The sequence below is a fragment of the Xyrauchen texanus genome, chromosome 11 (assembly GCF_025860055.1).
Source record: "Xyrauchen texanus isolate HMW12.3.18 chromosome 11, RBS_HiC_50CHRs, whole genome shotgun sequence".
NCBI classification, from domain to species: domain Eukaryota; kingdom Metazoa; phylum Chordata; class Actinopteri; order Cypriniformes; family Catostomidae; genus Xyrauchen; species Xyrauchen texanus.
The window spans coordinates 31,428,784-31,485,696 of record NC_068286.1 but is presented as its reverse complement, the minus strand read 5'-3'; the positions used below and the strand labels follow the sequence as shown (position 1 = coordinate 31,485,696).

The window sequence follows — 56,913 nt, the reverse complement described above, 5'->3', positions numbered from 1 at the left end:
CGGATATACCCCAACCAGAAACCATGGGTTACTGGCGATGTTAGCGCGGCACTCACTGTGCGGACCTCCGCTTTAATTCTCCTAACACGGAGGGCGTAAACAAGCCAGTTATGCCCTCCGTAACACTATCAGTGCAGCTAAGCGCCAGTACAGGCACAAGCTTGAAGGCCAGTTCAACACCACTGACTCTAGAAGTATGTGGCAGGAATTAACACAATCACGGACTACAAGCGGAATAAAGTCTCCGCCATGAACACCGCTGCATCTCTCCGGACGAACTTAATACATTTTATGCTCGTTTTGAGGACAGTAACACCGCCCTCGCGGAGAGAGCACTTCGCTGCTGGCGCTACAGAGGTTGATTCACTCTCCGTCTCTGTTGTGGATGTAACCCGATCATTCCGGCGGGTGAACATCCGTAAAGCCGCGGGTCCAGGCGGCATTCGGGCAGCGTCATCAGAGCGTCGTGCGAATCAACTGGCTGGTGTTTTTACGGACATTTTCAATCTGTCCCTCTCCCTGTCTGTAGTCCCCACATGCTTCAAAACATCAACCATTGTGCCTGTACCGAAGCAAGCTATAATCACATGCTTAAATGACTGGCGTCCTGTTGCTCTGACCCCCATCATCAGCAAATGCTTCGAGAGGTTAATCAGAGATCACATCTGCTCTGTTCTGCCCCCTCTTTGGACCCATTGCAGTTTGCCTACCGCAACAACAGCTCCACTGATGATGCCATTGCATCTACAATACACACTGCTCTCTCCCACCTGGAAAAAGGAACACATATGTGAGAATGCTGTTTGTAGACTACAGCTCAGCATTCAACACCATAGTGCCCTCCAAGCTTGATGAGAAACTCCGGGCTCTGGGCTTAAACAGCTCGCTGTGCAGCTGGATCCTGGATTTCCTGTCAGGCAGACGTCAGGTGGTTAGAATGGGCAGCAACACCTCCTCATCACTGACCCTCAACACTGGAGCCCGCAGAGCTGTGTTCTCAGCCCACTCCTGTATTCCCTGTACACACATGACTGTGTGGCAACACATAGCTCCAATGCCATCATTAAGTTTGCTGGCGATCACGGCGGTGGTAGGTCTGATCACTGACAATGATGAAAGAGCCTACAGAGAGGAGGTGCACACTCTGACACGCTGGTGTCAGGAGCACAACCTCTCCCTCAGCGTCAGTAAAACCAAGGAGCTTGTTGTGGACTTCAGGAAGAAAGGCGGAGAACACAGCCCCATCACCATCAATGGAGCACCGGTGGAGAGAGTCAGCAGCTTCAAGTTCCTCGGTGTCCACATTACTGAGGAACTCACATGGTCCGTCCACACTGAGGCCGTTGTGAAGAAGGCTCACCAGCGCCTCTTCTTCCTGAGGCGGCTGAGGAAGTTTGGAATGAACCACCACATCCTCACACGGTTCTACACCAGCACTGTAGAGAGCATCCTGACTGGCTGCATCACCGCCTGGTGCGGCAATAGCACAGCGTACAACTGCAAAGCCCTGCAAAGGGTGGTGCGAACTGCCAGGAACATCATCGAGGTGAGCTTCCCTCCCTCCAGGACATATACACCAGGCGGTGTGTGAAAAAAGCTCGGAGGATCATCAGAGACTCCAGTCACCCAAGTCATGGGCTGTTCTCACTGCTACCATCAGGCAGGCGGTATCGCAGCATCAGGACCCGCACCAGCCGACTACATGATAGCTTTTTCCCCAAGCAATCAGACTGTTGAACTCTTGATCTATCAGGATCAATAATTAGCACTGCACTTTATTAATCTATAATCTCACACTGGACTGTCAACATATTCTCCTCAATACAACTGCTATATATATATATATACACATATATATTTCATATACTCCCACTTATTGTATTGTATTGTATATTCTGTTCTATATTCTGCATTGTATATAATTATTGTGTTGTGTAAGTATGTGTACATCTGATTTGTAAATTGTTTTGTGTAAGTATGTGTACATTTGATATGTAAATTGTTTTGTGTAAGTATGTTGTTTATTGTAATTGGTATATGTCTCGTCACTGTCATGACTGCTATGTTGCTCGGAACTGCACACAAGAATTTCACCTACTGTTGCACTTGTGTACATGGTAGTGTGACAATAAAGTGATTTGATTTGATTTGATTTGATTGGCCTGGGAGCTGTACTTGTCCAGCAGAGAGGTTTAGGCTCTGAAGAAGTTCTGGCCTTTGCCAGTCGGACTCTAAACAAGGCAGAACGTAATTATTCTACAACAGAACAAGAATGCCTTGCTGTAGTTTGGGCCCTGGAGAAGTGGCGGTACTACCTGGAAGGTCGATATTTCACAGTGGTGACAGACCATGCATCACTAGCGTGGGTATTTAAGACCAACAAACCTAGCACACGACTTATGCGCTGGGCATTACGTTTGCAGGAATTCACATTTGCTGTTGAATACAGAAAAGGAAAATACAATACAGTTCCAGATGCCCTTTCCCGTGCTCCATCAGACCAACCTCTCCTGTCAACCTGTGCCACAGTGTTAAAATCCACCAAAAAGGAGGTGCCTGTCTTTCCTTTTACCGATGATGAGTTATGGAATACCCAACAAGAGGATGCAGAAGTGCAAGCATTGTATCAATCTATTCTTGAAGATGGAAAGAAAAGAGTTAATTCCTCTATTACTCTGACCATTATTGAGGACAAAGTCTATCGTATAGTCAAGCTCCCACACCGTACCACTTACCAGGCGTGGATACCCAGTTCTTTACGTGCCAGACTTTTGAGTTTCTTTCATGATGATCCTCTTTCAGGTAATCTAGGGAGATACAAAACCTATAGGAGATTGCAGTCTATGGTGTACTGGCCAAATATGAGTTTGGATGTCAAGAACTATGTCCAGAATAGTTCAGTTTGTCAGTGCTACAAACCAGAAGCTAAGAAACCAGCAGGCAAGTTACAGCAAACTCTGGTAACAAAATCCTGGGAAATGCTTGGTGTTGATTTAATGGGACCTTTTCCCATAAGTTCCCAGCTAAATTCTTATCTACTGGTCTTTGTTGACTATTACTCCAGATGGGTGGAACTTTTTCCCTTGCGGAAAGCTACAGCTCTGTCTGTCTCACGAATACTGGTCAAAGAAATCATTACTCGTTGGGGAGTCCCAGAGTATATTCTGTCTGACCAAGGACCTCAATTTGTGTCAGAAATCTTTGCAGAGACCTGTAAGGCTTGGAACTTGACCCACAAGTTTGCCACAGCCTACCACCCCCAGACAAACTTCACTGAAAGGATTAATCGGACACTGAAAACTATGATGGCTTCCTATGTAGGAATCCAACACAACCATTGGGACCAGCATCTTCATCAATTCCGTTTTGCTCTTAATTCAGCAGTACAAGAGTCTACTGGTGTCACACCTGCTGAGCTTAATCTCAGTAGACCACTCAGAGGTCCCTTAGACCTTTTGTTACAACCACAAACCGTTCTTCCTGACTCACCAGCATATAGTACCCTTGCTCAGCTCAACGACTTGAAAGAACTTGTCGCATCACTAGTGTATGGTATCTAGTCAAGCTCACAGAATTTGGTTTCATACATTTTTAAATTTATATAGCATTTTCTACAAAACTATTGATTTATTGACTTTAAAAATGTAATGTAGTTTAACCACCAAGTAAAAGTTATTAACATACTTGATCATTCATTTAAAAAAATAAATTCAAACATATTTTTCAAGGTAATTATTTAATTCTTTTTACAATTATCATGAATTCTTGAGTCAAGAATATCAAGAGGTTTTCTTAGGGTTACACAAAATTAGCTTTTTTTGTAGAAATATCTAAATATCTGATATTTTTGTAAAACTTCACACACAGTCATGACTCTAAAGTTTTTTTTTGTTTGTTTTGTATTTTGCTACCTGCACATTGATTTCACCACCTGACTTTGATTTGTTGGACAAAAGTTTTTCAAATATTAATAATATTAAAATATATATATATGTGAATTACATTTTTAATGTTTTGTTTTATAACTTAGTAGATCTGGACAAAAAATGGTCACCTAATTGACCCAGACATTTGAGCCAAAACTTGTGTGGGGGTCCCCTTCAGTATGTTCGTAACACTACTCACAATTTATTTGACAGAATGGGGTGCCCCTGGCACATATGGGGCCCTAAGCAACTTGCTTAGTTTGCCTATAGGGAGGACTCTGTCTGTTGCTAACCCTTTTTTTCACATCAAAATGCCATGTTCACTCAGGACAGGTTTGTAACGTTCCACAAAGCCAGGTCAGCGCTGCCAGACAAAGTTAGAACAATATAGCCATCTAGTGGTTGGATAAACTAGATGTTTTATGTTAGGACTTTAGGAAGTAGGATTCAAATTTTCAGTTTCCCTTACATTATTTTATTATGGTAACTTTAGTATTTTGGAATGAACCATGATTATCATGGTACACCTTTACTGAAATGTATATATTTTATATATATTTGTTATATTTTATCAAGCAAATTATAAGTCATCCTTCCACAAGAAGATCTAGTCCCTGACATGTAAACTGTAAATAACAGTTGTTCTATGGGTGCTGTGCAGTGATATACACAGAAGCTGGTGAACAGCTGTTTTGGGTTGCTACCGTAACCCTGTAAAATTCCTTCACACCCTATCAATAACAAAAAAGGAGCCTTCTGCTGGCCATCGTACAGGCAATAAAACATTTTGATTATTGTTTATTCATTGTTTGATGTGTAAATTACCATAACCAATCATAACTTTCCTTCAAAATAATAATAATAATTGAATTATTGCAAATAAGTGTTACATATTTACTTATTCTGTGCCTAAGCCATTGTGAGTTGAATCTACCTTTTTAAAATAGTTGGCTACACTATAAGCTATAAATAATAGGGCCTAACAACATTAAAGCATTATCTTTTTAAATTATATAACTATCAGCATTAAACAGCATTCGTACAGATACACCACTATGTAAATTAATTAATTGAAAGCATAGCAGTTAACAGCAGCATTTAAATATTTATGCATTCCTTTACACTGTTATGAGATAGTTACATTTGTGTCGATATTGTGTTGTAGTTCATTTTTATAATGTACTTCTATGGTGACTGATATTAAGTGTCACTGCACCTTTAAGGGCGTCGCTCTTCTGTCGCGCTCATTGTGTCCGCTGTACCGGTCCACAGCTGCAGTTGTTGTTTTCCTTCCTTCTCCTTGTTCGGTCATGGCTGCTAATTACGCCGAAGATCCGTTCCCGTTCCACGGGCTGCTTCCCAAGAAAGAGACCGGTGCTGCATCTTTCCTTACCAAGTTCCCAGAGTACGATGGCCGGGGGGTGCTCATCGCGATCCTCGACACCGGGGTGGACCCAGGAGCCCCGGGCATGCAGGTAAATCGAGTCCGCGGCTGTGGCTCAGCTTATAGGCCGTAGTGGGTTTTTACTTCGGTTTCATGGAACAGTCACCGGACGTTGCCGGAACACCGGTGTCATATTTAAACAGTAAAACACGGTCAAGTCTGGAGTTTATGAAGCAGAATAAGGCTGTAAAAATATAAAAAGCATGTTTGAAAGGACAAGCTGTGTCATTCTAATGAATGGAGTTGTTCAAGAAACATGCTAATACCACGTATTTTTTGTAAATAAACGATGGAAATTCCTTGTATTTTAAACCATGTTTATTTGGACATGTACCATGTAAATACAATGTTTTTGGACGTATACCATAGCAAAATAATACAATTATTATAACACTTATAATATAAAGTTATTTTTTCTTTTTTTTACCACGCAGGACATTTAACGTGGTATTACCATGTTGTATTAAACATGTACCATGGCAATACTATTGTATTCTTAAAAGTACCTTAGAACACTATAATGTGGTTATCATTCAGGACTATGGTATTACCATCTGATACCATCAATTTAACATGGCCAAGACATTTGTCAATGGCTTTCAGGGCTCCAGACTTACTATTGAGAGCAGTGGCACCAGCACCTAATTTTGTTGCTCTAGTGAGGGGTGGGGGTCGGGGTCTGCGGCTTAAAAAAAAAAAAATATATATATATATATATATATATATATATATATATATATATATATATATATATATACGGCTGTAAATATAAAATTTCTCTGGTTGATGCGCTTGCTGTTGATACCCCTTTACAGAAAATTGCAGCACCTAAACGGCTAGCGAAAGTGAGAGTTGGTCAACACCGTAGTCACACCAGTGTGACCTATAACAAAACTTAGTCGCTGTCTTGAGACCTGGCTTTGTTTTAAAAACCCAATGAGCTGCCTACTTGGGCAGCATTTTTCCTATGCCAAAGATGCCCAAAATTGCTGTCTAGCTATGCAGTTACTGAGACATAGGCGGTTTGCGCTGTGTCATGGGCTATAATATGTACCACTGTCCACCACAAACAGAACATGATTGAAAATTACCAGCCTGACACTGAATCCCACAGCTGTTTTGAGCCTTCACTCAAATGTCAACAGTTCTTCTGCTAGTTCTACACTACTGAGGTCTGTTTTCATGTAATCTGATATGACTTTTCTGAAGGCAAGCTTGATATTGATGTATCTAATTTTCATATGTTGTTTCTTTTAGATCACAACAGACGGGAATCCTAAGATCGTTGACATCATTGATACTACAGGCAGCGGCGATGTGAACATGTCCACTGTGGTAGAGGTGAAGGACGGGACAGTAATTGGACTGAGCGGACGCACGCTTAAAGTAATGCATCATCTGCACTTTAACACTTCCTCTGTTTTGCCTGTGAAATGTTTCAGAAGCTTATTAAAACCTTTTCTGAATGTCACGAAAGCATGTCTGGGATACATTCAGACTAAAATTAAAAGACATGCAAAATATAATTATAATTTTTTTTTTCAAAGGTAAATTAAGCCTACTTTTTTTAATCCTAAATTCTTATTACTTCAGTGCAACAATAAATATGGTCATTACCGTTATTTGTCTGGAGATTAATTCTTTCTCTTTATTCCAATGGTGATTCTCATTGGATACAAATTACTGTAATTAAGTACTGATAACAATAATTTTTTTTATTTGTATTGTGGTAACAAGAATGACACACCATCATGCCATCCCAGATGTGTATGACTTTCTTCTGCAGAACATGAATGAATATTTTTTGAATATCTCCGCTCTGTAGGTCCATTCAACGAAAGTGAATGGTGGCCAGAACTTCGAAGTTCCATGAGAAAATAAATGTAGCATAAAAGTAATCCTTTTGACTCCAGTGGTTAAATCCATGTTTTCAGATTATTGTAGTGCAACTATTATTACTGTTGTTACCATGATTGGTCTAGAGTTTTCTGTTTTAATTCATTCTCATTATTCTCAGTGGTGATTCTTATTAGATTCTGATTACTGAAATTAATTATTTATTTATTTTTTGCTAAATTGAATGCAGTACAACAAATTGAAATACTTTGCAATTTGAATTATATATAATAAAATGTTTTACTGTAATTAGTGGTCGAACGGTATATCGGTGAGGCAGAAAAATCGGTCGATATTCCGAATTGTTTAATTATCGCATCAGTTGATACATTTTCCCGATTGGTTTCTTAAGACCACGAGGGCACAGATTATTGCCTGCTTGCATGTGAAAGAGTGTCTGAGTCACAAATTACTAGTTTGTAGCCTAGTCTTTCTCACTTTAATGAAAATAGAAAAATGGTCATTTCAGACTTTTACATTTTCAAAAGTTTCTCTCTGGAGACCCCTGAACACCCATACAGTATCATTCCTCAGTCACAAGGGCTTCTATGCACCCATACTTGGATATCTGTATGTAAAGAAATATGAAAATAATTTTAATGTATATATATATATATATATATATATATACACACCTTTTGTTATGATTCAAAATGAACAGATCATCTTATAACTTTCATAACCAACTGCACTCAATTGATAAACTCTATGATAATATTTTCATAGAAGATCCCTCAGACACCACTGTATTGGCTGTGTCTGGGCCCCAAACGCAGTTTGGTAAAGACTATTTAGACTGTTTAGGATTTAGTTTTCTCTTCTTTTTTTGGAAATTCAAAAAAATATGCAAATGTGATTGAATATCGTGATAAATATTTTTTGCAGAGATATATGCAGATATTTCGTTTAAACCGATGTAAATCTCGAACCTCACACTAATATATTAACAAATTCCTCATGCAGAAATAATTAAAAAATGTTTTTATGACTAAACAGAAATAGGGAAAAAATGCTATCTATCATTTAAAATACAATCTTATTTTTAAAGATATTTAAATATAGTTAAAGATGATTAATATAACTTATTAATATAAGTTTATGTGAAATTGAGTAAATAGAATGCTAAATAAGAGTTTATAATTTTTTTTTGCAATTTGTTTAGTTTGTTGTTTACTATATTAAATTTTGATTTCAGCCTTTCGGCCACCCTGTTCTCTGGATATCGGCATCAGCCATTAAAAAAAACCATATCGGTCGACCACTAACTGTAATGAGAATTATAATTTTTTGCATTGTGGTAATGACAATTTGGGGGAGGTGGTGCAATGTGATTTAGTTATTAAATATATTTACTAATTAATATACCACTTATTAAAAATATACATTAATATTATACATATTTTGATATAATTCTTAATATTTTAATGAATATATTTTGCATTATAGTCATAATTACATTTCTTATTGTAATACTTCCCAAAGAAGGAGGACAGGAAACAGGTCTTCACCACAAGGTGAGGTTTTTAATTCCCTTTTGCTTCGTACAACTATCACACATACAATACAATACAATGCCAAACACTGAGTTCGCTTGTCATCTCTCTCCCCTGTGGGGCCCTCTCGCTGCCTTTTTATGCTGCTCTCCTCGTACTCACTGAAATTAGAGACAGGTGTTAGACATAATTTAGCTCAGGTGTAAGCGCTCTTACCGCTTTCTCTCCCGGACGGCGCTTGACCACGCCCGCTGCCACATACCCCCACCGCCCGACTCAGGCCGGGCGTCATCCGCCTGCCTACCACTCCCCATTTCTGGAGAGGAAGTCGGCGACAGCCATCTGCACCCCGGTCTGTGGACCACCTTGAATTTAAAGGGCTGGAGAGCTAGATACCAACGGGTGATCCGGGCGTTAGTATCTTTCATGCGATGGAGCCACTGCAGCGGGCGTGATCCGAGCAGAGGGTGAAGGCCCGCCCCAGCAGGTAGTAACGGAGGGTGAGGACCGCCCACTTGATGGCCAAACACTCCTTCTCCACGGTGCTGTACTTAGTCTCCCTTAAGGAGAGCTTACGGCTAATGTACAGCACCGGGCTCCTCGCCTCCACCACCTGCGAGAGTACGCCCCCAGCCCTCTGTCTGAAGCGTCCGTCTGTAATAAAAAAGGAGAGAGAAGTCAGGTGCATGAAGAAGCGGCCCCCACAAAGTCGCGGCTTTAATCTGCATAAACGCCTGTTGGCACTGCTCCGACCACTGGACCGGATCTGGAGCCCCTTTTTAGTGAGGTCAGTCAGCGGGCTGGTGACGTCCGAATAATTAGGCACAAACCTTCTATAATAGCCAGCCAGCCCCAGGAACTGCCTCACCCCCTTTTTGGTCTTAGGTCTAGGGCAAGTCGCAATCGCCGCGGTCTTATCAATTTGGGGACGCACCTGGCCATGACCCAAGTGGAACCCCAGATACCGTACCTCCACACGCCCAATTGCGCACTTCTTAGGGTTTGCTGTGAGCCCGCCGCCGCAGCGATCTCAGGACGGCCCTCAGATGTTGCATGTGCCGCTGCCAATCATTGCTATAAATGATTATATCATCTAAATAGGCAGCGGCGTACGCGGTGTGTGGTCTGAGGATCCAATCCATGAGGCGCTGAAAGCGTGGCGGAGCCCCAAACAAACCGAAAGGAAGCGTCACAAATTGGTGTAATCCAAACGGCGTAGTGAAGGCTGTTTTCTCCACGGGACATTGGTGTCAAGGGATCTGCCAATAACCCTTTGTTAAATCCAAGGTCGAATAAAATCGAAGCAGTACCTAACCGATCGAGCAGTTCATCAACACGGGGCATTGGGTACGCGTCAAATTTAGACACCGCGTTGACTTTTCTGTAATCCACACAGAATCGAACAGACCCATCACTCTTGGGAACAAGAACAACCGGGCTGGACCAATCACTGTGGGATTCCTCTATTACGCCCATATCAAGCATCGCATCTAATTCCTCCCGTACTGTTTTCTTTTTATGTTCGAGTAAGCGATAGAGCGACAACGCACTACCGCGCCCGGCTCTGTCTCGATGTGGTGCTGTATGATGTCTGTATGGCCCGGTAGAGGGGAGAACACATCCGCAAATTCCTTTTGTAATTCAGAAACCTCTGTGAGTTGACGCGGTGAGAGGTGGTCTCCACAAGTAAGCGGAGTGTTAAGGTTGTAGTTTTTGTTTACCTCCGGTCCGAGCTCCGCTCTCTCCGGAACTACCGTGGCCAACGTCACAGAGGCCGCCTCCTCCCTCCACAATTTCAGGAGGTTGAGGTGATAAATTTGACGTGCGCCCCCTCTATCGGTACGTTTAACTTCATAATCGAGATCCCCTACTTGTTCGCGTGACCTCAAAGGGTCCTTGCCACTCGATGTTGGGAGTAATACGAGTACCTTATCTCCCGGTGTAAATTCCCGTAGCCGAGCACCCCTGTCATACAGCCGCCGTTGGCGTTCTTGAGCTTGGAGCAAATTCTCCTGTGTTAGTCGCCCCAGTGTGTGGAGTTTTGCTCTAAGATCGAGAACGAACTGAATTTCATTTTTGCTATTAGAAGGTCCCTCCTCCCAAGCTTCGCGGATGACGTCAAGGACACCGCGGGGCGTCGCCCGTACAGCAGCTCAAGCGGGAAAACCCTGTGGAGGCTTGTGGGACCTCTCGTACTGCAAACAACAGGGGTCTAGCCACTTATCCCAATTTCTAAGCGTCATCGTGTATGCAATTTACTGAATCATGTTCTTGAGCGTTTTATTAAATTGTTCCACTAGGCCATCCGTCTGCGGATGGTAAACGCTAGTGCTGAATCGATTTAATGCCCAAGAGCTCGTAAAGTTCGCGAAGTGTTCATGACATAAAAGTCGTGCCTTGATCGGTGAGGATTTCTTTCGAATCCTGACCGGAGATTATCTTGAAGAGTGCCCCTGCAACACTACGTGCGGAGATGTTGCTCAGAGGCACTGCTTCCGGATATCGCGTCGCGTAATCCACTAGGACTAACACGAAGCTATGTCCGCGTGCTGACCGTTCTAATGGCCCGACGAGGTCCATCCCAATTCTTTCGAAGGGGACCTCGATTAATGGTAGAGGGCGCAATGGCGCTTTTGGGGTGGCCGGTGGGTTTACCAGCTGACATTCACGCCACGCCGCACACCTCCTGCGGACGTCACCGCCTATGCCCGGCCAATAGAAACGGGCTATTAGACGGAGAACGGTTTTCCGTTCCCCTAGGTGACCGGCCATAGGATTATAGTGAGCCGCCTGGAAAACCATTTCCCGGCGGCTCCGTGGAATCAATAATTGTGTTACTTCCTCCTTTGTTTGAGCGTCCTGAGTCACTCTATATAACCGATCTCTAATCATGGCAAAGTATGGGTATGCAATGGCGATGCCCGGCCGGAGCTGTTGACCATCAAGTACTCTCACTTGGTCAAGAGCATGTTTAAGGGTTTAGATCCCTGACTGCTCTAGAGGAAGTCCCCTCAGGGAATTCCCTGAGAGGAGAGGCGCCACCTTGCCCCTTCCCTCGTCATTCGAGCAGCCGAGGGCGGTCCCGGCTCCGCCTCCCGCCAAAGCATCGCACACCACACACTTCTTTATGCAGGACCCATCCGCACAAATACCCTCCAAAATATCTTTAAAATTCGGCCAATCAGTACCCAAGATTAGCGGATGGGTGAGGCGGAACTAACCGCTGCCTCCACACTATGTTTTTTCCCCTGAATTTAATCGCCAAAGTCACCATGGGATACTTGTGAACATCCCCATGCACACACCTCACCCTCACCAGTTTAGCTAAACCCAAAGCCCGGGTTGAACCAAGCGTTGGTGGATGGTGGTCTGATTGCAGCCGGTATCCAGCAAAGCTTGGTAAATACCCCCTGATCCTTACCGAATCCGGTATGCTCCAGCCCGATAGGGGGCAGCCTGCGGGACATCGGAGACCCGCACCACCGTCCCCACCCTCCATCAGCGGACACTGATCCTGGAAGTGGTCCGGGTCTCCGCACCTCCAACAGGCTGGCCCAGGCGTTGCGGCCGCACTTGTGCTGGCGGGCGCCCCCACCTGAGGAGGAGAGCGGCTGAATGACGGGGAATGGGAGGGTACATTCTCCCAAGGCTGGGAAGCTGGTCTCTGGAACTCTCCACGCCTGTGCGGGGCAGGAACGGGCCCTGGGGAGAGAACAGAAGGAGAGAACATAGGGGAGGGGGCGAGGGCAGGGGCAGACACAAGGGAAGGGGAAAGAGAGAGAGACGAAGAAGAAGATGGCTCGTCCGCCCTCGGGAACGCCACCAAGTGGTCCTCCACCAACCGAACAGCTTCCTCCAGTGACGCCGGGCGATGGCACTGGACCCACCCCGCCATCTTCCAAGGCAGCCGTTGAACGAACTGTTCCAGTACCACCTGGTCGATTACTCCCTCGACGTCGCGGTCCCCCGCGAGCAGCCACCTCCGACAGGCGTCCCGAAGCCGTTGAGCCTAGCAGCGAGCGGGCGTCGGACATTCCTAGTTTCATGCCCGGAAGAGCTGGCGATTCTCTTCCAGGCTCCGACCGACCCGCTGCAGAATAGACCTCTTCAGATCGGTGTAGGCCAGGAGATTAGTCGCCGGCAGCTGCTGTGCCGCAAGTTGAGCTTCCCGGACAGGAGGGAATCAGGCGGGCTGCCCACTGTTCGAGGGCCAGCCCCAGATTTCTGCTGAGCTCAAACAAATCGAGGAAGGCCTCAGGATCATCTGCTGCCCCCATCTTCTGTAGCATGGGGGGCAGCGTAGCGTGGTGTCCGGGGTCGCGGTTGTGGCTGACGCATCCTCCTGGCTGAGGAGGCTCGGATGGCGAGCCGGTCCTCTGCCTGAGCCCGCATGATTTCGAAAAACCGGCGATCTTGGTCTTGCGGAGCTCAAGCAGGGATTGTTGGTGGCCTTGATGCAGCGTCGCGAGGGACTGGAGGACTTCTGCCAGCTGGGATGACTCTATGGGGCGACCACTTTCCATGTTTCCTTTTAAATTCCGGGTTTCGGCACCAGTGTAATACTTCCCAAAGAAGGAGGACAGGAAACAGGTCTTCACCACAAGGTAAGGTTTTTAATTCCCTTTTGCTTAGTACAACTATCACACATACAATACAATACAATGCCAAACACTGAGTTAAACTTGTCATCTCTCTCCCCCCGTGGGGCCCTCTCGCTGCCTTTTTATGCCGCTCTCCTCGTACTCACTGAAATTAGAGACAGGTGTTAGACATAATTTAGCTCAGGTGTAAGCGCCCTTACCGCTTTTCTCTCCCGGACGGGCGCTTGACCACGCCCCCGCTGCCACACTTATTTTACCCAGATATTTTCTTGATAGGTTTCATGGGATTCCTCCATCTAATTCATTTTCAGTTCTTTGAATGTCAGTAACACAAGTTTTGTCTAATGTTTCTCCTCAGATTCCCGCTGCCTGGGTGAATCCATCAGGGAAGTATCACATCGGAATAAAGAACGGTTATGATTTTTTCCCTAAAGCTCTTAAGGAGAGAATACAGGTAACACACGATCCCTTGACTGTGAACAAATACAAGTTTTGATGTGTTTTTGTTCCATACGTGTCTTTATAACTTCTGTAACAGAAAGAACGTAAAGAGAAGCTGTGGGACCCGGCACACAGGGCAGCTCTCGCAGACGCCAGCCGCAGGACAGAAGAGTTTGAGCAGACTCACCCAAACCCATCACAGGTCACTACACACTTTAGTACTAACAAATCAAACAGCTAGGTACAATTGTGTTGTAACTGTAATAACAAATTTTCTCAGTGTAAATTGTAGAACTGAATGTAAAGCATCATGATTCAAAATAGGAACATTATCTGAAATCAGGACATATCGTTTGTTTTGTTTGTTGAATATTTTATTAAATTAACATGCTCATGTGTTTGTGTGTTGTTCAGATGGAGAAGCTGCAGAAGGAGGATTTACAGTGTCACGTCGAGCTGTTAGGATCTCTTGAGAAGAAATACAGTGACCCAGGACCCATTTATGACTGTGTGTCATGGCATGATGGTGTCACATGGAGGTCAAAATCTTCCCCAGCTTAACCACCAGCTTTAAGAATATACTTTATTGGACTCCAAATCCTTTACAGCTGGTTTTGACATCCGTTTGTAAATGTCCTGTCTAGACAGACAGGCATTTGCATACAGGTAAAGGTGTTTGTAAGATGACTGACTGCGTGTGTGTGTGTGACAGGGCTTTGGTGGACACCTCTGAGTCAGGCGACCTGTCGTCCTGCAGCGTTCTCAGCACATACCGAGAGAGACAGGAGTATGCTACACTGGGATACGCTGAGATGCTCAATTACTCCATAAACATCTATGATGAGGGGAACACGCTATGTATTGTCACCAGTGGAGGTGAGACTGATGATAGGCCTTGTTGAATGTCTTAAAATTTGTTTTTCGTGGTAGTAGAATTTGTGCGTTTCTGACAGCATCACACGTTACACAATTTTTGGGAGCAATGTAAATTTGTAATTTACACCAAAATGCAATTTACTTTTTCAAAGAAGTTAGTTATCATAGTTTACTGTCTGAATTTAATGTGATGAATGACTCTAATGAGCAGACGCTTTTTTTTTTTTTGTGAATCAGTATAATCACTCTGCATCAGTCATGGTTTTTGACCCTCACTGAACTGCCAGTCTTTACTTCTTCATCATGTTTAATTACTTATTGTACATATGACAATAGGTTGTTAAAGATGCACAGTCACAACAGATAGAGAGGTACAAATCAGTTCTTATGATACGATCAATCCTTCCGCCGAATTAATCTGATATATATATTTTTGAACGGATTAGCACTTATCTCTGTGTATAGGTGCTCATGGGACTCATGTGGCCAGCATCGCAGCGGGTCACTTCCCCGAAGAACCAGAGAGGAACGGTGTTGCCCCTGGAGCTCAGATCCTTGCTGTGAAGATCGGAGACACCCGCCTGAGCACCATGGAGACGGGCACCGGCCTCATACGAGCCGTAAGAGATACTGTCAATCATTGTGACATCTCTGCATTCAGCATGCTTTGAATTGACATAAAAAACAAATGGAGACATTTCTGAAGCTTACAAACATGATGCAGTAAGATTCCAGCAACTGGCGATTTGTCTGTCCACACAGAAGAAAAGCTAATGTTTAAACTAGTGTTTTAGTGATTTATAAACCAATAGGAAAGTAGTCCAGATCGTATGTGAAAAAATTATGTATGAAATTCTGATATATGTTTTTGCTCTGTACACAACAAGATCTTTTCTGCACTAGATATCCATGAAATCAAAATGGGTTGACTGTAAATGCAGGCTTAGGGGCCGTTCACACTGAACCTGTTTTTTTTATTTGTCGCACATACACGGGCATTGGCAGTGAAATTATTTTCATGCAGGCCAGCTCCTTTAAAGGAATACATAGAAATGTATTAACGTAATATAAACAAGAAGAGAGTAGTTAAGAATAAATAATAAAGGCAAAGAATTAGAAAACTTATAAAAATGAAAAAATAAGAAATAAAGTGGGTACGGAAAGTATTCAGACCCCCTTAAATTTTTCACTCTTGTTATATTGCAGCCATTTGCTAAAATCATTTAAGTTCATTTTTTTCCTCATTATTGTACACACAGCACCCCATATTGACAGAAAAACACAGAATTGTTGACATTTTTGCACATTTATTAAAAAAGAAAAACTGAAATATCACATGGTCCTAAGTATTGAGACCCTTTGTTCAGTATTTAGTAGAAGCACCCTTTTGCTCTAATACAGCCATGAGTCTTTTTGGGAAAGATGCAACAAGTTTTTCACATCTGGATTTGGGTATCCTCTGCCATTCCTCCTTGCAGATCCTCTCCAGTTCTGTCAGGTTGGATGGTAAACGTTGGTGGACAGTTATTTTCAGGTCTCTCCAGAGATGCTCAATTGGGTTTAAGTCAGGGCTCTGGCTGGGCCATTCAAGAACAGTCCTTCGTTATTTTAGCGGTGTGCTTAGGGTCATTGTCTTGTTGGAAGGTGAACCTTCGGCCCAGTCTGAGGTCCAGAGCACTCTGGAGAAGGTTTTCGTCCAGGATATCCCTGTACTTGGCCGCATTCATCTTTCCCTCGATTGCAACCAGTCAGTCCTGTCCCTGCAGCTGAAAAACACCCCCACAGCATGATGCTGCCACCACCATGCTTCACTGTTGAGACTGTATTGGACAGGTGATGAGCAGTGCCTGGTTTTCTCCACACATACCGCTTAGAATTAAGGCCAAAAAGTTCTATCTTGGTCTCATCAGACCAGAGAATCTTATTTATCACCATCTTGGAGTCCTTCAGGTGTTCTTTCATGTGTCTTGCACTGAGAGGCTTCCGTCGGGCCACTCTGCCATAAAGCCCCGACTGGTGGATGGCTGCAGTGATGGTTGACTTACTACAACTTTCTCCCATCTCCCGACTGCATCTCTGGAGCTCAGCCACAGTGATCTTTAGGTTCTTCTTTACCTCTCTCACCAAGGCTCTTCTCCCCCGATAGCTCAGTTTGGCCAGACGGCCAGCTCTAGGAAGGGTTCTGGTCGTCCCAAACGTCTTCCATTTAAGGATTATGGAGGCCACTGTGCTCTTATGAACCTTAAGGGCAGCAGAAATTTTTTTGTAACCTTGGCCAGATCTATGCCTTGCCACAATTCTGTCTCTGAGCTCTTCAGGCAGTTCCTTTGACCTCATGATTCTCATTTGCTCTGACATGCACTGTGAGCTGTAAGGTCTTATATAGACAGGTGTGTGGCTTTCCTAATCAAGTCCAATCAGTATAATCAAACACAGCTGGACTCAATTGAAGGTGTAGAACCATCTCAAGGATGATCAGGAGAAATGGACAGCACCTGAGTTAAATATATGAGTGTCACAGAAAAGGGTCTGAATACTTAGGACCATGTGATATTTCAGTGTTTCTTTTTTAATAAATGTGCAAAAATGTCAACAATTCTGTGTTTTTCTGTCAATATGGGGTGCTGTGTGTACAATAATGAGGAAATAAAATGAACTTAAATGATTTTAGCAAATGGCTGCAATATAACAAAGAGTGAAAAATTTAAGGGGGTCTGAATACTTTCCGTACCCACTGTATGTATGCACATTACTCTATATAAATTAACTATACAATAGATGAACAATGTGCAAATGTTTTGGTGTTACGTACCAAAGTGTCATGAGGTGGTAATGATTAAAAAGAAATGTCCTTAATGTATTAACTACCTGTTTCTGATTTAAAGTAATAAATATGCAGTAGAAGATATGTCATTTGTAATATTGACCTTTTGCATTCATGGTACTAATGTGCTAACGCTATATATGGTCATAATATTTGCTGATTACACTCTGTTATTGCAATTAATGATGACACTGATACAAATGCAAAGATGGGTGTATAAAAAGTGTTAATTGGTAGAATACAGACAAAAAAATGATGGTAGGCATATCTTTCTTTGGGCACAGGAGTGAATGTCTTTCAGCTGTGGATGGCACATGACCATTGTGCTACATTTTACAGTTTTTTTTCATCATCTTGAACAGGAGAGCCATGTTTTTTATATGCTGTGTCAGGGTAAAAAGAATATAAACTTTTAAAAACATCTCAACACCAGCATTCTGTTCTATTCATGGTGTTGTGTTTAGCTATTGTAGCGCAAGAACATGTTTGGTCTGAATAGCCCTTTAGGTGCCGGATATAATTTAATAACTGCTTCATTCTTCATATTTGTTTTATTGTAGATGATTGAAGTGATAAACTACAAGTGTGATTTGGTGAACTACAGTTACGGAGAGGCCACACACTGGCCAAACTCAGGGTGAGTCACTCGAACCCTCAGTTGGTTTTAAGGAGAACCATTCTCTCTGATGTTGACATGAACATGTCAATGTGTCTGTCTGTCTGTTGAACAGGAGAATCTGTGAGGTCATCACTGAAGCTGTACAGAAGTTTAATGTTTTGTTTGTATCAAGTGCTGGCAATAACGGGCCTTGTCTCTCCACTGTGGGCTGTCCTGGAGGAACCACTAGCAGTGTGATTGGTCAGTGACAGCTTTCAGTCAAGTAGTGACCTATAACACACTTTCTCTCATCATTTACTCAAACTCATATCGTTCCACAGCCAGATGACTTTCTTCTGTGAAACACAAAAGGACACTTTAAGCAGAATGTTTAGCAGAATTCTGCTCTTTTCCGTGCAATAAAAGTGAATGGGGAATAAGATTTTCAAGCTCGAAAAAAATAAATAACAAAAAAGCATAATGAAAGTGGTCAATATGAGTCGCGTCACATGACACGCTTGGGAACAGACCCAAAGTAGTTTGCTTTCATTGTAAAGAAAAGAGTTATGTAGGTTTGGAACAACATCAGGGTGCATAAGTGATGATAGTTTTCATTTTGAGTGAACTGATCCTGTTATCAGTCATGACATACACCATTTCCTTGTTTGTATTCAGGTGTGGGTGCTTACGTCACTCCTGACATGATGGTGGCTGAATATTCGCTCCGAGAGAAACTTCCTCCTAATCAGTACACTTGGTCGTCTCGTGGACCCAGTACAGACGGTGCTCTAGGTGTCAGTATCAGCGCTCCCGGAGGAGCCATCGCATCCGTACCCAACTGGACGCTCCGTGGCACGCAGCTGATGAACGGAACATCAATGTCATCACCAAACGCCTGCGGTGGAATCGCTCTCATACTCTCAGGTACAAACGCCACCGCACATGAACCATTGCAGCATGTTTGGAAATATATGTAGGCATCACTCAATCACAACTCAGGAATTTAGTACTTTAAAGGGGTCATGACATGAAGAATTCAATTTTCCTTGATCTTTTGGCATTTAGGATGTCATTGTACTATTAAAAACATTTAAAGTTTCAGAACTCAAAACTTCCTACTCACTGCAAAATTGTGATGTCACACTGTGGAGACATTTGGATCTGACAACATCATATCAAAGCCTACTTTACCTTATCTCCCCTTGGGGACCCTGGTGTAGAATAGATCCCTAACACCCCCTTGCTCATCATAAGAGGCGACAAATGGGGCGACTTCTTTGCCGTAAGTAGCAACCCGTGTCTGGGTAGGATGAGAACCTGGTATTTGAGGAATGTGTATGCTGCGGCTGACTCAGATCCAACACAATACTTTGGCTTTGAATTCACAGACGAGAGGTTGGAAGGACCCGGTCCAATCAATCAGCTAGTCAAGATGTACCTGAAAGGGCTTAGGGTCAATTGAATTTCTTGTTCCTTTTGCTCAATTATATCACCCCTGTATCCTTGGTGCATAACCAGAGGATAACCGTGGCTCTGTGCACCCCACAGGCTCCGAGGTGGGTGGGGAGCAGTAGTGATGAAAATTTAAAAATACAAACATTGCTAACAAAACAAAACCAAAACGACAGATAATAGAACAAATATTGGATGACGAATCAGATAATTGGTGTATTTACTCACAAAAGAGTGAAAATTGGCAGAGATTTATACTGCTAGAATAAAAATAACAGACATGCCAACAGACAATTGTCTCCATTTGCAATTCAGAAAGGCATTTCAGGCATAGCAGGGACAGTTAAAGATGTTAAAAAGCTAAGATCTGGAGAAATCCTAAAAGAATGCTCCAAGAAAAGCCAGGCTGAAAACATCATGCATATGCTGGCAAATTTACCGATAAAGGCATATTATTCACCCATCACTGAACAACAGTAAAGGAGTTATACGCACCAGAGTTACATGATATGGATGAGGATGAAATAGCATCAGTATTAACTCAACAGGGTGTAACGAATGTCAAGAGGATCACAATCAAAAAAGAAGAACAGATAATTAAGACTATATTATTACAGATAATTAAGACTATATTATTACCTTTAATAAATCCCAACCTCCGGAGAGGATCCAAATTGGATTTGTGAGTGTACCGGTCAATATTTTTATTCCAAATCCATTGAGATGCTACAACTGTCAAAAATTTGGCCACGATTCTGCTTTTACACGATTTTCAGCCAATTACCCAGCCTCAACAAAAGAATGTCCGATTTGGATAAAGGAAAAAGAAATTCAGAGAATAAAATGTGTTGAAAGGATCAGCTACGTTGAAGCACGGAAAAAGGTTGAGGAGTCCCCATCCTTTAACCTAAGGAAAACATATGCTTCTGTGGTGAAACCAACCATGAGCACCACTGATTGCCAAACTGATTTGACCTGGATGAAAGGTGAGAAACCACAAAATGTCAGCAACGGAACTTTAAACCCAATCAAAAAGAAGAATCAAGGAACACAAAGTCAAATAACAACAAATCAAACCCAAGCCAAGGAAGACGAAAGTTCATCAAATGAGCTCAACCAGTCCTCGAGAGGGAAAAAGACACAACAAAATATAAAAACTCAGTCAACAAAAGTGAATCAAGAAAGAAAAACACAAAAAACGGAATGTTTCAAGAATAACAATTTTGAAATGTCAGACTACAAATTCTCGAAGTCGAAGTTTGTCTCCCAAATCCCCCTTTCCCTGGAGGAGGGCGTGCTTTAAGCCCTCCGCCCTGCCACAATTAATAAGACATGACATAATCCACAGCCACATACCAGTAAATGCAAACCTGAAACTGGTAGTACATCTAAATCTTCATAAAGCCATAACTATGTGCTCTATTTATATACCCCCTGATGCCTCAGTGACAACACAAGAACTAAAAAAAAATGGTAGAACAGTTACCATCACCATACATATTGATGGGTGACTTTAATAGCCACAGCACATTATGTGGAGGTAAACATACAAATACCAAAGTCAGAAGAATAGAGGAGTTCATATACAATAATGATTTGTGCTTTCTAAATGATGATTCCTCTATTGATTTAACTTTGTGTGAACCTGAAATAATAATTGACTTTCCATGGCAAGTATGGAAGGATCTTTGTGGAAGTGATCATTATCCACTGATTATAACATCTACTGAAGAAGATATACAATAAGACACTTCTAGATGGCAATTGAAAACAGCTAATTGGTATAATTTCCAAAAACTTTGTTATGAGAAGTTCAACACAGACAGGCAAGAAAATCAAGATCCGATAAATAAATTCACCAATATATGGATTGAAATGGCAGAAAAAACTGTGCCAAAACATCAACTAAGTCTTACCGTTAGAGATACCCATGGTTCAATGAAGACTGTAAAAAGGCTATTGCTGATCGGAAGAAGGCAGAAAGAACCTTTAATAAACATCCTACAACAGAAAACCTCATCAGATTGAAAATTATTAATGAAACAAAGAGGCAGAGTTGGAAAAAATACGTATCAATTTTAACGTCACAGACACCAACAGAGAACGTAATGGTATATGATATGAACAGGACAACAAATACAAATAAAAATCAGGATAATTTATTCATATCGAAATAATAAACTGGTAGAGACATTCAAGAGAAATTCATCATTAGAAAACGGCCTTCCCAGGTTTAAGGAAATACAAATAAAACAGGAACAGCAAAAACTTAATTTCTCTTCAGATAACACCGAACTGTATAATCAGCCTTTTACAATGGAAGAACTTCTGAAAGCTATTAAAAACTCCAACAACACTGCAGTTGGAACTTATACAATTCACTATCAGTTCCTGAAACATCTACCCCAAAATATATTATTGATCTTACCGAATGTACTCAATAGCATTTGGAAATCAGGAAAAATACCATAACCAGAAAAATACCTAAACCAGGAAAAGACCATACTGACCCAAACAATTATCACCCAATAGCCTTAACCAGCTGCCTATGCAAAACCATGGAACGAATGATCAATGATCGGCTAGTGTGGATTTTGAAAAAAGACCAAAAGATTAGTAAATATCAATGTGGATTTAGATTAGGGAAAAGTACTCTTTATCACCTTATAAGATTAGAGTCTTTTGTTCGAGATGATTTTTATTAAAAAAGAGCATGTAGGAGCAGTATTTTTTGATTTAGAAAAAGCTTATGATAGTACGTGGAGGTATGGCATTCTAAAAGATTTCTACAATATGGGTTTCAGGGGAGGTCTACCCATTTTTATTTCCAATTTTCGTGTTCGAGTAAGAAACATGCTATCTGAACTGCATGTACCAGAATCAGGAGTGCCCCAAGGAAGTATACTTTCAGTAACTCTATTTAGCATTAAAATTAATGGGATTGTAAGTGTGAAATTGTCCCTTAACAATGCTGTTAAACTAAAAGCTAATGAAAGTAACCCAGCATATCTTTCAAGCTTTCATCCTCAACATTCACATCCTGTATGAAGCCAGAACCAGGTACATCAGTCCTATAGGGATTTGCATAAAACCACACTTGGAGAACATGGACATTAATCTGGATATACTAACATCGACACATCTGTGCCCTATACAACCCTGGAATATTTAACAACCAACTATCATGATGAACCTGGCTCAGTATACTAAAATTAAATCATCCAAACATCTACCAGGAGAAATTCCTGGACATAAGATGTAGCTTACCATCTCCGACGGATCAAAATACAATCATGTATCTGCAGCAGTAGTGATTCACCCAAAATGTTTTGGCAAGTGTATTCCTGGACAAAGTTCAATTTTCACAGCAGAAGCTTGTGCATTATTACTAGCTTTAGAACAAATAGAAAAGGAACAGCAACGTCACTTTCTAATTTGTAGAGATTCTAAATCCTGTCTGCAAGCACTCGAAGCTCTGAAAACAGTTTGCTTGTCAACATTCTGGCAACCCGCATGGGCTTTAAGTCTGGGATGGGGCAGACAGCTCTCCAATATTTTGAATTTGGACTGCAGTACCCTTTTCAAATGTATGTTTGTCAATCTTAAATATTGCACCTTTAAATTCATATATCAAACTCAAACTTTTGTGACTTAAGAGAAAACCATATTTTAAATGAATACACTTAAACTGTGAGTTATGTGAGATGAGTAAGAGGATAACTGCATGTTAGCATTGGGTTCTCCACTTCATTTTGCAAAGGTGTGCTGCCACCTACGTTTCTATACAGTCAAATTTTTCTCTGCATGCCCTCTCCGCAATACTGTAGTGTAGTACTTTTTTACTGTAGAATCCTCCAGCGCCGCCCACAGAGGAACACTGAGAAATAAAATAAAAAATGTGTCGGCTTAGATTTTTGCACTAACCGATAGTTCCAAAAAGCAACTTTCGGCACATTTTAATCAGTAAAACCGATATATTATTGGTCTACATTAATATAATTATTAACTCTGTATGCTTCACAGGTTTGAAGCAGAATCGCATTCGTCCCACAGTCCCAGCAGTGAGGAGAGCTCTAGAGAACACGGCACTGAAAGTAGATGATATAGAAGTGTTTGCACAGGGCCACGGCATCATACAGGTACTGTGTGTGTGTGTGTGAGATTTTTTTTTTCTATCAGGGTTAGGACAAAACTACATGAATTAGGATTCTTAAACTGAAACGTTTGAGTCATACAAGTGTTTTTAGTTGCCAAATTACAGAATCAATGTAGTACTGGATTAATGTTGTCAATGTTAGTCTGCTCATATGTTCCTTCATGTGTGTGTTTATGTGATGGTGCAGGTGGAGCGGGCGTTCAACTACCTCATGCAGCATGCGTCGCTGCCCACCAGTTGCCTCGGCTTCACTGTTACCATAGGAACACGACGTGGCATCTACCTCAGGGACCCGGCTCAAGTCACGGCCCCCTCTGATCACGCAGTCGGCATCGAGCCGGTCTTTCCAGAGAACACAGGTACACTATATAACACTGATGGACGAATTCACTAAACAGGTACGGCACTTTTAGGCGTGGCATATCTGCGCATAAACCTGTGTCTTATTTGCTAATGTATTATAACCGGGCACAATCGGAACTTAAATAGTGCTTTTCATGAGTATTTTAATTAAACCACTGCCATTCCATTCAGTGCAAATACGCCTCCTTTCTATGTAAATTAGGCTCATAATAGATTGTTCATCATTCATAAAATTCTGTGCTATTCACCTGGAGCAGTTAACATTGCGTTCAGGCAGTAAATATTAGATTTTATAAAAAACAGATGCCTGCATATATTTTCAGTGGATCAGGGCAGCAGTAATGTATCGAATTATGGAGATCAAATGATGGTGAAGAGCAATATAACCTGGCATGTATTGCGTGCATATTAAGTTCAGCACAGATTTAGCTGAACTTTGCGCTTGTGTCTGTTAGTAACTTTAATGTTTATGTATGTTTAATGTCTGTTTTGTGACCCAGCTCAACCAGTTCACTGAAAAGAATAATTTCCCATTTTAATTGTTTTCATCACAAATTGGAGGAACGTGTTTTTCTGAAATAAAGTAGAAGTGTCTTTATTCATTCCAACCCTCTACAGACACATTGGAGAAAGAATCGCCATTGGCCAGTAATTATTTTATTTACTTGCTAGACATTTGACAACATGTAAGCTTAATGAAAATGAAAACTGAAAAAGAAATTAAGTAAACCGAGAAGGGGGCATCTTCACATATATGCAGGGGTGGACTGGTAATCTGGCATACGGGCATTTTCTCGGTGGGCCGACACAATTTGGGGCAGATCAGGGCCGGACTGGCATTCGGGAGAACCGAGCGGGCCGGTGGGTCGGCTGCGAAATGCACCGAATGGGCCGCGATAAGCTAAAATGAGCCACCGCGTTATGCAGACCGGACCACAAAATGCCTCTGCGATATGCAGAAAAGGACACTATCGAGTTTTACCACATTTTATCTTCTAACAGACATCCATCAGGTGTGTTACTGGTTTGTAGCCATTCTGAAATGGAGAATGTTGTGAAAACAGGCTGTGGAAAAGTTTAACCAGAATCAGAGTTGACATTGTTAAAAGCAATGTCAATGTTATTATGGCATATCACGGCTCAAATAAAGCACGGTGACGTTGCAATCCACGGCACCTCAGGACACCCTGCAGCCAAATAAGGTACATTTCCTTCAGGGTGCGCACTCACGAGACACAACATGCTGTAAAAAAACGAGACAATCCAGTTCAAAACTCAATCTCTGGCAACTCGTGTAAAATCTGAATATTTACTAGCCAATGGGTAATAACAGACATATTTTAGTTGTAGAGCGAGAAATTTTGTCGCACATGCAATTGATTTATTTGCAATGTAGAGTGCTGCATTCAAAAGTAGATATCTTGCTTTGGAATGTAGTGAAGTACAAGTAAAAGTTTCCCAAAAATGAAAATACTCTGAAAAAGTACAAATACTTATACTAAAGTACAGTAACATTAGGAGGAGGATTATGTACGGGTTTTCCCTCATATGTGAGTGATTGCTGTGGTGTTTCGCCCACAGAGAACTCTGCGCGCATCTCTCTGCAGCTGCACCTGGCTCTCGTCTGCAACGCTTCATGGGTTAACTGCCCCTCACACCTGGAGCTCATGAATCAGTGTCGTCACGTCAACGTGCGCATCGACCCGCAAGGACTTCGAGAAGGACTGCACTACACTGAGGCATGTTATCATGCACCTCGGTTTAAAATTGACAGATGAAACATAGAAATGATTTTCTCTGGGTAAATGACACATGATCATTGTGATTGTGTGTAGTGAATGATGATAAATGTGTTGTTTCTTTTTTGTCTCAGGTGTGTGGTTATGACATGTCCTCTCTCAGCGCTGGTCCTATCTTCAGAGTGCCGATAACGGTTATAATTCCCGCAAAGTACGTTCAACAGCTCTCTACTGTTAGTGTTTCTGTCTGTCTGTGTGTGCGTGCGTGCTTGAGACATATGTTTGTGTGTTACAGAGTCACTGACAGTCGCAGTCAGGAAGTCGTGTTCACAGATGTGCATTTCAGACCGGGACAGATCCGACGCCACTTCATTACCGTCCCTCAGGGAGCTTCATGGGCAGGTAGTGTGTGTGTGTGTGTGTGTGTGTGTGTGTGTGTGTGTGTGTGTGTGTGTGTGTGTGTTCTGATTGGTTGACATTGATGTTAATTAACTGTACAGATATGAAGTACTTCCAGGTTTCTTGATACATTTCAGTTCCATTTCACTTTTCCACATTCTTTCTGAAATGACAATTTTCTTTGAATAATTATAGCTAGTCTGGCAATTCCACAAAATTTATTTCAAACTGTTAATGTGGTTTGGGCTATTTTATTAAAAATAAAGTTTTCAATTGTGTAAAAATTGAATTGGACTAATAACACGAGATGCTGATAAATTAATCGCAATATAATGTATAAAATAATCAGAACAACTCTAATTTTGACTATATATTAAATAGAATAGTAATAATAATATAAATAAATATATAAATGCCACAAAAAATGACAAAAATACCCCCGAAATTTAAATGTGGGGACAAAAAAAGCCCTCGTAATGAATTATTTTGTTTTTTTTAGTAGTAAATTCTGAAATATTTCTTAATATTATTTTGGTCCTAGATATATACTGTATACTATAGCATAAATTTGAGATGTTAATTTAAAAACGGTATGAGGTAATAAATTCTCAATCTTCAGTATTGATTAAATTAATGTTTTTGACATGCCCTCATAAAGGTTAAAATATTCCCCAGAAAATCAAATATTGCCCCTTAATGTAAAACTTTGGTGGTTTTCACACTGGGTATGTTTGTCTGAATCTGAGTGACATTGTTCTCGCCGCCCCCTGCAGCATTGGTCTGGTTTTATGTATGATTCTGTCAAACCCCGGAGCTTTTCCATTATCAACTTGCATCAACACAAACTTACACATGATGGAGAACACAACACAGGTCGCTGTTTTTGTGTTTTTATTCATTTGGTGTCATTATGCACACCAGAGTGAACATAATTTGCGCCTCTGCGTCGTTTGCCATAATTCAACAGTTGTTGGACTACATGTCCAAGAGAAGGCGACAGTATCTGATGCTCACAAACGATGCTGGTTGCACGCTCACTCATGCACAGTGTTGGCCAAGTTACTCTAAAAAAGTAAATAATTACTAACTACTAATTATATCTACAGTGTAATTAGGTTACTGTACTAATTACTCTGTCTGAAAATGTATTGGATTACTAATTACGTTCTAAAACGCTTATCAACCTTGACCAGATGAAAAATACAAGGATAGACATGAAACTGTTCTTTTAAATAAATCATTTAAAATCAAATAAATTATTCATGAACTGGCCAAATACTTTAAGGGGGCAGCATTTAATTAGAAAACAAGTATTTTAACATTATACTTTACATTTCAAATAAAATATTGTTTTATATAGAATTGTTCTATAGTCTATACAGTATTTAACACAATTATATCAGAAGAAACTGTACTTAAATTACTGAATAATTAAAAAAAAAACATTCAATGAAAAAGTAATTTAATTACAGTAATTACTTTGTAATGCATTACACACAACACTGCTCATGCATGTATGTATATGAAAGACACTTCACCACTTCTGTCTCCCACAATGTTCCTCTGGCACTCATGGTGCACGTGTGTGTATGTTTGTGCAATTGATGATGTCATTATGCTTAAATTGGCAAAAATTTAATTATTTTATATTATCACAGTGAAAGTACAGCATCAAAACAAACAGTGGCATAAGAAAGTAGTTAGAACTTAAGTACTACACACAAGACAACCCAAGAAAATTCTTTAAATTAACATGTGCATGTCAAACAACTCTGGATCACTGAATAATTGAAAATGAACGCTTCAAATAGGTTACCACATCTGGGTGTGGATTTGTTTACTTTATACCTGATGATTGTTCTGTACGAGATCTGATTGTTTGAGGTCCTCACTCTTAATTTCTTTCTCTCGTGTATCTATTTCAGAGATCTCATTAACGTCTCACTCTGGAGATGTGTCTTCTAAGTTCGTCCTGCATGCAGTTCATCTGGTGAAGCAGCGAGCATATAGAGCCAATGAATTTTATAAGTTCTCGTCTCTGCTTGAGAAAGGCTCACTCACTGAAGCATTTCCTGTGCTGGTACACGATACACAACAGCTTAACAAACTTGAACATCAGATTGTGGTCTGTATACATATATTGTGCTGTCTGTCAGGTGGCATTTACATCTTTCGCTGTGTGTTTTTCTCAGCCAGGACGGACTGTAGAACTGTGTGTTGCCCGTTGGTGGGCGAGTCTCGGTGATGTCACCATTGACTATGTTATTTCCTTCCGCGGTCTGGTGACATCACCGTCTCCTCTTCATATAGTGAGTAGATCCATTTCCATCTGTGTTGCTTCAGGTTTCAAATGAGTTTATACATCAGTTACATAAAAACATACAAACTCTGTGCATGTGTATCATCTGCAGCACGCGTCTGAAGGGATCTCAAGTTTTGAAGTTTGTTCTCCATTAAAATATGAAGATGTTTCTCCTACCATCACGCTGAAGAACTGGGTTCAGCCTCTCAGGTAACACACACACAAACAACCCTCAGTTTACTGAATATTTTGAAGAAACTGCTCTGTTCGATATTAATCTAAACACTCGACTGAATTGTTTCTCATGATCATACAAATCTTTTGATCTGAATGCGTATGCTTAAATGTTTGAAATTTGTTTTGTAGACAGAAATATAATTGTGCCACCATATTAAGTTTTAGTTTTAATTTTAGTTTTTATAATGAAATAAATTAATATGGTGGCACAATTATATTTGTTCCACCATATTATATATACACACCGATCAGCCACAACATTAAAACCACCTGCCTAATATTGTGTAGGTCGCCCTCGTGCCGTCAAAACAACGCCAACCCGCATCTTTCTTCTCACAACAATTGTACAGAGCGGTTATCTGAGTTACCATAGACTTTGTCACTTCGAACCAGTCTGGTCCTTCTCTGTTGACTTCTCTCATCAACAAGGCACTTCCGTCCACAGAACTGCCACTCACTGAATGTTTTTTGTTTTTTGGCACCATTCAGTTGTGCGTGAAAATCCCAGGAGATCAACAGTTACAGAAATACTCAAACCAATCCGTTTGGCACCAACAATCATCCATGCGATTATCTAATCAGCCAATTGTTTGGCAGCAGTGCAGTGAATAAAATTATGCAGATATGGGTCAGGAGCTTCAGTTAATGTTCTCATCAACCATCAGAATGGGGAAAAAAGTTGATTTCAGGAGCATGGCATAATTGTTGGTGCCAAATGGGCTGGTTTGGGTATTTCTGTAACTGCTGATCTCCTGGGATTTTCAAACACAACCGTCTCTATAATTTACTCCGAATGGTGCCAAAAACAAAAAACATCCAGTGAGTGGCAGTTCTGTGGATGGAATGCCTTGTTGATCAGAGAGGTCAACAGAGAATGGCCAGACTGGTACGACCTAACAAAGTCTACGGTAACTCAGTTAACCCCTCTGTACAATTGTGGTGAGAAGAATAGCATGCTACTCTGAGATGCGGGTTGGCGCTGTTTTGGTGGTACGAGGATGACCTACACAATATTAGGCAGGTGGTTTTTATATTGTGGCTGATTGGTGTGTATATATATATATATATATATATACATTGTGTGTGTGCACTTGTGTGTGTGTGTGTGTGTGATTGATATAACTTGAATCTGTCCTTTTGTTCCTATTATATAAAACAGTCCACTGGCCAGAAAACCAGAAACATTTTCCCAAATTGTATTGTATGTCATATACTTGTATCAAAGTTTAATATCTGTAAACATTTGTTTTATTAACTCTATCTGCAAAAATAAAAATAATGTTTTTACATATACATACATTATTTAAATAATTAAAATAAATGATGACAAACCAATGTCTTGCAAGTTCTTTGAGACAAAGTATAAAGTAAATATATTTATTATGATTTTCTAAATGTTTGTTGTATTGCAACATGTACCTTAATTTAATCGCGATTAATCACAGAAAAATGTTATCAATTCACAGCCCTTGTATGTATGTGTATATATAATTTATTTATGTATTTATTTGTTGGTGTGCTGAATAGTTAGAAATGTAGGCAAAAATGACTATGCTTCCTAATGCATCTTTCTGTCCCAGTGTACATGAGTATATTTAAACAGTCTTTATGACGCTCTCTTGTTATAAATAAGGTCTGAAGAACAGGTTGTAGGATATGAAGTGTTAATGGGTCTTTAATCATAAATGTCTCTGTAAAACATAGCATGAAATGAAATCTGAGCTTTTACTGCTCTTCAAGTGAAATTTTTTTATTAGTGGTGCTTGCAAAGCATCATTTTTATTTTTATATCTCTTAACAAAACTTCGGCACCTAACTCGTCCCCAGACCGCTTGCGTGAGACCCACTAATGAGGTGTCAAATCGAACGGCCTATTGAGGACACGTGTGCTATGACTTTTATAGTTTATCGGGTACGGTATTTGCCCCAGGGGCAAAAAAGCGCCTAAAAATCCCATAGACTTAACATTGAGACAAACTTTGACGGCCACAGCTCCAAGCTTAGGATTTCGTGAGAAACGCAGTGATTTGCCACATTTGAAGAGGCTGGCAGGCTCTGTAAAAGCATACCTCAATATGGGGTAAAAGTTGCACCCTGGGGGCAGGAGCTGCCCAAAAATGCCCCAATTGACTTATAATGGTGTAGGACGCCCATGAAATGAAAAGGCATAGGGATTTGTATTGAACATAGCTCTGGATCACAGTGTCATAGAGACGAGGGGTGGGCTCATTTTACTCAGACGACCAATCGGTCTCTCAGGATCATTGTGAGGCTATCAAGCCACGCTCTAGCAACCATTAAGAGCACCTTAGCAACAAGTCCCATAGACTTCTATTGAAACAGATCAAAGGGATATCTCCGGATAGAAGTGTCATAGAAACACAAGGGTGGTCTCGCTTGACTCGGACAGCAAACAGCCAATCATGCATCACCTCAACACTTCCTAGCCCCTCCCTAGCAACCATTGTTGAGAACCTTAACAACAAAAATCCATAGAGGGATATCTTCTATTCTGAATGTCACAGAGGCATGGGAGTTGGTTTCTATCATTCATACTGACAAGCAGCCTTTGGAGATTCATGATTGGCAGCTGCCAAGCCACTCCCTAGCAACTAAACAGAGTACCCTAGCAACCGCTTAGCAGTAACTATATCTCTGCACCAGAAAATCAGAAAGACTTCTGGGTTGATTTATTTCAATCAGGATGGCAAGGAGACTTGATAAGTATCACTATTTTAACTGCCTAGCAACCAGATGGGGTTACCCTAGCAACCGAAGTAACAAATCACATATCTCTGCATCAGAAAAACGTAGAGACTTCCGGGTTGACTTATTTCAATCAGGATGGCAAGGACACTTGATTAGTATCACTATGGTATCTGCCTAGCAACCAGATGGGCTTACCCTAGCAACCGAAAGTAACAAATCACATATCTCTGCATCACAAAAACATAGAGACTTCCGGTTGACTTATTTCAATCAGGATGGCAAGGAGACTTGATAAGTATCACTATGTTAACTGCCTAGCAACCAGATGGGGTTACCCTAGCAACCGAAGTAACAAATCACATATCTCTGCATCAGAAAACGTAGAGACTTCCGGGTTGACTTATTTCAATCAGGATGGCAAGGACACTTCATTAGTATCACTATGATTACTGCCTAGCAACCAGATGGGGTTACCCTAGCAACCGAGTAACAAATCACATATCTCTGCACCAGAAAATAGTACTGACTTCCGGGTTGATTTATTTCACTCAGGATGGCAAGGACACTTCATTACTATCACTATGGTAACTGCCTAGCAACCAGATGGGGTTACCCTAGCAACCGAGAAACAAAACACATATCTCGGCACCAGAAAAGAGTACAGACTTCCAGGTTGATTTATTTCAACCAGGATGGCAAGGACACTTCATTAGTATCAATATGGTAACTGCCTAGCAACCACATGGGGTTACCCTAGCAACCGAAGTAACAAATCACATATCTCTGCATCAGAAAAACGTAGATACTTCTGGGTTGACTTATTTCAATCAGGATGGCAAGGACACTTGATTACTATCACTATGGTAACTGCCTAGCAACCAGATGGGGTTACCCTAGCAACCGAGTAACAAATCACATATCTCTGCACCAGAAAATAGTACTGACTTCGGGTTGATTTATTTCACTCAGGATCGCAAGGACACTTGATTACTATCACTATGGTAACTGCCTAGCAACCAGATGGGGTTACCCTAGCAACCGAGAAACAAATCACATATCTCGGCACCAGAAAAGAGTACAGACTTCCGGGTTGATTTATTTCACTCAGGATCGCAAGGACACTTGATTACTATCACTATGGTAACTGCCTAGCAACCAGATGGGGTTACCCTAGCAACCGAGAAACAAATCACATATCTCGGCACCAGAAAAGAGTACAGACTTCCGGGTTGATTTATTTCAACCAGGATGGCAAGGACACTTCATTAGTATCAATATGGTAACTGCCTAGCAACCAGATGGGGTTACCCTAGCAACCGAGTAACAAATCACATATCTCTGCACCAGAAAACACTACAGACTTCCGGGTTGACTTATTTCACTCAGGATGGAAAGGAGCCATGTATTGTATTACCTTGGTAACTGCATAGCAACCACATGGGCTTACCCTAGCAACCGAGTAAAAAAATCACATATTTCTGCACCAGAAAATCGTACAGACTTCTGGGCTGATTTATTTATGACCATAATTTTTTTCCTTTACAAGTTACAACATGCTGTTTGACGAGTTTTGCCACGGCAAGCACCACTCACATTTTCTTCAGGAAATGTACCTATCTAGTTTTTAAATGCTTTCTTCACCTCCATAAATTATGCACAATTAACGTCTCCGCTGTGTGTTTGTTTTTTTCAGGCCTGTGAGTTCTAAAATCAAACCTCTCAGTGTCAGAGACATGTTGCCCAACAACAGACAGCTGTATGAGATAGTGCTCACATATAATTTCCATCAGGTCAGTTTGAACACACTTGCTCGCACATGTTTACTGGAGGTGTATGATATACCTCTGTGTTCAAATGTATTTATATCTTTAAGTGTATCTGTCTGTACACCATACATGTGGATTCATTGATTCTATTTGAATTATTGATTGATATTTTTCAGCCTAAGATTGGAGAGGTGACACCGAGCTGTCCTCTGCTGTGTGAGTTATTATATGAATCTGAGTTTGACAGCCAACTTTGGCTCCTGTTTGATCAGAACAAGAGACTCATGGGATCTGGAGATGCCTATCCACACCAGGTAACCACAACACAACACACTTACTGTGTCATGGAAAACCCGGAAATTTCAGGGAATTTTAAAAAGGCATTGAAATTTCTATGGTGAATAAAATGTTTTCAGGTAATGCTGAAAACATTGGAATGGTTCCTATCTGTATGTGCATTATCAGTAAAATTATTTTGATGGTAATCCAAACTACTGTTAAAGTCATGGAAAAGCATTGGTTAAAAGGTGTGGGAACCCTGTAACATAAATATTATGTTATTATATTCATGCTGCTTGGTGGCTCAAATAACTACATACTTCAGCTTTAAAGGGATAGTTCAACCAAAAATTTAAATTCTCATGCCTTCCCAAATGTGTGTGACTTTCTTTCTTCTGCTGAACACAAAGATTTTTAGAAGAATATTTCAGCTCTGTAGATCCATACATTGCAAGTTAACAGGGTCCAAATCTTTGAAGCTCATAAAGCACATAAAGGCAGCAAATATAATGTAATCTATATGACTCCAGTGGTTAAACCCATGTCTTCAGAAGCAGTCTAAATGTGTGTGAGAAATGGATTCATATTTAAGTACTTTTTTTTACTATAAATCTCCACTTTCACATTCTTCTTGTGCTTTGGAGATTCACGTTTTTCGTGCATGTCACAACCTACTGGGCTGGGAGGAGAATTTATAGTAAAAAAGGACTTAAATATTGACCTGTTTCTCACCCACACATCAAACCACTTCAGAAGACATGGATTAAACAATAGGAGTCGTATGGATTACTTTTATGATGCCTTTCTGTGCTTTTTGGAGCTTTAAAGTTCTGGCCACCATTCACTTGCATTGTATGGACCTACAGAGCTGAGATATTCTTCTATACATCTTCCTTTGTGATCAGCGGAAGAAAGTCATACACATCTGGGATGGCATGAGGGTGAGTAAACAATGAGAGAATTTGTATTTTTGGGTGAATTATTCCTTTAAATAATGTAAACTCCATATGTATTTGCTCATGATGTTTGATGTTATTTGTGTACCGCAGTACTCTCTGAAGCTGGAGAAGGGTGATTACACGCTGCGTCTGCAGGTGCGTCATGACCAACAGGGCGAGCTGGAGCGTTTGAAGGATCTGCCATTTGTCATATCACATCGTCTCTCAAATACACTCTCACTGGACATCTACGAGTCACACCGTGCTGCCATGCTGGCGAAGAAGAAAGCAAACTCCATTACTCTGAGTCCTGGAGGATCACAGCCATTCTACATCACTGCTCTGCCCGATGACAAGTGAGTACCCAGACTGAGATTAAGATCAAAATAGCAATAACAAATTAAATTATAAATTAATAATTTTAATTGAAAACTCATTGTGCTAGACAGGATCATTCTCATTATTATATTGCAGGATAATGTAAACATTTGAATTAATTATAGAAATTAGAATTTTGTTGGAATTTAATTTTATTTTTTTGGGGTAAATATGACCTGGATGTGTTTTTGTGAGATTTAGTGTGGACTGATTTTCAGTGGCCAATGCCATAAAATTAACAAAGCCGTATATAATGCTGATATTTACATAATCAGGGTTACCACAGGAAATTTCAGGGATTATAAGATTGTGCTTTAGAGCTGAAGTGTGTAAAAGGCTTTCTGTTTCAGGGTTTTGTTTATAATGGAGACAGTTACTTTGTAACATGGAAGACATGTAGAGACATAGAGTATGAAGTTATTATTGAAATTTGTGTAATTGACCCTTCGCTAATCCCCACCTTAAAAGCACTTTGAGCAATCCCATTTTAGTTTGTTGTCCTGCTGCCATTACTCTGACACCTGTTTGATATTTTCCAATGACAGCCTGTGGAAGTAATGTTTGTTTGAATACTTTAAATTGGGATTTTATCAAAATAATCCGAAAACATGTTGTTGCCGGGTCATTTGTGATAGTGACACGAGTTACCCAGATAGGTATCCGCAGTGTATTTCTTTATTTTATTTTTTTATCTTTAAATCTGGACCTAACATGTTCTGGATTAAACTGTCAGCCCTCATTCCCAAATTGACATATAACATCTGTAATGACACCTACATTTGCTCCAAGGTAAATCAAAGCATATAACTGAATGTTAATTAATTTAGGTATTGATTCAAGTCATAGTAAAACAATAGTAAATAAACAGTTCACAAATTAGTGTGTTAAGAGTCGTTATAAATATCTCTATTCACTTACGCTAATGTTATTCGATGTGTAATCGCTATTAAAGTTTTTCTCTTTTCAAGTGGGTGGTCACACTTGTCAGGTTTGGTTCGATTAAATCAAACTCTGGTGCGATTGCTCTGTTAGTGCGGTTCATTTGAACAAATGTGAACGCTGCCATCCAAACCTTGGTGCACACAAACAAACGGATCGAGACCCCCTGAATAGTGGGTCTCTGTCTGCTTCCAAACGAAATCTGGTGCAGTTCGACTAATATATGAACGCAGGATGGACCAAAGACGTCTAAACAGACCAAAAACAGTAAGTAATTTGCCTTTAATACTGAGTCTAACTCCATGCCGAGAAAAGAGATGCTCTGAACCGGGGCGAGCTTGGTCTTTTTCCAGTTGACATGAAGCCCCAAACGGCTGAGGTGCCTGAGCACCTGGTCTCTGTGAGCGCATAGTAACTCTCAGGAGTGGGCGAAGGGCTGCCTCTGCAACTTTCATGAAGACGCGAGGGGACAGAGACATGCCGAAGGGGAGGACTTCGTACTGATACGCCTGGCCGTCAGTACGAACGTCGAACGTGAACCGTAGGAAGGGTTGGTGTCGAGGCAGAATTGAGATGTGGAAGTAAGCGTCCTTCAGGTCTACCGCTGCGAACCAATCTAGATTCCGGACGCAAGTTTAAATGTGTTCTTGCGTGAGCATTTTGAACGGGAGTGTGTGCAAAGCCCGGGAACCAATCAAGTAGCCATGAGGGGGGGACGGGATTTTCCGGTCCAGCCTCGCGCTCGCAGTAACCGGAAAAGCATAGCGGACCTCCGTGCGTCAGGCTCAGACTGGGCGTGCAGCCCAGACGAGGCATCAGGCACCGCTGTAACGCTCTCCGATGCAGCACCGATGTCGTCAACCAATTCCGGGAGCTCAAGGGACCGGCAGGCCGGCCGCAAAGCGGGCCGCACTCATTCCAAGCTCGGACGGAAGCAAGGAAGCGTGCCGGGGTGGCGGGTGGTTCGAGGGGATTTACCCGGCGAGCGGAGCCCATCATTATCCCCAAATCGCCTGCCTCATGACAAAAGAAAGCTGCGACCGCAATGCTGCCACGGCTATGTTCTTGCACTGAGAACATAAACCATTGGAGAGAAATCAGTCATCCCGAGCTCGGACGGAAGCAAGCAAGCAAGCGTGCTGGGGAGGCGGGTGGTTCGAGGGGATTTACCCGGCGAACAGAGCCCGTCATTGTCCCCAAATCACTTTCATCGCCCACGGCGCCTGCCCCAATCCCGTAAGAAGGAGGTGCGGGGGGTGGCTAAAGTGGCTTTCTCTCATGACAAAAGAAAGCCGCGACCGCAATGCTGTCATGGCTATGTTCTCGCACTGAGAACATCAACACCAGCTGTGTATTTGCTCTTTTAGAGAAAATAACTCTTTTTAACTGCATTGTCAAAGCGCCCAGGGGCAAACTGCACTGCCGTGTAGAGAAGTAGAAAGCCGCTGTAATGCGCCGTAGATCCAACAGCAGGCAGCGTCAGAGGAACAGGAACGGGTGTGTAACTCGCAGCTGACTGCATACATGACCATCGGCTCCGAAGAAAATTTCTGAATGAACTCGACGTATTTCCTCGCCTTTATACCCGTATGTCCGGGGGCGGGGTATGCAAATACTGTCTGCCAACTAGATCGAGGCATATTCAAGAGAGACCCCTAGTGTCGCTTCTCCAACACAATGTCGAGAGAGCGACAGACGGGGAACTTCAGATAAATATGCATTACAATTTCACCATTCATACCAGCCCATGTAAAAATATTATCCGTTCTGTTTGAGAATATTTTGCCAAAAAATTATTTGTTCATGGCATTTTCACATTCATTCCAATGTGGAGTTCTCCAGAGCTTGTCAGATTGAGCGATCTTAACCAAGGGGGGCGGAGATTAGTGAAGGGTCAATTAATTGTCAGTGATTTGAAACAAGGTAGCATAAAAAAGCAGAACCACAAAATGATCTGTATTGGCAGATGCTGTTCTAAATAATCAGATTCTGGTATCGCACTCAAATTATGTGTCTGCGCATCCCTAATGGCAACTATTTAGGTTTTGTCACCCGTTATATCATCCACCAGGAGAATAAGAGCACACCTCTCCTCAGTAAGCTGCAAGATTTAAATTATCATTCATGTCCGTAGTATGGAAGTGTTTCGTGATGAAATTTTGGGATTTTTACAAGATGTATGAAATAATGAGCATAAGCAATACATAAGGTATCTTAGCAAACACCACTACCTACTAAAAGAACATTCAGATCTAGAATAGATTATGAAACTGTAAAAATGTCTACTAATTTTATATCACAGTCACATTGACATACTTTATCTTATAGAAATAAGCATCTTCCCCATCTCATTGCAAAATGCTTGTAAAATTTGTCAAATCTTACAAAATACCATATATAGTTAACATAAAATAGTAAAGAAAGTTTCTTTAGTTATGCTCAGCTCTAAAATATTTGATCGGCTTGAAATTTCTCTTTGTGAGCGTAATCTCAAAATAAAAAATTTAAAACCTGTATCATAATCCCAAACAACCAGAAAAGTCATGGTGAAAACCCTGTGGTAAACCTGCATACTACATTTTGTTGGTTGCAAATGACGTGCACATGAATTCCTTAAATTAAATGAACACTTCTTAAACGGTATTTCCTCAAAAGTCAGTTATCTTTTGACAAGGCTGTTGGTAGAATTTGGAAGGGGGAAACAAAACATCTGCTGATGTGTGACTCTGTCCCTGCTGAACAATCACGGTTATCAACTGATCCTGATCACCTCAGAAAAGCCCAATACCGTTTGTGTGTTTTCCAGGATTCCTAAAGGTGCCGGTCCGGGCGGTTACATAACCGGTTCTCTGGTTCTGCCCAAGAGTGAGTTCGGCAAGAAAGCAGTGAGTGACGGTCTCTTCAAACGCACTGTTGTCATGTGGTGTTTCAGTAGCTTCACTGCTGTGTACATCTGCATGCTGCTTCACTGCGCTCCTGATGGTGCTGTTTCAACATGCACAGCTCCTTCAAAGCCTCACTCATGAATACTTCTGTTGGATCTGATTCTCTGTCTGTCTGTCGGAGGGCTGCGCAATTAATCGCAATAAAATCACAATATTTTTTATCTCTGAATTCGGTGATGTTTAATACGCCATTCTGATTGGTACACTGACGAGATCTTGCCAGTCAGAACTAGACATAGACCGATAATAGTTTTTACAGATAGTTTTAACCGATATTTCCACTTTTCTACTTGATCTGTTATCGGTTTTGTAAAATCGGGTTTACAAATAAAGTTGGACACAAAAGACTTTACATTTTAAATAGTAGTTTGGCTAAGGGGCATTGCTTTTTGCAACAAAAACTTGTCAAATTAATTATTTGCAGACCGTAAGCAATAGTAGTTTTGTAAAACAATTCACCAGAGTTTGGTGATTAATTACCAAGTTGTCAAGTGTGCCTAAAAGCAGAAATAAAACTTAAAAATCAGTAATGCATATTGGTTATCAGACACTTAAACACAAAAATAATCTGTTTCTTATTGGCCATTACATTTTTTTAGTTCGCATTCTAATCAAAATGCTGTCCCCAAAAAAGGTACAAGTGAGAAAACACAACAGAATTCAGGAAGGTGAATAAAGAAAAACCAAAAGGCACAAAGAAATAATGCCAAAATCACAATATGATTTATTTGTTCATATTGCGCAGCCCTTATCTGTCGTTGTGCTGCTGGTGGCTTGTCAATCAATTACTGTTTTACATTAAAGAGACATAATAATTCATTCAAATTTTCATTCAGTGTGTACTGTGTTTAATAACAATACATAGGTTGAAACAGATTAAGTGCTAAGAAAGATTTGTTGCTCTCTGCCACACTGTCTGTGTGTTTATCTCTGAATTTAAAGGAATAATTTATGTTCGTCCAAACTTGTATGACTGTCTGTTCCACAGAAGTCATATGGGTTTGGAACGACTTGAGGGTGAGTAAATGATTACAGAATTTCCTTTTTGGGTGAACCAAGGGATCTGTGACCATTACAGAGAGGTGCCTTTCTGTTATATGAACATGATTTCATCGTAAACTGACTTTATGCTGTTGCCTGGATGGTTGATGCAATTTAAAATAATTTTTGGCAATAATTATTTAATAATGTCAACACAAACAGAACTTGTTATATGTGCAGTATAGAGCAGAAGATTCAGAAGAGTCAGAGGAGAGAGAGTGTCTCAGTGTGTGTGTTGTGTCGTTCCCTCTCTGATGTGTGTTGTTCTGATCAGCAGGGTCAAGCTTCAGCCAAACGACATGGGAAATTTAAAAAGGTACTGGACGGGTAGATCTAAAAGACCCGAATCACTGTCTACTTTCTAGACATATTATGTATTCAGTTATTAAGACATTTCTGGTGAAATCTACTTCAAGGGCCCTTAGTAAAAAATTTAATGAACTTGAATTAAATAATAAGCCAAAACCTACACACTCCCATCACCTCACTAACTACTACTATGTAACACATTTCACGTCAATCATTTGTTCTCTGTTGTCAAATTCAGAAATGTTCTGCTGTTGGATGTAAATTCAGAAACCATCACAAAGAATTTATTTTGTATGTCATCAGTAGGTTAATCCAGCATTATTTAGCGTCAGGATGGTTTTGAAGGATTTTGGACAATGTGATTGAGAAGTCACATGTTGTTCTGTGTTTGGTGTTTTTATCATACAGGATATTTTGCCGATCATTTATCATCTGGTTCCTGCTCCGAACAAAACCAAGAATGGCAAAGAGAAGGAGAAGGATGGAGAGAAGGAGAAAGACGTGAAGGACGAGTTCTCTGAAGCACTGAGAGATCTGAAGATCCAGTGGATGACAAAGTAAGTCTAGCTGTAACTGGCTTACTGTCACTTCACTGGCTGCCTTTTGTTTTCCACATACTCTGTATATTTGTGAATTAATTATGAGTAATTGTGTTCAGGTTAGAGAACAACTCTATATATGATGAACTGAAGGAGTCATTCCCTACACACCTGCCTCTACATGTACAGAGACTACATCAGCTCGACTCAGAGAAGGTACATCACATTAGATGATTGAGAAAATTCCACCCAAAATGTAAGTATAGATTGTGACATAGAGTGCAACAGTGTCCGCCCACATTTTCAGCCATATTGGTTTCTGAAGTATTTTTCCCATTAATGTTGTTCCATCGGGATTTCATGAAAGAGGTGAATCACAACATTACAAACTTTGGTTTTTAAGCAAAAAATATTTGAAAATCTGACAAAAAGACAGAGTTACAAGACTGTGTACTAATGTCTTTAATGAGGTAATGAACTACAATCCAATGAAGCATTGCGAATGATGTAATCAAATTAAAAATGATTGGAAAATATAAAGCTGTTGATTTAAAATGGCTTGTTATACATTTTGTTAAATATTATTTTTATAATTTTTCTTTCTTTTGATTTTGGAGGGAAATATGTACTGGACATGTTCTTGACAAGATTTGTAATGCTTTCTTGAAGGAGCGTTTGAAGCATTTGGGAGAGATCGTGGCAGCAGCTGATGTTGTGATGTCACACATCGATCAGACGGCACTGGCAGTTTTCCTCACCATGAAGACAGACCCTCGGCCAGACGCTGCCTCCATAAAGAGGTACAGAACATTTCTACACATCACATCTCTAGATGAGCTGCCCTACCTAGACAGTATTTTAAGGCATCACCAGTGTTGGGGAGTAGTTAATTAAAAAGTAGCGACGCTGCTAACTTAACTATAGGGAACACAGAATCTGATGAAATGTATATGCACTTAATATGCATTTAATGCACTGTAAGTCACTTTGGATAAAAGCGTCTGCCACATACATAAAAAATAAATTATTCAGTGGCGTGACCATAATTCAGCTATTTTAAGAATAATAGTGTTACGTTTCCTGTAACGAGCTACATTTTCCAAACACTTAACTCATTATATTGTGAACACAGCAATGGAGCCGAGGGTGTAATCAAACACTCACCAAAACTAGTGTGAATGAACTAGTTCACATAAATGATTCACTTGAGCCCCACACAGCCATGAAATGTATTTGCTTTCTTTTTTGAAGCGCAATATTTAGTGTATTGCTGCTGTTTGTTACTATATTTGATTCAGTTATATAAAATAGGGTGTTTTCTGGTTTAGTAGTGTATATCAGATATACAGTATATTAATGTTGTTATCACCCTGTTTAACCTTAATGGAAATAAACCATGGTTTTACTGTAGTAATATTGTAGTAAATATGACTAGTAAAACTACTGTTACACTTCATAAGGGAATGACACCCTAATTACATGTAAAACTAACAGGTGACATTGAATTAAAAAATATCATCCAATTGTTATACATCTAAAACAAAAATCCTCCTTAAATGGCTTCAATGTATTTAGTTAGTGTAGCTAACTACTTTTTAAGAGAGTAAATTGACTGTAGTTTAACACATTTTTGAGTTAAGCTTGTAGCTTGAAAAGATACTGTTTTAAAGTAGCTTCACCAGCACTGGGTGTTACAGATGTGTGCCAGAAACAAAAGCTGTTTATAATCTTTCAATGTTCTCAGTGATATGGAGAAGCAGAAGTCATCGCTGTTGGACGCGTTGTGCAGGAAAGGTTGCGCCCTGTCAGATCAGCTCATGCAGACTGCTGCTCAGGATGGTGCGAGCGCGGGCGAAGTGGGTAGCTCTGATGATGACCCGCAGGCCGTGGCCACAGCTCTGACTGACACATTCTGGGAGGTGCAGAAGTGGGCGGAGCTCATAGACCCTAAGGTGCATCAGTGTTTGCAGATGTAGGAATTATTTGAATTCAGTTTTTATATGTTGCAAGATGTTTGTTGTGACATCTTTTTTGTTTCTTGTTTTTTTTTTTTTTTTTAGGTTTTAACGTTTTCCTACAAATACGCATTAGCAAATAAAATGTATGGAAGGGCTTTGAAATATGCAACTAAGATCATCGAGGACAAACCCAGCAAAGAGAATTTGAAGAATTGCATACAGGTAAGAGATCATCTGATACTCAATTTAAAATGTGTGTATTGCATCATATTGTTATTCATATGCAGACCTGCATGGGAAATACATCCACAAAATTCTGCATTATTTAAATGACCGACATTCATAATATCCTGTGGCCATGGTTAGGGAGTAACGAAATACATGTAATGAGATTACATATTTAAAATACAAAATATAAGTAACTGTATTCCAGAGAATAGTTTTAGAATAGTTACATTCAAAAAGCATTTTGATTACTGAAGAGATTACTTTGGATTTTATTGTCATTTGTTTCATTTTAATATTTAGTGCTTTCAGATGACAGAAACATTTATACATATAAATGATGCGATCCAAAGTGCATTTAAACAGCATTGAAACACTTTCTTGTGATGTGTTACTACATTCATGTGAGCAGACGGAGAAGTAAGTTTGGAGCAGAAGAAACGAAAATAATGTCAGCTTTACACTAAGTTAAATGCTATTTCTAGCCATTTTACATGCACATGTTACCAGGCCCGATCATATTTTTATCAAGAAAATTCACATTGGATCATAATTAATTTTTTCTATTAAGACGATATTAGAGCAAAAATCCTATTCTTGATGATCATTTTTGTATGGTTTTCCTGTAAAAATATCAAAAAATTCTTAAAGCAAGTTCAGTTTGATTTATCTTGTTTTAGAAACAACAATACATAACATATTTCAGTTTTTCAGAGAATGTATTTTTAACATGTGTATTTTGTCTTACTGTACTGGCAGAGTTTTTATAGTCAAAACAAGTGGAAAAAATCTACCAGTGCTGAAAAAGTAATCCAAAGTATTTAGAATACGTTACTGACCTTGAGTAATCTAATGGAATGTTACAAATTACATTTTTGTAAATATTTGATATCTTTTCATGTGACAACACTGAAGAAATGACACTTTGCTACAATGTAAAGTAGTGCGTGCACAGCTTGTATAACAGTGTAAATTTGCTGTCCCCTCAAAATAACTCAACACACAGTCATTAATGTCTAAACCGCTGGCAACAAAAGTGAGTACACCCCTAAGTGAAAATGTCCAAATTGGGCCCAAAGTGTCAATATTTTGTGTGGCCACCATTATTTGGTTTCCGCCACACACGCTTGACCCCATCTGAACCAAATAAGTTTATCTTGGTCTCATCAGACCACAGGACATGGTTCCAGTAATCCATGTCCTTAGTCTTCAGCAAACTGTTTGCGGGCTTTCTTGTGCATCATCTTTAGAAGAGGCTTCCTTCTGGGACGACAGCCATGCAGACCAATTTGATGCAGTGTGCGGCGTATGGTCTGAGCACTGACAGGCTGACCCCCCACCACTTCAACCTCTGCAGCAATGCTGGCAGCACTCATACGTCTGTTTCCCAAAGACAACCTCTGGATATGACGCTGAGCACGTGCACTCAACTTCTTTGGTCGACTATGGCGAGGCCTGTTCTGAGTGGAACCTGTCCTGTTAAACCGCGGTATGGTCTTGGCCCCACTGTGCTCGAGCTCAGTGTCAGAGTCTTGGCAATCTTCTTATAGCCTAGGCCATCATTATTTAGAGCAACAATTATTTTTTTCAGATCCTCAGAGAGTTCTTTGCCATGAGATGCCATGTTGAACTTCCAGTGACCAGTATGAGGGAGTGTGAGAGCGATGACACCAAATTTAGCACATCTGCTCCCCATTCGCACCTGAGACCTTGTAACTTCTTTTTTTTTTTACTTTTTTAAAAAAAATTTATTTAGAGAAACAGGGACAGCGTACAATAAACATTAACCTCAAGGGGAAAGATGCATAGTACCAGGTTTTAGCTCAAGAGCTAATTTCCACCCGTAGTCCCTGGGCAGGCTGATGTTATAATAAAATACATAATACATCATACATGCATGAATAATGAAATTTACATTGACCAAATAAATAATAATAAAAAATTCAAGTCATTACATGCACAACATCGGCCACATATGGGTGCAAATTTGATTTGACAAAAGCCATTTCTTTGCGAGACGTGAGAATGTGTAAAAGTTTGTACTTCTTATCAACTCTATGGGCAACATATTGCACTGACGAGAAGCCACACAAGAAAAAGCATAGTTTCCAAATGCTGTCCTGCGTTTACTAACAAGTCACATGACACCGGGGAGGGAAAATGGCTAATTGGGCCCAATTTGGACATTTTCACTTAGGGGTGTACTCACTTTTGTTGCCAGCAGTTTAGACATTAATGGCTGTGTGTTGAGTTATTTTGAAGGAACAGCAAATTTACACTGTTATACAAGCTGTACACTCACTACTTTAAATTGTAGCAAAGTAACATTTCTTCAGTGTTGTCACATGAAAAGATATAATCAAATATTTACAAAAATGTGAGGGGTGTACTCTCTTTTGTGAGATACTGTATGTTTGAATTCAGTTTATTGAAGCAGTATTTCATTTAAACTGGTGGAATTTAGAGGTTGGCCAATAGTGGATTTTGCCAATACAGTAACTGGAAAAGGCAGATAAGCGATTAATCGGCTGATAGTTTTTAAAATCGTTTTATTGCATGTAAAAAGAAAATTGATTAAATTTTTGTTACTGCAACGGGCAAGGACGCTATATACAAGTGTACAAAATGAGTAAAATCCCACAACTACTGGCACTGATTTTTGCAGATAACCGAAAGTTAAAAAAAACATTTTCACTGATTAAAGTGATAGTGCACCCAAAAATGAAAATTCTCTCATAATTTACTCACTCTCATGATATCCCAGATGTGTATGACTTTCTTTCTTCACCTGAACACATTTGAAAACATTTTGAAAATAAGTAGGTCCTTAAAATGAAAGTGGATGTGATCAGAATTTTGAAGCTCCAAAAATCAAAGACAGTCAGCATATGGTGACTCATATGCTATTGTTGATCAAAAGATCAATATTTAAGTACTTTTTAATTATAAACAATTGCTTCCGGTAAGCTTCACGAGAGGGTAGCGTTCACGTGGTTTCTCATGTGACGTGTACGCATTGTCATGCTATGGCTGTAATCTAATTTTCTTCTCTCGGTTGAGACATCCAGGATAAGCACACAAACGTACCATTGTTAATAAAGAAATAGATACTAATACACATCTAAACCAAAATCAACAAATTTTCTGTACAACTTTCCTCCTACTCCGTTGTAAACAGTGCTGCTCTTCCGTGTGTTTCTCACGTGCCAAACGTTTTGGGTAGCCTTCCACATGCTTCTCACAATAAGTTGCTGGAATTTTGGCCCATTCCTCCAGAAAGAACTGGTGTAACTGAGTCAGGCCTCCTTGATCGCACGTTTTTTCTGTTCTGCTCACAAATTTTCTATCACATTGAGGTCAGGGCTTTGTGATGGCCATATCTTGACTTTGTTGTCCTTAAGCCATTTTGCCACAACTTTGGAGGTATGCTTGGGGTCATTGTCCATTTGGAAGACCCATTAGCTTCAAGCTTTAACTTCCTGGCTGATGTCTTGAGATGTTGCTTCAATGTATCCATATCATTTTCCTTCCTCATGATTGGTGGTCAACCGATATGGGTTTTTTAATTGCCGACATCCAGAGAGTAGGGTGGCCGAGAAGCTTATACAATGCTGATATATAATACAATTTAATTTAGTAAATAACATGAACATAAAATTGCAAAAAATTTATGCACTATATTAACTCAATTTCACACAAAACTAAATAAACCCTATAAAATTGTATTTTAAATTGTAGATAGCAGTATCTTCTGGTTTCTGTTTAATCATAAAAAAAAAAAATTTATTTGCACGTGAAGAAATTGTTAATATATTAGGAAGAAGGACGTAACATTACACACAGAAGTTCAGCAACCATAGATGTCTATGTTAGCAATCTCATTTTCTCAAAATATACAGAATCAAACCAATTGTACACGTGAAGCACTTTTACCTTGAAGTTGCACCAGCGACTATTTAGCAGAGACGGGCCACTTCTGTTAAAATGAATGGGAGAAATTAGAACACCCATCTGCAGCCAACGGTAGGGATGGGCAGATCGATCCTAAAGTATCGATACTTCCGATACTGATGTTGTAACGAATATCAATCCTCACACAAAAATATTGATTCTAAAATGTATTTTTAAAACTAGGGATATTATTATTTGTTTACAATGAACATGAACAATAATCATAAGCTTCAACGTGAAATAAATGGATTAGGCTATAGAAGCAAATACATGTGCAGGATGGGAACGATTTCTTCTTCTGCTCATCTTAACATGCATGCTGAAAGACCCATCAGACAAGCACTTGCGCTGTCACAAGACATTCCAACAAGAGGGATCAGTGCCTTGTAGAGGTAATGATAGAAAATCAGAGAAACGGCTTCTGTAGGTAATTCATGCTAAAATAGCATATCTAAATGTGACATTTCTTATGAGTTTGTGTGTAATTGTTGTTAATAAGTAATTTAATAAAATAGTTAACCATTGTTTTAATAAAGTTATATTGTAGAAGTAACCATTGTTAATTGTGTGGTAACTATTGTTTAACTAAATACCATGGTTAAACTATAGTTACTGTAATGTTTGTAAGGGTAAATAAAACAGAAGTCTAATAATTTTCTCATGCAGCTTTATTAATAAGAGAGAGAGTTTTTTTAATGAGTTAAAGATGGATTGAAATGAACAGAAAGGTGAGAGAGGGAAGTCTTCGCCCCATACACTGCAACAAAAAAACGTTTTTGATTTTATTTTGTTTTGGCTAGTTTTCCAATATAAACATATGTAATACTCCTTTAAAACAATGTAATTTTTTTCTTTAGCAGTAATACTGTAGGGAAAAAAAATTATGAGAATGTTGAATATAATACTAAAAATGCAAATATTTTACAATTATCTAAAAATCCTTTTAAAAAAGATGCATTCACCTGAGAAGCAGCATATAAGATATTTAGATTTGCTTTTAGAGAATAGATATTGAAAATATATGTGTGTGTGTGTGTGTGTGTGTGTGTGTGTGTGTGTGTGTGTGTGTGTGTGTGTGAGCGTGTATTTATCACTTAGTGGGGACCAAATGTCCCCATAAGGATAGTAAAACCCGAAAATTTTGACCTTGTGGGGACATTTTGTCGGTCCCCATGAGGAAAACAGCTTATAAATCATACTAAATTATGTTTTTTGAAAATGTAAAAATGCAGAATGTTTTCTGTGAGGGTTAGGTTTAGGGGTAGGGTTAGGTTTAGGGGATAGAATATAAAGTTTGTACAGTATAAAAACCATTATGTCTATGGAAAGTCCCCATAAAACATGGAAACACAACATGTGTGTGTGTGTGTGTGTGTGTGTGTGTGTGTGTGTGTGTGTGTGTGTGTGTGTGTGTGTGTGTCTTTATATGGATTCTTGTAAAATTTGTTTAATATTCATTTAGTAGTGTTGACACTGTTGTTGATGTGTTTGTCTTCTGCAGTTAATGCGGTCTCTTGGCTGGCAGCACTGTGTCTCTTACACTGAGAGCTGGCTTCCCATCATGTACCCGTCTGACTACACACCTTTTTAAGCCTGTACCCCATTAACATCCTACCACGTCAAGCTGACACCTCAAACATAGCACACACACCTCCAAATGCAGTTTGTTGTAAAGAGACTTTGAATGCCTTCTGAAAACCATAACAAACCAAACACCTCGGATCACATGGTCCTTCACGTGTCCCATAATGCCTTTCTGTGTGTGCGAATCCACACACACTACATCACAGCACTAGATGGACAGTTAATCTGCATACACCTCACAGTATCGTGTTTTCATTGGATATTTCATTTCATCCACGTGCACACGCTTTGACATCTCATTTTCAGCAGTTGGGGCAGTTTTGCCTTTGTCTTCTATTTTGAAGAAAATATTTGAACGTATATTATATAATAACGTACATTGTTTTTTAAAATGTGATTGCTGAGCATTTGCTCCGTGGACATTTTGCCCTGAACAACAGTTAAAGCATTTGAGTTGGATTATATTTGGCTTCCTGTGGACATCGAATGTACTGGAGTGCCAACCAGCAAAAGGAATTACAGCGCAGCATTCTTTAAACGTCAGGTGAACTGCTGTGTACAAATATATAAATTATTTTAACTCACAAACTATAACTTTTAGGCAATATGATGTAAATCCAGTTTATTTTCTGTTCTGTGGGTGAATCTCTCAAAGGCATGTCCAGTTTCACCCCAAAATCCACAACTAAATAAGAAAATTAAGCCTTTTTTAAGACACCTAAGCATTGTTACATTATATTAATGACAATTTATCCATACATTTCATGACTGTAATGACAAATGGGGTCAGATCATAATCTAAGAGATCTGATATCAGTTTTCCTTTTTTTGGACAAAATGTGTAGTTACCATGTTTTGCTTTTGCAGAGCTGAGTTGTACTTTTAAATAATGTTTTTTTGTTGTTGTTTTTCAAATTTAAGTAATGAGAATTAGTGGGGAAGATGTCCCTAATTGTCATGAAAATAGGAACACAATGCAAAATGTCTTAATGGTCCTTAGAATATGCTTTATTTTCTTCATTCAAAAATGTTCTTTTGTTTTTGGGGTGAAAAATAACATTGACATGTTCTTGACAGTTTCTTTGATATTAACCTCGTATATACTGTGTCAAATGTATGCATGTTTTATAACAACATAAAGATAATTTTATTGTGTTAAAAGCTAAATCTTGTTAAGTTATGATCAAGTAGGTCTGAACTTTTGTATTAATGAAAGTCGTCCATGTTCAGGTTTCTGTTTTTTGGTGTCTAGATGCAAAACTTTTTTTTAGTTGTTTTTGTTTTGTTGTGTTTGTTAAAAAGAGATCACATATTTTCTTATTTTCTAAATGTGTATTTTCATCCTGCGTTATCTCAACACAGTTGCATATTCATAAAGGGTTTGGGCATTTGTAGTAGATCGTCTCTCCTTTCCCTTGTGAAAGGGGACATTTAAAAGTGAGGAACTTTTCAAAAGGAATGAATCCAGCAATTCGTCCTATATTTTCACAGTGTCAAAGGAACCAATACCTCCTGATATAATGTCACATCCTGCTTTTTTAATTTCAACTGTTTCTCAGAGGGCTTTTGGTTTGGTTTTGAAATATATCTGTGGCAAAATCTGTCTCTGTTATTGCATTTTGTTTTGTTTTTCTATTTTATTTCATATGAGAGCATTCATTGGTGTTGTTTGTCGATGTTCAGGGCTCAAGCCTTTCCAAATGACAGGTTCTTTATAATAATAATGGCCTTAAATATTCACCATCTTTAAACCCCATCAGTCCACTACTGAGTTACTTCAGGAAGTCACATATCATTCTCTGTATCAAAGACCCTTGAATATCTGCAGATATATTTATGGATGTCTTGTATTTATAAAGTGCAAAATTATTCTAGGTAATGCCAATATTTTAAAGTCATTTTAATTTAATGCATAAATGTAGGTGTTATTTTATATTAATTTACTCCTCATAAGTAACACGCAGTTGTTTTATCACAGTAAATATGCTAAATAATGTCATCGAAAAAGATTCTGAATAAAATGATCTGGAACTGAAAATATGTTTTTTTTATTTTTTACACAGGCCTTGTAGTTTATCATCCTGAATTTATTATTGATAACATATGTTACAATTCATTTTGCAATGGACACCAAACCGTGACCTGCCCTAAGCTCTAGATCAGCTTTACTATTAAAGTTAAATGGGAGTGGATCCATCTCCAGGAACTTTTAGAATGCAAATACTTATGATTGAAAAACTGTTATCAGTTTCAGAAAGCATTTTAGTCTTTATTCGTAGTGCTCAGAGAGTACTACAATCAAATTTATTGAAATTTGACACCAACCACAGGTCACTCTGTGAGACTGTAGGGTTTCTGAAAGTCTGTAATTATGAAAAAAAAAACTTTCCCATCTTGATGCTGCAAGAGGTGAATAAATCACATGGTTTCCTAATGAACCCGTCTATAAGATGAGTTTGTCCTGTTCTTAAAGGAAGGTTCTGGGTTCAATACATGTTAAGCTCAATCGACACCATTTGTTGGTATGGCATTATGTTGACTACCACAAAAATGTATTTCGACTCGTTGCTCCTTTTGCTTTAAAAAATGGGTGTATGTTATTCTAAATGAGAATGGCCCCAAAGTTGTTGACCAGACCCCCTCCCGCAAGATGCCGCCCTCGCCCATGCCTAAATCTGCCACTGCCTTCATTTGTCACCATATTATTTATATGTGACCATATTATGGCCAAAGGGGGCAGTGTTGTTGGACACTTGTGAGTGCCAGCTTCTAGGTTAAATGTCCACAGGGTGGCGAGAAAAGTGAGTTGTATTTTTAGATGTAAATTCTATAATACAGTAATGGGGATGCATACCCTCTAACCAAAACCCCAACCCTAAATGTACCCATCAGTGTTGTAAAATTTACTCTTAAAGGGAAAATACAACTTCCAAATCATTCTCATCATTGATTATGTGAACGCTATTACTTTCTGGTTTCTATGGTACCAGAACCTCAGGCTGCTCGCTCAACATGCTATCACTATCACCACAAGAAAAGACACAGTTGAATTGAAGCAAAAATGTCTGATGGGGTATGGCAGTTGTTGGCTGAATGGGGTCAATTTCAGTGTACACAAACACAATGATCATGTACACATATATTTAATTGTCCAACAAGGGGATCTACAGTTGTTGAATCCTTCATGAAGAGATTCACCGTTAGCCTTATCATGGCACAATAAAAATAAATGGATTCTTGAATACTGATATTATGACAAAAAACAGTAAATCTTTTGCCATGGTGTATAGTAGACAGTTGGAGCCCAGTATCTTTGAGAAAGCAGTTTATTTGTTTCTCTGTTGTCTGGTTCAGCTATAGAAAAGACAGAACAGAGAAGCATTCACAACTTAAGTAATCACTGCAGCTGATAATAACTGTAAAAATTTAAAGATACTGGAGGTCATTTGGGGTTCCTGATGTGCCTCAAATATCCTATTTATGTGCTCAAAGAACTGCAAGAAATATTTCAAGAGCCCTCAAAAGCCTTTCCCTTGTGATGAGGTTACTTAAGGAATTGTTGTCAGTCCTTAGAGATTTCTTGCAGGAACTAAAAATGTATTTCTCATAACTGAAAGGGTGTCTGTCTGAAGGATCTCCAAAGGGTTCTGCAGGTATGGCAGTTATGGAACCCCAGATGATGCCTCCAGTATCCTTAAATTTTTACAGTGGTACAAGGGCTATTCAATTCCATTGTTGGATGGCCACATTCTGGAGAGTTCAGATCCAACACTGCTCTACATATCCTAGATGTAGTTTTCAAGTAATCCTGAAAACCTTGATTAGATATTCAGGTATGTTTGATTGGGCAGCAATACTCTGCAGACACCTCCGGAAAAGGAATTTAATTGCCATGGTGTTAGATATTTATGATTTGAAATACCAACCCATTTCCTCTTGGGATCTTCCAGAGTCCTGTAATTCTTCATGTATCTGTTTCTGTGCCAAGTCATTTTCTAAGCTCGGTGGATGGTCAGACTTGAACACATTTTCAACATAAGCTTCCTCTTCCTCTGCACTGTTCTCTTTTTCCATAGCAGGTCTTGGTTCCCCAGTGTCTTTCTGTTTTGACTCAAGGTCTTGATCATGTTTGGTGCATTCTTGCAAATCCTGTGCAAACTCTTGTCATTGTTCTTGCTTTCCACCTTGTCCTCTTGTTCCTTATTCATCTCTTGAACCAGGTTACCCTTTTCTGACATCTTGTGGGTTGCTACATAAATCCTCACATCATCCAGCTCGGCAATCAATGTGGAATTAACAGATCTGTGGAAGTCATCATTAAAGCCCAGATCAGAGGAGTAGTGGACTTTATTATCCCAGACAAGAGTCGTTCACGGCTGGCAGAAGTAACACATGGTGACCAGCAGCTCAGACAAGTAGTCATGGTGGCAGATCTGTTGCCAAGACAGAATCATAATGGTGTGTAGATCTTGGGAAGTTTCCTCTAGCATGTGATCCCAGTACAGTTCTGTCACCAGTGACTCGTGTCTCCAGCATCCTCTAGTGTTCCTGTAGTGGTTGCATGTCAGGTTACTCAGAATCTCTGTTAAATCCATGGCTGTTTGGCTATCTATACCTGATACCTATAAGTTTAACTGATTATCTTGCAATATACAAATACATAAACATCAAAATACTAAAGGCTTGCTCACATTAACCTTTGACTTGTGATATTCTTCTGGTGAAGAATGCATTGGAAGCGAGTGTGAAACCCTGGTGTTTGGCTGGAGTTTGATTTGTGGAATAACACTGGTTCGGGACAGTTGTGGATGAATCTGTTTGTTCTTTGTGTTTATGCCTCCTGTTGGCTGGAGTTTGTTTTGTGGAGTATTTATGTGGGACATTGGAATAATTACGTCTTCTGCTGCACTCATAAACAGCCAGCTCACTGAACACTTGTTTGTCTGTCCGAGGAAACTGAACGGCTTTATATCGGCTGGAAGTTGTTTTGTGGAGGAACACACCTTCGAGACAGTTCTGTGAATGAATCTACATGTTCTTTGTGTTTATTCTGCCTATTGGCTGGGGTTTGTTTTACAAAGTATTTTCTGTTATGTAATTTTGCGTTACAAAATTTGTGCAGAAGCACCGGACTTGAGCAATCTGATGGCAGAGTTGTTGGTGTACATGGACCTTTTGAGTTTAGAGGGATTGACACACAGGGTTAATGCACAGTTTTTCTTTTTTCCTTTTGTTTGGTCTGGGGGTGGGGGTGGGGGTTTGGGGTATGATTGGTGCACTAATGTTGGAATGTGGTCTGTATAATCTTGTTTTTAACACACAATTAATTTTTTCTATTATAGCAAAATGACAAATGTTAATATGAGTGGGTTATCTTTCTCCATGTGGGAGGTCAATGGGTTGGGGCACCTTATAAAAACAAGGAAGGTTATTTATTTTCTTAAGCGTAAGAAATGTGATATGGTGTTTATTCAAGAAACACTTCTTTCCTCACGGGAAGAGCAGGGGAGTTATTACATTGATAAGTAAACATCTACAATTCAAATTTCTCAAACAGATTAAAGCTAAATTAGGGAGAATCATTATTGTTTTCAGGAACAAAGGTTGTTTTTGACTAATATTTACACACCTATCGTTGATGATCAGAGCTTTTTTATTGATCTCGAAGGGATGTTGCAAGCCATTGGCACCCATCATGATATAATATTGGGAGGAAACTTTAATCTTTTGATGGACTCAGTCCTTGATCATAGTGAAGAAAAAGTGCATAAGCCCCCTAGAGCAACATTGACATTTCACAGGATGTGTAAAAATCTTTGTCCTGGGACTTTTGAACCCATCTGGTAGGGACTATACATATTTTTCATCAGTCCATAAGGTTTATTCTAGAATAGATTTTTTTATATATATATATATCTAAGTCTCTCATTTCAACTGTTGTGGATTGCTCAATTAAAAACATCTTAGTCTCAGATCACGCCCAGGTGAGTTTAGAAGTGTTGCTACATATGGAGAAAAATAAATTATACTTAATCATATACTTTAATGTATCCCTTATGCAAAATCCTGATTTCCAACAAAAGTTATGAAATCAATGTTTATATTGAGACCAACTGGTCCTCAGTATCCTCTGTGGGCGTGGCTTGGGAGGCACTTAAGGCAGTTCTTATGGGTCTGATCATTCATAAAAAATCCAAAGCACAAGAATTTGTGCAGTTGGAAGGGAATATTAAAAGTGCAGAGGCAGAGCTGAAGTACCGAATGTCATCTGATGGCCTCAGAGAATTATCTTGTATGGGTTTGGGAGTACGTTTATTGGTTGGATCAAGTTACTTTATAGACACACTGTAGCAGCGGTACAAACAAATGGATTCATTTCAGATTATTTTACTCTGGATAGGGGGACACCCAGCAGGGTTGCCCTCTTTCCCCATTATTGTTCTGTCTCACCCTGGAACCATTAGCAGCCACGATAAGAAAGAAGGATGATTGTTGGAGGTATGGTGCATAAGCTTCTGCTTCACGCAGATTATATTTTATTATTTGTCTCTGACAATATTAGATCTATCCCTTGCCTCCACATAATTATGAATTCCTTTTCCAAGTTCTCAGGATTCAAGATATTTTTGACCCTTTAATATAAAGGTTTTCGAGCGATGTGGACAGGTGGGCTTCTTTATATTTATCGATGATTGGGAAGGTTAATGTTATTAAAATGACCTGTATTCCAAAATTGAACTACCTGAAACAGTCACTCCCTATAGATATCCCCCTCTCTTAATTCAAGCAATTTGAGAGCATTGCAAAGGCCTTCATTTGGAATGGTAACCGCACCCAGATTACATTTTAGTAAACAGCATAGGCCGATTGACAAAGGTGGGTTAGGCCTAGATCTCAGACACACTTGTCTTTGTAATCCTCACCTGGTTTCCGCCACACACACTTGACACCATCTGAACCAAATACGTTAATCTTGGTCTCATCAGACCACAGGACATGGTTCCAGTAATCCATGTCCTTAGTCTGCTTGTCTTCAGCAAACTGTTCGCAGGCTTTCTTGTGCATCATCTTTGAAAGAGACTTCCTTCTGGGACGACAGCCATGCAGACCAATTTGATGCAGTGTGCGGCGTATGGTCTGAGCACTGACAGGCTGACCCCCCACCCCTTCAACCTCTGCAGCAATTAGGCGTTAGCAATTTTCTGACAGATAAAACAAGGCTTCGATCTTTCTGTTTGTATTTGTGTGTGCATGTGTGTGTTTGTGTGTGGGTGAGAGAGAGAGAGAGAGAGAAAGCTGACTGTGAGAGCAGGTACATTTAAATGCAGAAATAATGCAAAAGTAACTGATGACCGGTGTATGATATGAGCAAAATCCCAGAACAGTGTACAAACATTCTGACCAATGAGGTGACAGTTTGCTCACATTAACACAGTTTTGGTCCATTTTAAAATAATTCCTTGCGAAAGCAAACCAAGCCTTGAAGAAAATGCCTTTTCTTCACCTTTTTCGGAACAAATCCAGCAAGTAACAGGACTGAAAACACCCTTAGAAAAGCTGCATTACCTACAACAGTAGACCAAAACAATGAATAACTAGATGACATAAGCCGAAAAGTAAAGTTGTTTCAGAGGCGGAGCAGTTTGGGAAAGATTACAATAAGAACATGAACATGTATTAATTTCGATTTCATGTTTACTTTAAAGATGTAAACATACATGTGGCAGGGCAGAGGGTGGGGCCGGGGCCGGGCCATGATTCCACCCTGCCACATGAACACTAGTACACTTTTGCTGCTTTCACAGTTCAAGAAAATTTTGTCACAACTTGATTTCATTGCATTCTATCAATTTAAATGTCTAAAAGGGATGTTTACTTAATCCATTTGAGTTGGGACTACAAGAATACTTTTGTGTTGTTAATGAAGCATTGATGAATGTGGTCAGGGGATTTCCATTTCACAGCATGCTTTGCATGGGACTGGATAACAAGTGTTGAAATGAAGTGTTATTTTATGCATTTTTGAGCAAGATGAGCATGAGAGGAGATTTGTAAATGTATTATGTTCTGTTATGTTGGTATTTTAAAAGAGCTGTATTCCTGGTGTTTTAGGGGTTTCCATTGTGGTGAATTTGGTGAGTTTAGCTCCAAGAACTAAGAAGTTGCTATGAAATTGAAAGGACAAAATTACCACTGACTTTACACTTGCTCACCTTGCATGTATTAAAGGGGTTATGACATGCCTATTTTTATTATTTTAATGTTCCTTGAGGTTCACTTATAATATTATAAAAGTTTTTTGAACAAAAAACAGTCATATATTTGTATAACATGACCATTTCCTACCCTCATTCTGTCAGAAATGCTCGGTTTTGGTGTTGCTTCTCCTTCAAGACTTGACAGTAAACACCCACTGTTATGATTGTCTCACTGCTCACTGCTGCTGGGCGGGGCTACGGAAGTGATCAGGTAAAGTAGGCGTTGATGTAATGTGGAGGCGGTCAGATGCAAATATATACCACAGTGTTACATCACAATGTGGAGGAAGTAGAGGAGGAGTCATTTTGGCAGCTTGTGTAACCCTGTATAATTTGAAGAATTAATT

The 56,913-nt window shown here is 39.9% G+C and overlaps 1 protein-coding gene across 3 annotated transcripts; it reads left to right on the top strand.

Moving 5' to 3' along the window:
• The first annotated feature begins 5,191 nt into the window (after positions 1–5,191).
• On the top strand, positions 5,192–50,364 carry LOC127651972 (tripeptidyl-peptidase 2-like). Of its 3 annotated transcripts, none has more exons than XM_052138038.1 (29): positions 5,192–5,401; positions 6,628–6,756; positions 13,719–13,814; positions 13,899–14,003; positions 14,216–14,340; positions 14,514–14,677; positions 15,143–15,297; positions 18,062–18,138; positions 18,233–18,360; positions 18,775–19,023; positions 23,575–23,690; positions 23,895–24,066; positions 25,652–25,809; positions 25,944–26,020; positions 26,105–26,211; positions 28,134–28,288; positions 28,401–28,517; positions 28,620–28,720; positions 33,150–33,246; positions 33,399–33,536; positions 34,551–34,795; positions 38,563–38,641; positions 40,020–40,058; positions 40,460–40,608; positions 40,710–40,806; positions 41,260–41,390; positions 42,335–42,542; positions 42,651–42,770; positions 48,226–50,364. In XM_052138038.1, the coding sequence occupies exons 1-29, from the start codon at positions 5,237–5,239 to the stop codon at positions 48,313–48,315; spliced, it is 3,789 nt and encodes a 1,262-aa protein (XP_051993998.1). In that variant the 5' UTR covers positions 5,192–5,236; the 3' UTR covers positions 48,316–50,364. The 3 variants fall into 3 exon arrangements, with proteins under 3 accessions (XP_051993998.1, XP_051993997.1, XP_051993999.1); XM_052138037.1 differs by having other exon boundaries at positions 40,017–40,058; XM_052138039.1 differs by lacking the exon at positions 40,020–40,058.
• Positions 50,365–56,913: the final 6,549 nt, after the last annotated feature.

Bases quoted from the DNA above. Each gene is read 5' to 3' on its own strand.
- LOC127651972 (XM_052138037.1), top strand. From the start codon at position 5,237: ATGGCTGCTAATTACGCCGAAGATCCGTTCCCGTTCCACGGGCTGCTT. The intron at 6,757-13,718 runs GTAATGCATCAT...GTTTCTCCTCAG, and splicing joins TGAGCGGACGCACGCTTAAA to ATTCCCGCTGCCTGGGTGAA. The intron at 34,796-38,562 runs GTGAGTACCCAG...TGTGTTTTCCAG, and splicing joins ACTGCTCTGCCCGATGACAA to GATTCCTAAAGGTGCCGGTC.